At 37.3% G+C, this 60,948-nt stretch overlaps 1 protein-coding gene, 1 long non-coding RNA gene and 1 other non-coding gene across 3 annotated transcripts; 2 read left to right on the forward strand and 1 right to left on the reverse strand.

Annotated features, from left to right (window-relative positions):
* The first annotated feature begins 13,679 nt into the window (after positions 1 to 13,679).
* Positions 13,680 to 46,366, forward strand: LOC140137111 (MAM and LDL-receptor class A domain-containing protein 1-like). The gene is made up of 24 exons (XM_072158768.1): positions 13,680 to 13,779; positions 14,432 to 14,578; positions 14,791 to 15,056; positions 15,919 to 16,003; positions 16,754 to 16,900; positions 17,470 to 17,637; positions 19,518 to 19,649; positions 20,860 to 21,140; positions 21,540 to 21,624; positions 21,904 to 22,083; positions 22,425 to 22,532; positions 23,746 to 24,011; positions 26,108 to 26,195; positions 28,808 to 28,942; positions 30,613 to 30,872; positions 31,634 to 31,862; positions 33,578 to 33,700; positions 38,915 to 39,133; positions 40,120 to 40,152; positions 41,543 to 41,584; positions 42,692 to 42,754; positions 44,672 to 44,771; positions 45,255 to 45,348; positions 46,271 to 46,366. Exons 1-24 carry the CDS (start codon positions 13,680 to 13,682, stop codon positions 46,364 to 46,366), a joined length of 3,447 nt encoding a protein of 1,148 aa, XP_072014869.1.
* Trnat-agu (transfer RNA threonine (anticodon AGU)) lies at positions 32,531 to 32,604 on the forward strand. Its single transcript has one exon. It is a non-coding gene; the product is annotated as a tRNA-Thr (tRNA).
* A 5,329-nt stretch (positions 46,367 to 51,695) lies between the features above and the next one.
* LOC140138379 (uncharacterized) lies at positions 51,696 to 54,228 on the reverse strand. Its single transcript, XR_011856985.1, has 3 exons — positions 54,141 to 54,228; positions 53,254 to 53,367; positions 51,696 to 51,826 (listed from the first exon to the last, which is right to left on the reverse strand). It is a non-coding gene; the product is annotated as an uncharacterized lncRNA (long non-coding RNA).
* Between the last annotated feature and the right edge of the window lie 6,720 nt (positions 54,229 to 60,948).

Genomic DNA, 60,948 nt, shown 5'->3' on the forward strand with positions numbered 1-60,948 from the left:
GTTGGGGTTCGATAATGAACCCCACAAAATTAACCGACTATATTGGAAAATGCCATACGGCCGGGCGGTTTCACAAGTTGCTGGCTCGATCATGTCATCCGCCGCCTGCACAGTTCTGACCTTAAAGCCAATCATGTCCCCTTTCATACTTTCATGCCGTTGCGACAAGAGGCATGACTTATCTGCCATTCACAAGTCTTGATTGTGTCTGTTTGTCTACAATGCGCGTGTGTCACGCCGCTCGGCGGCAAGCAGCATGATAGTATGAAACCAGCACTACGTCATACGGCCAATTGGCACGCCCATTTAGCACGGAAATTATGAAATATAAGTTTGTAAATCAGCTATATCTAGCTTTTCCGTAGTTATTTTTTTCCGTGATGGAAAACGTTAATAAAGAGTTTATCTTTCGGGTCAAGTTATTTTACCCTTTGCAATCAATGCCACTATTTTGCAAAAGCAATTTTCCTTGCGACCTGTCATTTTTCCCTATACTTTTGCACGGGGAGTTTATGTACATCCGGGTACCTTATATCGTTTAATACGGTATGGCGACTTGTAGATGTCACGTGCGCATTTATATATGCGCATTTATATATACAACCGAAGTCTACTGCTTATGGTACGTACAGAAGGGAAGGGAGATCCCTCCTTTGAAAACAAGAATTAAGGATCCGTGCTTGAGGGAATTTTATGGGAGCCCTTTTTTGCCATTAGGTGAATCTTTACGGTTTGTATACCAGAAATTCGTCGAGTGATTTCAATCATGAACCCAATCGTAGCAGTTTCGTATTGATTCAACTCAAGCCCGACGCTGACACCTTCTGCAAATATGATCCACATTTGTCCACCGATGATATTATCCATAAGAGCAATACTTTGTGGATGATTATCCCTGACAGGAGTACCTGCTTGGTTACTTATACCATAGAGTACTGTGTGGAACGATGGATATATTCCATTGCCTATTCCCAGCGAATCTTCTGCTGACATATCAGTATTCAACAATTTTATGCTGAAGAAGCCACTGCCGCTTGAGGTAATAAAAGCGATACAAAAGTCGTGATGCTTTTTATTTGGATTTTCGGGAAAACCGTCCGAAGCCAAACGAAAGACTTCTTTGGGATTTATTGTCATGACACTGTCCGCCATATCAAGGTCACATATTTCATAATCTACAAAGAATAATTGAGATAACACGATTATGATTTAGGGTTCATACATACGTGCTATATAACGGCGCGCGTGATTGGTCGAGAGCCGGGCATAAACAGCGTTTATGCCCGGTTGCCCGGTGGCCCGGATGTGCGATTGCAGTGGTAGGGAGAACGAACGAAATTCATGGTTTTTAATGATGTTTCTTGTTATTTTTTGTTAATATTTTGATGAAATATGAATCACAAAATGTTCTGGTTTGTATGAACGGGGTTCATTCATATATTTTCATGACTAAACGGTTGTTTATGCCCTCGGGCCGTAAGCGGCCCCTCGGGCATAAACAACCGTTTAGTCATGAAAATATATGAATGAACTCCTAAATTCAATCATGTTTCACCGTTGTTCAACAACGGAACAAGCTAAAGATATCTAATTCACATGATTCTTTCATTCGGAATGTCCGTTTGACATTGCCACTCAACCTTACAAGAAGATCGCGGTATTTTTCTGTTGATATTAGCAATAAAATGAAAGAATAAAGCGGTATTATTTAATGTATTTAGCTGCTACCGCCAAAGAGATCTCGTTCATGTTTACGCATACATTCCAGACATGACGAATTTTAAGCGCTCATGCGTAACGCGTACGCGTAACCTTGCGTTCGCGTATACGCTACTGGACTGTGGATTCATCACGGATTAACAACGCTTGGCTCCTGTACAAAGGTATAGGAAGAGTTGTTGAAATGTATTTATTTCATTTCATTTCAATCAGTGTGAATTAATCGGTACTTGCCTGTTTAAAATGAGAGATGCAAATGCTGCAACCGGGATCTTGCCCTGAGCCCGCTAAATCAGTATCACGTGACCGAATGCAGAATAAATCGCACTAATTGGGACAATTTAAAAGATTACCGTTGTGCAGTAATGCCTACTACTCACGGTCTCGGCAAATAACGCCAATATCACGTCCATGCCGTCCATCGCAGCTGCTGACTCCCCATCCGGTATGCTGACATTCAGTCAACCTACTCTCCGTACCATTACACTCAACGTTATCCAGAAATACGTTACCAGTGCCTTCACCAAATCGCTCACTACTATGACCTTCAGCCACACCAAACCAACCAAGCTGTCGGCACACTACAATGGCGGCGTCAGGTTTCCAACCTGTATAACATATTGTGCCCCATTCACCATGATACATGACCTCGACGCGACCTTCACCAGGGACAGTACCATTTACTAAACGGACTTCAGTGGAGGTATCTATTTAACATAAAGAAATAAAGAAATGGAAACACAAAATTGTATGTATTCATTCAAAATGGTAAGAAACATAAAGAAATGAAGAAATTGAAACACAAAATTGTATTTATTCATTCAAATTGTATCAAAATAGTTCTAGTGAAATTACCTTTGACTTGCCCAAAGTGTTTGCCGCCCTCTCTGAGGCCTGCCCAAAATGCCCCCCCTTATAATTATTGTATATACCACCCTTTATTGTAAGTTCAGAAATCTATCACTTATCTTGAAATTTAAACAAAGTTCCTTTACCATTTCTGCAGATAACGGCAGCGTCCTCCTCGTGTGTACAATCATTAAATCTCCAACCAGCATGATTACATTCATTCAAGGAATTCTCATTACCGGTACATTGAACGTTATCAAGTAGAATGTTTCCTGAACCTTGACCAAACCAGGCGCTGGAATACGCTTCTGCCTGTAGGACGCCATGATGTATTCCCATCTGTCGATCAAACCAACATGTATATCATGATATGGTTAGTATGGTTAAAGTTTATGTAGTTAAGTAAAGCTGAATAACGTTTTTGTAAAAAAGCGAATCATACATACAGCAGCCAGTTAAGTTCCGCTCCCTCCATTGCACACAAACAGTCTGCAATGATAACGAGCGAAGCAAAAAATCCGAACATTTTTTCATGACGGGGATGGTTAAACGGACATACGGCAAGTGTGCCTCTGCCAAAACTTGACAAGTTCTCAGTTTTGGCTTTCACAAAATATGATAGTTATATTTTATATATCGATGTGGGTGTGTACTTACTACTTGTCGACATACTACGATCGCATCTTGCTTGGACCAATCATCATCACAAACTGTACCCCATTCGCCATTATGTAATATCTCGACTCGGCCCTCGTTAGGGTCAATACCATCAACTAAACGGACCTGAGCAGCTGTGGTGCACATATTGATCAAGAACAGAAACCGATCAAGGTAAAGAATTAAAGATATATAAACAACATTTATTTTCATTTTAGACTTTTTTATAGTCTATGTTTTCTTCATTTCAGCTTAATTTAGCAGTTGTCATGGTTGTGTGTAAATTCCTATTACTATTAGATACGTTGTAATAAAACACGATTTTAAATATTTGTATAATAATTTTCTCTGAGGGTTTGCAGCAAAATTGATATTTTATTTTCCTTGGTATGGGTTTCAGTTGTGGCTAGTAGTCAGGTAATGATGATGGTGATGATGATGATGATGACGACGACGACGACGACGATGATGATGATGATAATGATGACGATGATGATGACGATGATGATGATGATGATGATGATGATGATGATGATGATGATGATGATGATGATGATGATGATGATGATGATGATGATGATGATGATAATTAATACACAAACGACAAAGAGGAACAAACATGCCTAGCATGTAATTCTATTTTTAACATGGAAACGTTTGACCTCTTATCTTCTCGCAAACTAAGATTATGCATATCTTATCTCTTCAATAAACATTGTACAAGTCGATTTGGCCTTGACACGTGGGGCTTGCCGAAAATGTGAGCATGTCTACTATTTCCATGCTGTGAGTGATACCATAGAAACGTGCTCTTTGTTTAAACATTACAAGTAACATGAGTGGCAAACATTAATGTTTCATATTGCTTGCAACCCCCCCCCCCCAGTATCAGTATCAAAACAACATTGACTGGTGGGTGCGGGAGGGGGGTTGAGAATTTCATACTAAATTAAATCCCTCATCACTACCATCATCATCACCATCACGACTCTAATAATCATCTGACATCAGTTGTATTATCCATCATCATCATCATCATCATCATCATCATCATCAACAACAACAACAACAACAACAACAACAACAACAAAAACAACAACATCATCATCATCATCATCATCTAAACCATCATCATTATCACCATCATCATCACCATCATCATCATCATCGTCGTCGTCATCATCATTTACACTATAGCCACACAAATAGAAATCTTACATTAACTGCAAGTCATCAGAAAAACAAAATATTTTAAACAAATTATTGTTTTATTACTGTGCGCACAGTTTGCAACAATAACATCAACTGCTAGATTATGCTCAAATGAAAAATAAAATAGACTTTCAAAAATCTATAATGAAAAAATATTTTGTTTATGAAACAATAAATTTTACATACTAATCGAAACTGTTGTCTTCTGATATATTCGTTTGCCTTTGCACTTCTTTTTTTACACCAACTTTCTTAAAAGCAATTCTTTTTTAAGTAAAACCAATATTTATTTTTACTGATACATAGCTTATCAATATTAAAATAAGTTTGTTAATGAACTGGTTTTGCTTCTAACTTTCTTTATAAAATCCAAACAAGATGTCTTTTACAGAAAGATTTATGTTTTTCTGTTTGCTCTAAAATTATTGTCTTTATTTCTACCCATAATTTGTCAATAGTTTTTCAGTTACAAAAGAAGTGTTCCAAATAGTCTTCAACATTACATATTTCACACTTACTACTAGTTGCTTTTCCAAGTTTTTTCTAAGAGAATGTTTGTTGGATAAATTGTCCAGTTTAAAGCCTAGCCTCTTTGACATGAAGCGGCACGTTTTTCCAAATATTATCCCAAACAAAATAATAATTTGGGAACTTTCTTTCCTAGAAAGCTTGACAAATTGGTTTGTCATAATGTTACGAACGAGTCTAGATGAGTTTGGATGAATATTTTCTTATTGAACTCATATTTTAGACACTGAACTATTTTCATTTAAATTTTGCAAAACTCTCCAAGTTTTTTGAATGAGAGAATACAATGTAAGAAAGACCAACATCACTCCACCTGGTTTGTTTATTTAAGTACTGAAAATCATTCAATAACTTTAGTGACACGTCTTCAATATACAAAGAAGATATTGTTATAAAATGATTTTTTACCCAATCTTTAAAATATAATGTCTTGCCACAGTATTTTTAAATAATGAATGTATTTTCCAAATGACTTCTTGACCGAGATTCTTTATTTCATATTATATGTAGGCTTTAATATTTTACATTTCAACCATAATTCTACAATTTTGCGATAAAAATGCTCTGTGTTTAAGGGTGTTTTTGTCTAAACCCACCCGACCTGCGGCGATGAATGTTTGAGAAATCATTCTAAATTTGGTCCATGCATCGTTCTAATTCTTTGATTATATGTCCTAGTGTTTCTAGATGAAAATTGATTAATTTTGTCGATTTTAGCATTTGTGGCATAAAACCAAAATTATGTATTTCTAGTTGAAAATCTATAACTCCAAAGTGATCCTGCTCATGATACTTACACTTCATCACCATGTTAGGGTTCCTCTAGGGTTCGTAAATTGTGCATTACATCATCTATATCTTAATTATATATATATTTCAGTTTATAGCCTGATGAAACATGCATTTTTTTGCATGAAATTTTGCTAAAGTTATGCACCAAATCAAAATCGCCATTTCTCTCGAGCCAAGCAATTTAATTAAAAATTACATGTATAAATGTCATTCCTAGATAGTGTTCTCTATAATATATAAAAAAATCCCCGTTTTTATTTTTAAGTGACGTTATGCGCGTTAGAGTAACCCCCTGCACAGCACGACTAATAACGCTACGCCACTGACGTGATATGATTGTTAGTTGTGACGAGAGTAGATTCTTTGTCACAATTAGATTCCACGCGTGAATAATATTTTGAATCCTCATCACCAATTACCAATATCTACAAATAGAGCTTGCTATGCCATAAATAAACACATGCATGGAATTTGCAAAGCAATTGACACAGCAGGCAGAGTCAGTTTTCCAATTATAAATTTATTTAAGTGATTGGAAAACCTGTAACTGGAAAAAACTTACTTTGAGTGATTGGAAAACCTGTAACTGGAAAAAACTTACTATGCTATACTGTTTTGTCAAGGATGACCAGTGATTAACAGACACTCAAGCAAGAAAGGTAACGTTTTCAATGGGTTAGGTGTAACTTTTAAATCTTCATTCAAGAGTCACATTGGCAACAAATTTTGGGTTGTTAAGACCAATCGGGCATCAAAATTTGCCAGACAAACCGGGGTCCTTTTTTGCTATTAAGTTTTAAAATTTGATTTTTGAGTTTATATATATTATCTCACAATTAAGGCGTGGGGTATGGGCGAACTTGAAGTACAGGTATCTGGAGAAGGGAAGCAACGAGTTACCCCAAATCACAGCAGCAGGTAGTGACTGGGCCGCGCAGTGCTAATATATATTTATTTTGGAAGGTTCGTGTTTGTTTTAAATTTTGGGGCGTTTTTCCAAAATTTGATATTTTTGGTGATATTTCAAAAAAGCGACATGCCAAAGACAACTCTTTGGGCACATAGTTTGTTATAATTATTGCAGTTCTTTTCCACATACGTTACCATTCGCTTGGGTGATTTACTAATATTACATATTTTATGACTGCAATTTGGTGTTTTCAATGCGTTTTAAACGTATCGTGAAATTAACGCAAATATCTAGTCACGCTGCTTTTAGAATTTTTTCCTAATCGTCGGTTTTTGCAGGCTACAGAATGCAGATTGGTTCACGATAGATGTCGTATTCCTCTATGTGGATCTATTGATAATAAAATTACTTTGAATTCCTTGTAACAAGATGAAAACTTACCTCTGTTTATACACTCATAGAAATTGTTCGTTGGCATTACTCAGTAAGTTGATGAACCCCAGATAAGGCGGAAATGACCCACTTATGCTTCTGCTCTCATTCAAAAATTTACGCTCTACCAAATAGGGGCCATCTTGGATTTCTGGGCAAAAATCATGTTATAATGTCAAATTAATGTCATATTCGGATATCTTGGGGTCGACTTACCGGAAAAAGTGTTTGGACACGATTTTAGGTAATCTGGTTCAAAACTTGTTTTTTTTTCAAGATGGCGACGGCGGCCACCATCTTGGATTTCTGGGTAAATATGAGTTCGTAATGTCAAAGTAATGTCAAATTTGAAATCCTTGTGGTCGACTTATCCAAAAAAGTGTCTTTGTACACGATTTTAGGTCCTCTTGTTCAAAACTAATTTTTCAAGATGGTGCCGGCCACCATCTTGGATTTCTGGGTGAAAATGATGCCGTAATGTCAAACTAATGTCAGAATCGGAATCCTTGTACTCGACATATCCGAAAAAGTGTCTTTGTGCATGATTTTAGGTGCTCTGGTTCAAAACTTAAATTTTCAAAATGGTGGCGGCGGCCATTTTGGATTTTGGCCTCTAGCGAAAAATGCCGGGATTTTCGCGAGGGACATGGTGGCTATTTTTTTTCTAAATGGTCCATAGAAGTCGAATCAATCTATATTCTATACACAATCATGACCATGGAATTACGAATTAAATCTCCCGCTTTGGTACATCTGTGTTGCCGTTAATAGAGGACCAAATACAGTAAACGCTTCTCGGATTGGTGTACATAAACTATTTTTCCGATAGAGAGAAATCTATCATTATAAAATGAAGACTAAGTAAGGGTAGTTTGTCGCCTATTCGGCGATTTCAGGTAAACTTCATTTCATCCACGCTGTAGCGTACTATAGCGTGTACGCAATGTAAGGCGCTGCATACTTTTTTGCTGTACCGCGCTACGCGCGCGTGTGTTTATCGCGGAGCCACTCCCTAGGCAGAGGCGCCCTATTTAACGTTAGCTTTGGACATTTAATTATTTTATTGATTTTTCACCCGGGTAAGTCGGGTGGAAAAAAAAGAAATAAATATCCAAAGCTAACACTAAATAGGGCGCCTCCGCCTAATGACTAGCTTTCCGAGTGTTCGAGCTTGACCAAGAATTCTCGCGATTCCAAATACAGCGCGCCACCAACGACGGCAGTGAAAATTGGCTTGGGGTCGACAGTTTTTCATCAACCATAGCTGACCATTGTGATTATTACTCTAAAAACACAATGTTTTATAGTACTTTTTGAAATTTTTTGAGATTTTCTGTGTTGAAGTGAAATATTGCAGTTTGATATTCACAGATGTCCTTTTCTAAATCCCGCAAACTTGACGTTGATACTAGGTGTTTCCTTTTTTGTTATAAACTTTGCGATGCTTTTCAGCCCGATACGCGCGAGCCTAGTCAATGCGAAGTAGGCCTAGGCCTGTCCTTTTTTTAAATGGAAAACGCATAGGTTTTATTTTGGTTATTAGAATAAATTGTTTTAATTCTTTCTGAATTTATTGTTTGTTCAATACGATAATAATATAACACCAACATCCATACTATAGGTGTTGCATTTTTGTAATCGGCCTACATTTTCTAAAAATGGGTTTTTTTTTGCACGAAGGCGCTTACAGCGGCCCGCCGCGCGGGATAGGCCTACCGCAAAGAAATTCAAGTAAATTTTAAAAGATTCTTAATGTCTCATTACTTATAAACATGCATCACATTGGTTTGCCGTTTTTGTTATTATTGTAATTGTTTGATTTGTCCTTATTATATTTTTAGCCTAAATTTGTATTTTTAATTGTATTACTATCAAACATTTAAAAAATTACGATCACAATAAAAACACTTTGTAGGCATAGCCTACCGCATAGGCCCTAAAAATAACATTTATTTTTTTGTTAATATTTCAATTTTAGACTTTAATGCAAGTTCAACAATACCTCATAGAGTTCTAGCATTATAATAAAGATGAAGAAAGTTTCAAACTGCATGCAAAAGAGTACATGAATTTAAAAGATCATTATTTTACGACATAGGCCCATCAAGAAAATATGCATGAAAAACTCCATAACTTTAGAACCAAGTATGCTAGACCTTTGGTGTTTTCACAGTAACACAATTTTCAAAAATGCCTCTTTTGCCCCCCATGAACCAGATCGTGTCACAATTAAGGTTTAAATTTGACAATTGTCATGCCCGATTTTAATATTAATTCATGTTTCTTTTTCATATTTTATTTTTACTTCCGCTTTCTTACATGTCATACCATCTTTATTTCATATTTCCCTTTTCATATCCCAAGGAAATTTACTCTTAATGTAGGCCTAGGCCTACTCCCAATTAAAATAGCACACGTTGGTTGGAATGAGTTTCTTTTTAGTCATATAATATCGGTCGGCACAACATTGAAAAATCAAAAACTGTTTCGACTAAATATTCAATTGGGCAATTTTAAACGCCTAGGCCTATACATGTTTTTTAAAAAGAAAAAGAAAATGGGAAAGATTAAAATCTTTCCCATTTTCTTTTTCTTTCTCATGAAATTATAAGTCAACACTGTGAAAAGAACTGAACTGTAGTGTAGCCCAACCTTTACGGCATTGTGGACTTTGGCCAAATTGGAAAGGTTTAAATTAGGAGGGTCGACATTTCTTGCATATTAAATAATGGATCAGGCCCATGGATCAAGGACTCGACCTACAAAGTAAAGAGGTCAAATCTGGGGATGGACTTTATTGGAGGGGTGAACGCATTGTTTAGGCCTGCTTCATTTGAGACTGAAGGGCGAACCAGGACACCCCCACACACACACACATATACACCAATTTACGGTGAAGAATATACTGTACAATAAGGGACAAAACAAGATAACTTAACAATGTAGCTTAACAATGTAGTTTGGAGGCCATTATAGGCCCCGGTTCATAAGCCTATGTAATTTTGTTGACAGAATTGCACCACAAGAGTTTATTTTAAAAATTAACAGGTTTATTTGTATAGTACAAGTATATCTGATATATTTTCTCCCGAATATACATTGGGGCCAAAGTGTTTTGTTTATGGCTATAGGCTATAGAAGGAAATGGCTTCTAAATTTACCACCTTCCGTGATCATACAGTAGGCCTATACATCATGCTACAAAGAGCGTTTCAAAACGTCACACGAAAAATGCTTCAAAACAATTAATTCATATCTATTCAAGTTTGTAAAAAGGTTATAAATGTAAAACATCTATAGGCCTAGGTTAGGAAAAAAATAATAAAAATAAAAATAAGACAAGCGTTCAAAACATTTATGAAAACCAAAAGCTTTTGTCTTAATCATGTATCACGCATGGTATAATTTATGGGAAAAGTTATCCAAACAAGAAATAAAAAAGCATTTTCTATTATAGGCCTACCCAAACTCGAAAATTGACATTTTGACATCGGGTTTATAGGCCTAGATGGTCGATCAGAAACATCAACATTTTTGACATCGAGTTTTAACCGTAGATGGTTGAATAGGAATAAAGTACATTTGAAATTCGAAAACGTTTTAATCGTATTAAAAAAAAATGCTTTACGCTGTCCATGCTGTTAAAATATGTACCGGTATTGAATATTTCGTTATTCTAAAATTGAGAATTTGGCCTCCTTTACTTAAAACAAACAAGGTTTAAAATTGTTTTTTAAGGATATATTCATGAGGGTCTAAGTAGGCCTATCCCCAATCACTGATTTTTCAGTGTTTTCTTTTCTTGTAAATGAGAGCCTAAAGTATTTTCCCAAGCGCCTCGGATCGGGTTCGGAAAAGTTTGAAAATAAGGGTTTAATTGATGCCCATTATCTTGTGTGGGAATAGGCCTAACACTCTGAACATTCACAGAGGTAGGCCTATACCGGTAGGCCTAAACCATGACTGTCGAAATTAACTTTAAAAAGGAGGCAGAATTGGAAAAAATCGTCGGAGGGTTGAATTAACAGCTGATCATCATCAACGTAAATAAACAAATTTGAGTAATCGATAGCAACACTCGTTACGTTTCCAGGGTCGATGGTTCATCGTCGACGCGTCATGGATGTCGACTTTTACCCATGATGCTCTGCGCGAAGTTGATCAGCCAGGCGTGATCGTAGGTGGCGCGCTGTATTTGGAATCGCGTCAATTGCCCAATTTGTCTGTAAATTCATCTGAAAAGACCGCACATTATATGGCTTTAACCATTGTATGCATCAAAATTAATGAATGGTCAAGTTAGCTCAATCGATAAGGCGTTCGACTGTGGTGCGAGAGGTTGCGGGTTCGAACCTGGCGGTGCCTAGTACGCTCTCGTGGAAAAATTGAGTTAGCCTGAAATTCCCCTGGACAAGGAACGCACTGCTTATTTGTCTCGTTATTTGTGGAATGTATAGGATGTGCGCTCTTGAAGCAGCAAAGTCCCTGATTTGTTGTTTAATGGTGTATGGATGTGGGGTTTACACTGTAAAGTGTGCTGAGGCTTGTGGATCAACGTCTAGGCGTTGTGCCTGTGCGTAGCGCACTATAAATCACCGCGCTTTTTTTTACTTACCATTTGCAATGTTGTTAAAACTCAGAGCAGATATAAGTACACCTGTAATGATGTACAAGAGAATTTCATTATAATGTATATTGCACGTAGAAACCATCTGTATAGAAGGTAGGATAAGACTCGTCACACTATCCTAACAACCCGATTTGGATTTTAGTTTCCTTGGATGTACAAAGATACAAAGAACATTAACCAGAAGACCCACTGACAAAATCACTAAACATTCATGGTATAAAGCAATAAACAGAAGCAACCGACAAGGAAAACCCGCTATTCTGTTTGAAATCCATACACCCCCTATGGAAGACATGATCCTAATCTTCTACACAGGGAATGTGAATTTCAAACGGTGTTACCTGAACGGGTGATTCCATTTGAAATCTACACCCCCTGCGTGAGAGATTAAGGTCATGTCTTTCATAGGGGGTGTATGGATTTCAACTGGAATAGCCCATAATCCATGGTTACCATGGTTACATGTAATCTGCCTGTGCGACAGAATAAGCCTCTGATTTTACAAAAGATTTACAAATTAAAATGCTCGTCATGCTCGTAGGCTTCAAATTGGTTTTACGACTATTGTTTACAATTGTTATTTTTATCGTAAGTTACACGTTACCAATGACAACTATTGTTCGACAACCATGAGTGTGTGTGTGTCATGTCGTTTCCTGATATTTACCGCAATACATTTCGTCAGGATTTTTATTTTAATTTACTTTACCATAGATACGACGGCGCCATGGTGATTATCATGGGTATAATGAAAATAACACGAATTAATGATATTGGCCTCTAAAATTTTAAAAATATTTGTAATTTTATGTAAATAAATATAAAATAAATATAATAATACTGAAAAAAATAAAGGAAATAATAATTTCAATAATAATAAAATACTGATAATAATAGTAATGACAATGGTGATAGTAGGATTAATAATCAATACCAATGATAATAATGCTTGAATTAATATCAATTATAATGCTGAAATTAATCAATAAATAATAGCATCAATAAATAATAACACCGGCTCTAACAAACTGGTTAATTCAGGTAAAACACAACTAAATATCGTTTTGAGCAATATTAATACAAGATGGGTAAAGTGAAGGAGAGATATGCATGGAGGTAATGAAACACCAATTCTTTCTTTGTTTCACCTCCTTCTCAACCCTCTCCCTTCCCTTCCTTTTACCCTCCCTGCCTTCTCCATATTCTCCCCTCCTCTCCTCTCCATATATCTTGACTCTCTCAAACTTAATCCCCTCCTATAATACCCCACTCCCACTTCAGGGCACTCCCATTGCCCTCTCCCCAGGGTTTTCCTTTAGGGGGCATGGGAGGCGACTTTCAAGAGAAAATATTGTAGGTAAAAAAATGGGCGATTTTGGACCTTTTCACAGCTTTTTCTGCTTCGATAGTGCTTTACGGCACTATCCACGTAAGGCTTATGGTCATGTCATACCAAGCAGTGATCACACTATTGAAGCAGTTGCAACCAGCATAGGGTTTTTGATGACATTCCTACTTATGGTCATATCACACTAAGCAGTCGCAACCAGTATGAGGGTTTTTTGATAGCTACTTATGGTCATATCACACTAATGTATATTGGCGAGTCATGGTTGGTGGTAACGGTAGCTTTATAAATGACAGATAATAGAGTCAATTCCCTGGTAATGGATAGTCTGTGCGTTTTTTACAGTTGCATGTTTTGGTAGGTACTGGAGTAGTTTCACGGGCTATAGATTTGTTGTGTGAGTTGATAAAATTATCGACCTCAGGTCAACGTACAAAGTCAAATGCACAAAGCCATACTACGTATACAGGGACAACAATTACAGGTTAACCATAATATTGAATTATCACGTAGTATACAATATTAATTGATTTGAACAATTTATGCTGAATCAAAAACAAGTCCTACTATTTTCAAGGGATATAAGATATTTTGGAATTACAATGCTGACTATTTTGGAACTTCTTTTCTTGTTTTGTTTGCCTCTACCGGAAGCAGGTGCACACTCGGGAACAGGCGAGGTGGTGATATCTGTTCCACCACGTATGTACTCATAATAAAGGTATATTTTTTCTGGTATAAAAAGGTGTTGCGGGAATTATTGGTAACTATAAACTTTTCTATACAATTACTTCGGTGCCCAAATTTTTTACTTTTATTTGTTTTGATTATAATTTTCCCAATGGATACTTTCTGTATTGATTTTATGTGTTTCCACATATTACGTGTTCCCGTATTAGAATCCATCTACTCTTTTGAAGTGACCTGAAGCAAAAAAAAGTAAAATATGACACATTTACAGGAAAAGAAATGCAGTCAACTTTTCTTTCAGACAATAAAATACGTACTTTCAAAATGGAATTGAAGCACATGCTACTTCCAGATCTGTTGTTGTTGAAAGAATTAAATTTTCTCCATTTTGGTGAGTGATCCCTGAGATCACTCTTTCACTCTTAAATTAAGTGTATACGTTTGTTTCATTAATATCGAACAATGTTTTCAAATTCAACTGTATTCATAAAATAGATTAAATCAGATGTATCGCCAAAATTTACTATTTTTAAGCAAGACTTCTTATTTAAAAAAATTGAATTCTAGATCTAAAATCTACCTTGGCAAATTTCGAAGTTATATTGCATCATACTTTTAGTCAAACAATCCTTCGCTTTTGCATTTGTCTAATTTCAATTCGTAGCCACAACCCAATGGGACTGTGACTTTGAGCAGAATGATATCTGCAATTACATCCAAGCAAAGGATGACTGGTTTGACTGGACCAGGAATGCAGGTGGTACTGGGTCCACTGACACAGGCCCTTCAAAGGATCATACCTTAGGAACAGGTGAGTATGTATGCCATTGGCGTAATAGAATTTATTTGTTAAGTAACATAATTTATTTGCTATGTATGGCATACTTATTTGACTTTTAAGTCAATTATCTTCGGTTTACTTTGCATCTTTGATCACCTTTACACCATTTTGCTCTATCGTAAATCTGAGTTAACATTAAAAATGAAACCTTCATGCTCTTTTTACCCATCCTTGTGATACAGATCAGGGTTATTATATCTACACCGAGGCATCCTCACCACGTTACAAAGGAGATGACGCTCGTATTGAGTCGGCCAATGTGCCCTTCTCCTATCCTACGATGTGTATTGATTTCTGGTACCACATGTATGGTGACGGCATAGGCACTCTGAATGTGTACATTAAGATTGCAGGACAACTTGGTACCCCTGTGTGGCAGAGAATTGGAACCAGGAAAGATCGCTGGTATAGAGGCCAGATATTACATCTACCAAATGATGATTTCCAGGTAATTATTGAGCAAAATGTTGCTTTTTGCAAACCAAACCAAACCAAAAAAGAACTTGTTGCTGTTGAACTCGGAGATGAAGAGGTGGATGTCATTGCTGGAAACTACAAAGAGAGATGGAGGAAGAAATGTTATAATGGAGGGTTGGAATGTCAGAAATATTGGAATCATTGAAGCATTGAAGAAATTACATAAGATATTGGCAATTCCAGTGGTACCCGAGGAACCGTTATGGTGAACAGTATTTCACCTTTACATCCTTTCATTCATGTTGTTAAGAGTGAAAATCTTTTAAGTCCTAATTTAAAATACAAACATTCTACATGGAAAATTAAAACTTTATCAGGAATTTGAAAAGAACAAATACAAAAGAAGTTATCAAAATTGTCTAAATTTGTTGGTATACCCATGAGTTTGTGAATATTGACGCTAAAAATCTTTCTTCTCCTTCTTGCGCGTGAGTCCTATCATGTACATCGTAGCTAGACAGTCCCTGCACAACTAGCTGATGGTGTTTTAATCAAGCTCTTGAAGTCCAGGGACACCATGTGAGGACTTGAAGAGCACCGCCGACATTCTCACCCAGGAACGTAGGAGACACAGATATTGAAAAACTTACGCGCGAGTACAGAGCCCCACGGCACGCCCGCCGCACGGATCCTCCTCCTTCCTTGAAACATCTGTTGGATATTTCAAGAATGATTGAGTGGTCCGGCATCAGCGACACGGTGAACCCGACAATCCCGACATCTGGGATGGCCCCGAGGAGCCAGAGATGCAAGCCACGATGCGTCAACATCAATTTTATTTGATAATCATCAAGCAGTTAAATTTGTTGTCTTTGATATCTATCTTTTCGCAGGTATCGTATGAAGGAGTTGTTGGGGACAGTTACCTTGGTGACATTGCTTTGGATGATTTGAGCATTTACTATGGGAACTGTGAAGGTGAATATTAAGTGGCAAAATTTCTTTTACATGGTGAAAATTTAGTGGGATCATATTGACACATGTCTATCTCGATGACAAATAGACGGAAAACATTTTTTTTAAACTAAAAACTGACCTTTGACCTTGATGCTATCCACGGGCCAACAATTAATACTTCTGTGGGAGCATCTAAGTAAATTAAAGCACATTAATTTTGTTGGAAAGGGCTACAGAGAATTGTAAAAATATAATTAATCTGTACTTATCACAGAGACCCCATGTTTTTATTTTAATTTGTTATTATTCTCTCTACTATCTGGTGTCATCTTTTGAGTTGCACTGAAAATGCAACAAAATGGTAACATCTGGCCATATATTGGGCTGTGAATGTGGTCCAGGAAGTTGTTCCATGCCAGTGTATTTTGCTGTTGTGTCAGTTGGACAACTGCTTGGTTACTGACATGTGTTTAGAGTAGAGTATTGACGTAATCCTGTGTGTAATTTTGGTTCATTTTGATGCACAGGATTTTAAGTAATTAAGTTTCTTGTTTGGCTTAGTGTATATTTACAAACATTTTGTCAACACTTAAAACATTATGTTAGAATAAAGTTTTCAAAAATATTTTCTGAATGTTATTAAAACGTTTTATACCCTTTACCTGTGATACAGTTTTCTGTAGAATATTTGGTGTTTGCTGGGATAACACATTCATGTTGTTGCTGAACTACTTTTCTGGACACTTTCTTTGACTAAATTACTTTTTCCAGGAACCCAGTCATGTGAGTTCCAGGATAGTACATTGTGTGGCTATATACAAGATGATACTGATGACTTTGAGTGGACAGTATTAAGTGGTGCCACACCTACAAATAACACAGGACCTACAGTCGATGTCTCATACGGAACTGATTATGGTAAGAAACATAGATAATGAAATAATCATGATGCAATATCATATCTCAATGAACTTTAGATAATAAAGTATATTATATATATTAGAAAGTGATTTACAACAAACTTTGAAATACTTTGAATATTACTTGAGACGTCTTTCTGATTGATATGGATCAGTACATGATACCATGTTGTCTTTCCCCCCAGGAAAGTATATTTACACGGAAGCTACTGGACAAACTATAGGTAATAAAGCCAGGATCTTAGCACCATCATTTGTCCCTGATCCTGGTGTGCCTGACGTTTGCTGGGTTTTTGGATATCATATGTATGGTGCTGATACAGGCTCATTGCGTGTAAAGGTATGAGGCATTTATTATGTCAAGTTTTTAGGCCACTGGGACCCAATGGTACTTTCTCTCTTAAATTAACCAATTCAAATATTATTTCAATCCTTGACCGGTTGGTGATAGGAATTAATCTAAACAGTTAGTGATAGTACAGCAAGACTCATATTAAAAATATGAATTACTGTCAAATTGGTCAATTAATGCAATATTCTTTTTGAAGCTTAATGATCAATCTACAGATCTGTGGAGCCGGACTGGTAACCAAGGTGACACATGGTTTACTGGCTTTGTAACTGTCCACAGTACTACACCATACCAACTTGTCTTTGAAGCCACCATTGGAGGAGATACCAGTGATATAGCTATTGATGATGTGAATTATAGAGCTGGAAAGTGTGATCCACCCGGTAAGATATAACATACATACATCCTACCACACCATACCAGCTTGTCTTTGAAGCAACCATTGGAGGTGATGCCAGTGATAAAGCAATGGATGATGTGAATTATAGAGCTGGAAAGTGTGATCCACCCGGTAAGATATAACATACATACATCCTACCACACCATACCAGCTTGTCTTTGAAGCAACCATTGGAGGTGATGCCAGTGATAAAGCAATGGATGATGTGAATTATAGGGGTGGATAGTGCCCTCCATCTGATAAGCTAAAACATACCCATAGCCCATACCATATTGGGGTTTCTTTGAAACCATCACTGAATGCGATGCAGTGATATTGCTATTGATGATGTGAATTAACAGTTAGGTAATGCAACATACCTCACCCTCACCTCACCCATTTTATCCTTTGTTGTATGAAGCCCTCGTCAAGAATCTTCCATTTTTGCCTGTCTTTTGCAACTTGTCATTTTCGTCTTTGCCTTCCTCTTTGCTTTCCAGTTCTTGGTTGCCACTCGATTTTGTCCCCCTTTTGTTCTTGTTTCTTGCCACGTGTCCTGGCCATCTCCATTTCTCTTCAATTATTTCCATGATGTTTTTGACTTCTGTTTTGCTTCTTATGTCACTGCTCTTGACGCTATCCCGTAGAGTTATGTTCAGTATACATCTTTCCATCATGTCCATGTTATTTAGCTCATCTGGGAATGCATGGTAAACAAGAGATTAGGCCATCATTGTGGTTTCAAAAACCATTGATAAAGCCCTCACCTTTAGTGGTAAAGACAATAAAGAGCCCACTAAACATTCCAAAAAAAATTCTGGTAGAACTGCAAGGACTACGATTTCTTACCACGGTAATTTATCGGAGAAACTGAAGCGTATATTCAGAGAGTACAACATTACAATCCATTTAAAACCAGCCAACACCATCCGCCAGACCTTAGTCCACCCCAAAGACACGCATATAACGGTATACAGTGCGCTGAAAGTTTTATCTTTACGGACACTTACATAGGAGAAACATCCAAACCATTCAAGAAAAGGCTTCAACATCATCAACGCTCTAGTTCGGGTCCCGCGGAATGTGCTCTTTACACCCAGTTATAAGCCAGCAAACACCAGGTGGACCTCGAGGACATCAAAGTCCTCGACCACGAAGCACGGGGAGTAAAAGTAAAAGAAGCCACCTGGGTGTGAGTAGAACAACCGTCCCTCAACCGTGGTGTAGGAATCCTTAATAATCTCTCACACGCCTGGGACAGAACAATCAGAATTCTACCTCGCCAAATGCCGTCATAAGGTGACGTCATCGGGATTGAAGGTGTTTAACATCACAAACCAGCTGAAGGCCAGTAATACTGACCGCAATGTTGGTTGCTCCAATGTATGTTGGAATAATCTGGTTGACTAGATTGAAATTAATCTCTTGTTTATCAGAAATGCGATCCAATAGATTGTTTCCTTAGAACGACAACTTTGACAATTTTCACCAAAAATTGTCATTGTTGAAAATGCTCAATTTGGCAAAAAACAAAAACAAAACAAAAACAAATCCTTAAAAATCCTGAGTTTGGCCCAAATTAGAAATATTATTGAAGAAGTTGGTCAAAATTAAAAAACAACAACAACAAACAAACAAGCAAATAAAGATTTGTAATTGTTGCCTCAAAAAGTTGACTTTTCAATGATTTTTTTGTTCTGATGGGGTGGGGAATGGGTTGTATGGCAATGGGGGTTGGGGTTGGGAGGGAAAGCACTAGTTTGGGGCAAATGCTCTCTGGCATCACCACTGATCATATCTCAACCAATGATCACATCTCACTCCAGCTCTGATTTATCTCTTCTGAAAACCTATCTTCTGTTTGATTGAAACTTGTGTTCTCAGGTGAATGTGATTTTGAAGATGATATGTGTACCTGGCTACAACCGCAGGATGATGACTTTGACTGGACACGTTTTACTGGCAGTACAGCCAGTTTATACACAGGTCCTTCTGGTGATCACACAACGGGATCCGGTAGGTATTGACTGTACATTATTGGTAAATGTAGAAGCAAAATTCCGGGGAATAATCTAACATCTCTAGCATATAGTTGCAAATAAATAATAAATAAATAATAAGTCTTGTGTTATATTCTTGCATGAGTGAGTCAGTAAGATTGGACACCATGCGTCATCGCCGCATTTAGAATGCAAACAGGCATTGACTGATAAGCTCTTGCTTGATTTAGTATTTATACTTATGTTTTCGGCAACCAGCCGTCTCAGTGTGCGAAATTTGTTTTTGACACATTTAAAGGTACAGGGTGTCCCTGAAAGCTCCCGAAAGAACCGTATCGTCGGAAACTTCAATCTTTGGGTATTTCAATGCCCGAACCAACCAGAACTAAGAAGTCGATATACCGTAAAACCCCGCCTACAAGCATATATAGTGGTGTTTTTTTTTATAAAAGCTTCATAAATTCGAAGCAAGCGTTAATATACCAATACAATTGATCGGTCTTAAAATAATACTTGTTTGTATATGCTTGAATCCGTAATTTATTTGCTCAAACTCCATAATGGCGACTGGATTAATGTAGCTTTCATCAGAAGCACACTATATGCTTGTAGACGGGGTTTTACGGTAGTTGACGCATAAACTAGTTATCACATATTTTTTTGACAATTTGTTCTTGATATACATGTATAAGAATTTTACGAAACTACCACAGTTTCCATCCGTTCCACGGAGTCAAATATCAAGCAATGACAATAAACGCCTTATGCGTAGTATTATTGGCCCTCCTAATATAATATCATTAATTGATATTTGAATCCATGGTAAGGTTTGAAAATGAGGGAGTTTTGTAAAATTCTTAACGGTGTTGTTATTGTCAAAATTAAAAAAGTATGTGGTAGCCGATTTAGTCACCAATCACATCAATTATTTATTTATGTTTGGTTTGAGCATTAATACCCCCCTCCCCCCCAACAAAATACAGTTCTTTCAGGGACACCCTGTATGCAGGCAAAGTGGGAAATAATACTATGTTTGTATTGTATATAGTTGAAGATTTTGTGCTTCCTCCTTCCCCCCTCAATCTCCCTTCAAACATATGCTGGGCTATACATATGACACAATCGTCTCATTTCACTATTCCTTGTGTGTTAGATATTTCTTGAGTGCCCCTCGAGTTATAATATGTGATCTGTGATTAATTATATCTCTCTTCCCTATTTTACAGGGTACTACATGTACACAGAATCCAGTGATCCCAGAGTCTTTGGTGAAAAAGCACGTCTATCATCTCCTGTGATCACCCCTACCTCTAACCAGTGTTTCTCCTTCTGGTATCATATGTGGGGTAATGATACTGGTGATTTATCTGTATATGTGATGAACGTTCCAGGAGATGTTGAATACACCATTAGAACTCTTAGATGGTCTTTGTCGGGACAACAGAGTGTTAATGGCACGGATTGGAAATTTGCCCAGATTGGACTCCCAGAGACACAACACTTCCAGGTCAATAATTAAACTTAAAATAACAAAAAATAGATCAAAGTAAACTCAGTTCTTACCAACTGATTTGTTTACAAGAGGAGTTGTATATATCGGTTTACATAATGATCAATTAATTATCTTTTGACTGTCAAAATTAAATTTGACATTCTAAAGTTTGGTAGCATCTTCTGCTTGGCATGAAATAACACCGCCTTTCACCCTCCTTCCCCCATTCCTCCTCACTCACTTTTTTTTTATCATCCTCTCTCCTTCCCTCCACAATCTTACCCTCACAGTTTGGCAATGTAAAGTATGAATTTGTTATATTGCAACTGATTTGGGTAACGACTTATGACCTTTGTTTCAATATATCATATTGAGGTCATTTTCGTAAGTTTGGCTGTGTTTGTTGTTTTACAGATCTATATCGAGGGTGTAATTGGAAGATCTTACACAAGTGACGTCGCTGTAGATGACATTTTCCTTGAGGAATTATATTGTGAAAGTATGTTGGCCTAGACACTTTTAATTATGGTTTATGGTCAATTTTAGGGTTAGGATAAGGGTTAGGATAAGGGTATAGGGGTAATACATTCAGATTTATATGGAGATGGAAGGATAGGGTGTAAGTGTAGTCGGACGTTTTAACGAATACAACTTAAACTTGATATAATACCACTGCTTATAATGTATCTCATTGAATTAGTAATAATATTAAACACAATAGATCATGGTTAAATAGGCCAATAATTTTATCACACATTTTGTCTTGTTTCTGCCTTAGCCTTACCCGTTGAAGCAGATCCAGATACTTACAAGGACAACTGTACCTGTGACTTTGAAAGTGTTCTGTGCTTGTGGGAACAGGATATAAATGATGATTTTGATTGGACTAGGAACAGAGGTTCTGCAGGACCTGACTGGGATGGGACAGGACCTGGCTGGGATCACACCTCGCAAGATGGTTAGCAATTTCATTTTGCCAGAAATTTGCCACACCTTTTCTAAATTAGGAATGAATACTATTATACGTGTTTGTAGTATACATGCGTGAAAGTTTAAAACAAGTCTTCAACACTCACGTTTTTTTTATTCATATACCGTAAAACCCCGTCTACAAGCATATAGTGTGCTTCTGATGAAAGCTACATTAATCCAGTCGCCATTATGGAGTTTGAGCAAATAAATTACGGATCCAAGCATATACAAACAAGTATTATTTTAAGACCGATCTATTGTATTGGTATATTAACGCTTGCTTCGAATTAATTAAGCTTTTATAAAAAACACTATATATGCTTGTAGACGGGGTTTTACGGTATTTCGGAGAAGCCCTTCTCCGTCATCAGTGGGTGGTAGCTGAATGTTTACTAGTTGATCCTCTATCCAATCTGGACGTTGGTGATGTCCTAGGTATCTCCAATAGAGAATCATAAAGTCTTGATTGTTCACGGCCCCGTCTCTTCTTTATGCAAATAGCCTCCCTCACTTTGCGCTAAACAAACTTGTCTTCTCTACAGATAACAGTGACACCTCCCAGGTTAGGACTGTGCCCTGTATATCTGTTGTCTTCTGCAATAGCTGAGGTGTTACTCGCTGGTTTGGCAGTATTCTCTTTAAGTCTCTCATCCAATGTCCTTTTGTTTTCTACACGTAGACTTTATCACACTCACCGCAAGGGATGCGATCAATTACACCAAACTGATCTTCTATTAGAGTCTTATCTTTTGGTGGAACTAACAATTGACGCAAGGTCCGGTGGGATTTCGGTGGGATTTGAACACGGTGGAGATTCCGTAAAGATAAAACTCTAATAGAAGATCAGTCTGGTGTAATTTATCGCAGTCCACCGTGACTCTCTATATCCTCAAATTGCATATGTACCCTGTTAGTCGGGCTCTCATTCACGCGCGGATGGGAAATAGTGTTCACTTTATGTTTGATAAGGTTTCTAGACTGAAATTTTGCGTAGAACACGCTCCCGTAGTCCACTTTAATTAAAAATGTGCCCTAAGTGCTTTTTCCGGGGGGATGTGTGTGTCTGTGGGGGGAGAAAGACAAACAGATGGGAGAGAGCATTGGAAGTGAAAAGGGAAGGGGGAGGAGAGCTTATGATAGATGAGATATCAAATGTAGGGGGAGGCGAGGGGGGGGGAGAAGAAGACACTTAGGGAAGAGGAGGTTATATAGGTGGGGGAGAGGGGAGCCTAGGTAAGAGGTATGGGTTGTGTTTACCGGGAATAATAAACTAATTCATAATCAAATCATCTCCATGCATCGTTTATGTTTCATACAAACAAACAAAGCCCAACCCAACCCCCCACCCTCAATATACGCGCATGATTTCTAGGCCTAGAACTCTGGGTGTAATTATATGGTGACATGAAAGTATGCCACCTACGATAGACTTATCTGATTCAATTGCATAAACTAGTAATAGGCTATTACTCATGGTTATGTACCCTATAATGTGTCCTCCCAGCATAATAGTGTTATGATTGCAGACCAGATCTGCTCTACTTTTAATCCCTTGATTTTTGGTTTCTGAACAAAAGAGAAACCAAAACTTGTATTTTGAAATAATGGACTGTGCCTGACATTAACGAGACGTGTTCCTATTTAATAGGTTACTACATGTACACTGAAGCATCACTTCCTCGCACACCAGGCGAAGTCTCCCGCCTCCTCTCTGTCCAACTTCCACCCACCGATCCAGGAGGTAACTGCTTTGAAGTGTGGTATCATATGTATGGTTCCAGTATGGGTACTCTCAATATCTACTGGTCAGATTTGCAGGGAACTGAGACTTTGTTTTGGAAGAATGACATCGCCAGGGATGATATGTGGATTCTTACTAGGAAGACTCTTACCAATATCAATACCAAGTTTCAGGTTCTATATTTTTCTGAATCACTGAATCTATAGTTTATTAAAGCTATACATGTAGTGTATAGATACATACTTTGTTTATTATGCTCTCGCAGTAAAAACTGAAATGTCATATATTTACAATATATGAACAAGCTATATTTTTGCAGGTTTACACAATAACCATAATTGTGTTTGTAGCGTAAATAGTTTTCAAGATATGAGTGATTTCGTAAAGGTTACTTGATAGTCATACTTCATTGCTATTTTGAGAAATCGGGCAATTACAAATTGAATTTTTGAAAACTGATATTAATTTAACTTATTTAACTGTGAAATGTACATGATATTTGAGCAATTATATCCTCATACCACATATGATCAAACATGATTTTTTTTTTTAATTTAGGGAGATTTATTCAAAAACACAACTTGCATTGTTTCATTGCAGATATTTCAATGTGGTGTTGCAGTTATAGAGGTTTAACCCTGAATTTACACTTAATTTAGGTGTAATTTGTCTTAGGCCCAATCTCTACCATGGAAAGTTTGCTATATCTTTATAAATATAATGACTGTTTGTACTAGATTTGGGTTTTTTTCTTCTCATATTTGAAAGAACCAATGTTTAATTTCAATATTTCGACACCACAAAGCAAAACTGGGTGCTATGATGTACGAGATTGGGCTACGAGTATATATTTTACCAAGTTGGCAATAGGAATTTCCTTCATTTTGCATATATATGACTTTCTTGTGAAGACCTTCAAGGTGTGCTATTTTCAGAAATAGAGAGGTAGCTGTTTATTTTACTTGAAGAATTTAGGTAGATATGAAATGTATTGGATATGTTTTTGTTCATGGATGAAATTTGCTGTAATCAACGAAATCTGGCGAATGACTCGTTTTCAGTCCAGATAGACATCTGACACATTCAGATTGGTTACATTTTGACGAAAATGTGATACTTTCTTTTCAATTCACACATGGCCAAAAGTTTTTTCTATGAACAATATAGCAATGAAATCAACCCGTCCCCAGTGGTCAAAGTTCTATTAGTAGCCAGTAGTATTATACATCCATCCTTGATATCAGTCAGGTGTTCAAAAGATGTACATAGAGCTGGAGACCAGGGCTGGAGAGTGGCACAGCGTGGGTGATAGTTGGTTGCAAGTACATAAGGGACCCAATGTTGAAGGGCTGTGTACATATTAAATTAAAACCATGGAGGAAATCTTTATCCTTTCCTGTTTTGAGTTGTGGATAAAAATTAATGACAAGCTTATTAATGAATGGCGTTGTCTTTTTAAAAGCCAGTTCTGTTAGTTTGTATATTCAGCAACATTAGCAAAATGTTGTTACTTACTTATAGGTTAATGAACGTGTGTTACTTGTTGGAAGAGAAATTAGACAAAATAATGCACGCGCGCTGATGTTGATGCGTCTAATGCACGAGCCCCGAAGGGGGGAGTGCATTAGACGCATCAACATCAGCGCAAGTGCATTATTTTGTCTAATTCTCGAGCAACAAGTAATACAAGTTCATTAACCTATTTCATACACGAAAAGAAAAAACATGTGATATTTGCTGTTTTTATAACAAAATTATCACTCAAAATATTGGAAAATAGAACCAAATATAAATGCATCAACCCGCCCGAAAAATGAATCAAGCCTACGAGACGCGAACGCGCGCGAAAGCACTGCGCGTAGTACGCGGAGTGCAATTAGACACAATCAATGCATGGTTTGGATTGGTTCTCGCTATCAAAGAGTGTATGAATATCAATTAGAACGTCTTTTAAGAAACTATCAACAACAATATGGTAAAGTTGACGTGTCACCGGAACCATTTCAGCATGTCGTTGTGCCGTTGCACATTGATATCTACAGGCTATCTATGGCTGCAATGAAACAGTACACTCTTGCTTTTGAGTAAACTCTCATGTTATTGCAGCTCTTCTTTTTTGATAAAAAAATAAAACAAATCCAATCCTAGTTTTAGCTTTCATTTAAAACCAAAATTAAATTTTTACCACTCTAAGACAAAAGAAGACTAAAATGGGAATTTGTAACCACACTGCGTAAACCTTTATTCCAGGTGTTTTGTTGTTTTTCAGATCATAATTGAGGGCATTATCGGTGGTGAACTCAGTGATATGGCAATAGATGATGTGCTGTACACACCGGGAGAATGTGCGGATCTCAGTAAGTTTCAAAACAGGGTTTTGACTTTACCGGAAATTATGCGAACGAACAAATCTGTAATTTTAATTCTGAAAGGGGCCAAAATAAGGACAATTGTGGGCTAAAACATGCCAAACGGAATATGAACATCACATAGTTTAGTAAATACGGAATAAAGTGCATACACACAATATACTATTACTAAGTATATTAGTACTAATAAATACGTATATAATCCCCTAATCCTAACCCTAACCCCCTAACCCTAACTCTAAACTCTAACCCTAACCCTAACCATAACACTAACCCTAATCTTAAACCCTAAACCCTAACCATAACACTAACCCTAAACCTAAACCCTAACCCTAAACCCTAAACCCTAACCCTAACCCTAACCCTAACCCTAAATACTAACCCTAACCTTTACCCTTACATTAGTATATTAGTAGGTATGTCACAGTGGCTGCACAATAATTCTGCTACACTGTGCATGCAAGCATAACAGTGAATTGAAAAGGGCGCGCTTCAAATTTGGCCAATTTTAGAAAACATCCATGTCGATAAATGAATTTCTTCATATGCTTCATTTATCCAAATTGTTTAAATTTTTAATATATGGTGTGTGAAGCCTTTCCGAGGCTAACATCGGGTCCTTAAATAAAAAAAATTGTTTTGTTTAAGAGCTACTGCCTGTTTTTATGGATTTTGAAGATCGCTCATAAATCAGTAAATATAGGCCTATTGAAGTAAAGGAACTACCACCATTTAGCTGAAATACTAATCTTTCTTAGCATGTAAATTAATTCCATCGACAACGAATGAAACACTTCCCTAAAACTAGTTGAAGCAACACATTAATCAATGATATTTTTAGGGAGTAATTTTCCAAACCACAATAGCTCTAAGCCATTGTGTGTGTCCAAGGCCATACTATTTTTGTATACGCGGTACAGTAAAATGGCTTTTGCTTTTACCGATTATCCTCCCATGTTAATCCAGATGACAAAATGTTAATTTAAAGTCTCATTGCAACTGAATTTTAATTTTTACTTTTCGGACTTGGCTTTGAGTAATGGTGACACATACCATGTTTACAGTAAAATGAAAATTATATTCCAGACACCGTCAAAATGTCAAACTTTTTTTTTTTTTTTTTTGTTTTAAATAATTAACTGCAGTTCATTTATTCAACCTCATAACAGGATCATACTTAAAAAATTTATGATGAATAAACAGACGTTCAATAAATATTGAAAAAAAACCTAAAATTACTCATGCCTAATTTGCATAATAATATCATAAATACATAATTAGCTGTAATTACCTAATTTGCATAATTAATTACTTTTTGTGTATTTTTTTTTTCAATTGAAAGAACTTTGTATACATATGTGTGCAAAAAAACCGCACCTTTATATCATGTACGGTTTTCTATTGTCATCAATTTTGCATATTAATTAGCTGAACTTAGTCATTTTTGAGATTTAATTTGTCTGCAGATTGGCTGAAATTGCTAAAATAGTATATTTGGTTAATTTATTATAATTATTCACTGATAGATTTTTTAATTTTGTTTTCTGTAACGAAGTCAGGAAAGATATGCATTTAACATGTGATATTTAAATTAACGCTGCTTTTTCAAGCAAGCGTCCAAATATACCTTCAAAATCTTAAAATGTGCCAATTTTGTCATTACAGCCATTTGTGGCAGGATTTCATTCCATCTACGAGCATCTTTAAATTGACACTACGTCACAATGCATTGACCGATTTCAATTCTGTTTTTGATTTTGATGCTTTAATAAAGCTCAATAATGTAGGAACATTAAATAACATGTTTCTGCTGCGATTATTTTTGAGGTGATATGCCTAATATTAGTACTAATAAATACGTATATAATCTCCTAATCCTAACCCTAACCACCTAACCCTAACCCTAAAATCTAACCCTAACCCTAAACCCTAACCCTAAACCCTAAACCTTACCCTAACCCTAACCCTAAACCCTAACCATAAGACCCTAACAATAATGAACCTTGCCTCGGACTATGCGGTTAGTGATATATTGCGTCCCGTTATGGTTGCAGAAAAAAATTAAGCGTTCGGGACGCGTAATTTTTTTGCAACAATAATGGCGCGCAAAATGTTATTAAATCCTAACCCTAAACCCTTACCCTAACCCTAACACTTACCCTAACCCTACACTTACCCTAACCCTAACACAAAATTTTGCCAGTGCAACTAGTAGTGGCGTACCGACCGCCAAAATATCGGGAGAAAATTTACTAAAATATGTGATGTTCATATTCCGTTTGGCATGTTTTAGCCCAATTGTCCTTATTTTGGCCCCTTTCAGCATTAAAATTACAGATTTGTGCGTTCGCATATTTTCCGGTAAAGTCATTTAGGTAGTGGGTCAGTTGGATGATTTTGCAATTTTGCCCACCTTGGAAATTTTGTTCGGTACGCCACTGATAACTAGATCCTGAGACAGCACCCGAGGACGGATACATCCAAACCAAGCTTAGACATTAATGTATGGACATGTTACTTTCAGGCAGGACAGTTTACTTTTAGGAGCAGCCTGTCCTGCAAATTAGTTACTTTTTGCTGAATTTTCCACATTGCTACAGGAACATGTGATTTCGAATATGACATGTGTGACTTTACACAAGAGTCTCGTACTGATGATTTCGATTGGGAAAGAAGTATGGGTAAAGACATAGCAACAGGACCAATAAGTGACAAGACAAGACAGACAACAACTGGTAAGAAGAACAATAGGTATATCTTCTCAATCTCTCCTCTCTTTCTTGCTCTTTCTGTCGATCTTTGTTTTTATTTTCTCATCATGTCACCTCTCCCCTTTGACACGTGTTATCTTTGTCTGTATTTCCTTCTCAGTATGTTTCTTTCTCTTTCTCTGTTAATGTATGTCACCTCTCAATCTCTCCCTGCCTCTCTGCCTCTCTCTGTTTGTTTTTTACTGCATCTTTGTCTCTTTCTGTATCTCTTTGTTTAATATTGTCTGCTAGCCTCTCCCCTACTTCCCGGGGAAAAACCCCCAGTTAGACAAAAACAGTTAGGGGCTGTGTAATAATGAGCCCTTGGGGGAGGATTAAATATTTTTTGAGGGGGGTTAAAGGTTTTTTTGGCAGGCAGGGGGGGGGGGGGAAGGAATTTTTGGCACACATTTACCGGGCAACTTTTACATAACACGCTCTAAAAAGGCTTAGGAAAATACCACACACACGTTAAAATGTGTAAAATGTGCTGCTCGCTGCGCTTGCATCATATATCTAGACCAAGTTTGCAAATTGGGCAACCAAAAATGTGCAAAGGGGAGGCAATGATTTGTTGGCAGGCCCAGACCGGGGGGAGCAATTTGGGCAGGCCGAGAGGGGGGATTTTTGGCATGCCATTTGAAAATTTTACACCCCAGGGGGCTCATAATTATTGCACAGCCCCTTAGCTGTACTGCTTGTCACCTCGAGATTGGTAGTGACGTCACGTCACTGCATGTTTTAGGTTGCGCAGCCTTGAAACGCGTGCACCGTTCTTAGAATCACAGCGTGTGTAAAGGTAGCATAATCATGACAATCGCAACGCTCTCTCCCCAAAGAAGATATCTTACATTTCCCACAATGCATTTCTTCCATTTCGTCAAGAAACAAACACATTGACCCATGTTTAGTCAGTACACTTTCAGTCAACATGAACACAAAGGAAACCTGTACAAAGTAATAATAGTGTCATCTGATGTAGTGAGGTGATGCGACATGTTGCAAAGGATTCTGGGAAGGGTAAGATATATTATCTGCTCTCTCCCATACAAAGACGCATTTTGGACGTCACTACCCATCTCGAAGTGACAAGCAGTATAGATGGTAGGTAATCTATTGTCACTGAGGTAGTTCATCAAGAAGGTATAAGAGGGCAAAGGTAATCAACTTGGGGTATACAAATATTATTACATGGTTAGAGGAAAAATAGGGCAAACTATTTTCCTGAGGTGTTTGCTACGCTGAGGTTGCTACGGGTTTATACGCCGAACCCGGAGGGAAAATAGCCCTATTTCCCCCATAAACCATGTAATATTTGTTTATTTCACCTCACTTTGCCTCTTGAAGAATACTGCGATGCACCTGTTTGTACCAACAGAATATCGAAAACCAATTGACTTCAAGGAGGGAGAACCCCTATAGCTAGGGTATCCTCCTCCCGAAGGAGAAGCTTGGCGTTGTAGCTACCAACTTCAATAACTGATTCTTGCAGCGGACGTTCACACGGACCCCAATTTCACCCCTCCCCTATAGTTTAGTGGCAGGGGTGAAATTGGAGTCCAGCAAAAACTATCTTTCCTAACTATAGAGGTTCTGTGTTCTAACTCTACCTTTCAATATGGCAAAATTACCACCCACATTACTTACATTTGCAGGCTATTTGATGTATCTCAATCCCACAACGCCCCATGCAGCAGGTGTCAGAGCTGTCTTGTATTCAGGTAGCTATGAACCAACTTTGACTGGTAACTGTGTGAAATTTTGGTATTACATGAGTGGATCTGGCGCTGGCACCTTAGCTATATGGCGTTCTATGGGGGGCGTTTCAGATGGACCCCTCTGGAGTAGGAGTGGTGACCAGGGTGCACTGTGGAGATATGGGTACATTTCAATTACTGCTAATGATGATTTTAGAGTAAGTATGGCTGCTTATGGTGAACTAATTTTACATTGTAAGCAGCATATCAAAAAATAGGTCTATTTTGGTTGTCTTATGCAAGCCTTAAATGCCTGAAAAGCAATCACAACAAGAGTAGCATTTTAATGACATTTTTCGCATCAACACCCGTCACTTGATCAGAAATACGATTGCCAATACCGGCTGTAACAATAAAAAATTATACAATTGCAATTTTGCTTTTTAGAAAAGAATAAAGGCGGTCATGGCAACAATGTTATATACAGTGGAATTAGTAACATCTTGGCGAACAGAGAAACTTTACTTGGTTTCTTTATTAGTTCGGGCTCAAACGCAGAATGCCTATCAGTGGGTAACCAGTCGCGGAAGGTCGGGTCATCAAGTAATATTTTGGCCATATCTTCGCTTTTAGACCACCGTTTTTATTGAAACAAAGCGTATGTAGTAGCTTGAGAAATTACCTTGACGAGAAGGTAAAACTCAATACAATCAATAAGTGACGTGTTTGCCAAATACTATTTTCTTAATTGTATAATTGTTTTGTTACAACCCGTATATTAATCAGAAATAACTAGCATGTCCTTGTTGCTACCAGGGAGGTTGACTTCAAGGGAACGTTCTACAGATAGTCACTAGATAGAAATGAACAACTGAATGCTACCATTGTTCATTCCAATCGCTAGAGGCGTTTGCTCCCTAATGTTGCATACAACAATATATAGTAGTAATAAGATAAACAAACAAATGTTTCACAACAGGTTGCAATTGAAGGTACCGTTGGCTCAGCAACAACAGATACCATCGCCATTGATGACATTGATATAACAATGGAGCCATGTGACCCTCCAGGCTATTGTGATTTTGACGACGGTCGGTGTGGATGGGTGAATGTAGGTGGAGATGACTTTGATTGGTTGAGATTCAGGGGACACACACCCAGTGTTGGAACAGGGCCTACCTATGATCACACAACTGGCACTAAATATGGTAAGTTGTTGTTGCCAAATAAACGACTAAACAAAACATGAATTTATACTGCAAGATGTATAGAGTCTATGCAACAATTTCATTATAACATTCTTTCCTCATTTCAGTAAAAGTATGCGTATAAAAATATTGTTTAGTTTGAATGGCCATGGAATCCAAGGATTTTTAATAACATGGATAGGTAATAGATTCCGTGACGCATTGTTCCTTTGATGCCAAATTGATTTGCCGACAAGATTTCCATGGAACATTTTGTTTCGGACAAAAGGGTGCTGCCATTAAATTGGTAACTGACCTGACAGCATATTAATTATTAATTATTGCTTTACACGACAGGTGACTAGTCGCGACAATCAATAAGTAATTAAAATAAAGTCATGTGAAAGCGACCACTTGAGAAAGTGGGACTTTTTATTCTCACACAACCGGCAGCCCAAAGGTGTGTTTGAGTTGGAAAATACATACAAAGCCGACTTTAATCGTCGATGTAAAGTTGTTTGTTCATTCTATTAACCCAAGTATAATAACTTTCATACCTATGTTACTTTGTGTATTTGTTATAAATATGCAGTTCTGATGCCTTCCGCTCTAAATGCGACGAACATCATTCGAACCTAATACCGATAATATTTATAGATAGATTTATATCTTCCGCTCTTCTCCAGCGTGCCTCTTTAGCTCAGTTGGTTAGAGCGTCGGGCTAGTATTCCGAAGGTCGCCGGTTCGAATCCGGCTAGATGCACTGGGGTTTTTTTTCAACGTTGTTGTGCACTGACTACTCTGGGGAAAGATTAAAATTTGTTCATCCTATTAACCCAGAGAACTAAGTGTAATAACTTTCATACTTATGTGACTTTGTGTATTTGTTATAAATATGCAGTTTTGATGCCTTCCGCTAGGAATGCGACGAACATCATTCGAACTAATACCTATATATTTATTTCTTCCGCTCTTCTCCAGCGTGCCTCTTTAGCTCAATTGGTTAGAGCGTCAGGCTAGTATTCCGAAGGTCGCCGGTTCGAATCCGGCCAGATGCACTGGGTTTTTTTTCAACGTTTATGTGCACTGGCTAATCTGGGGAAAGATTAAAATTTGTTCACAGTTATTTATTGCCCACCTAATTTTAGGCGCACCATTAAATTGCATAGACTCGCTGAATGATAACCCATCGCAATGTACAAGGCTGTCACGTAAAGGTCTTTATTTACATGTATATATTTGTTTTTAGGCCAATTCATTAAAGTAAAGGGTGTAATAAAAATGGAATAATAATTATTAGAGAAACTAAACACATAACAGCACAAAGCAGCTATTCAATGAACCCAAAGTCTTCTTGCGTTACGTAATTAAAAATCAATGTCGGGTATATTTCATACATACCTAACAAAAGTTACCAAATTTCTAAAACTTGACGTTGATGTTGACGTCTTATGAATATTAATTGGCAATATTTTCTAATATGCCAGCGATCAAAATGGAACAATAGCTGAATCAAAGCTTCAGTCCGTTGGTGAAATCAATCTATAGCGTGTTACTTCCAACATAGCTATTAAGACACAGGTGGCCAATAATTGTCAGGATCTAAAACCATGCGCAAACCAAGTCTGTTTTTCAAACTTAAGTTATGTGGAATTCCTCGTTCTGCTGAAATTTGCCATGCTTTTTGTTCTGTATGAGACTCAAATGCAATAATGTTATATCATTTGCTTTTCTAGGTTTTTATATGTTTGTTGAGATTGGTAACCTAACAAAAGGAGATGTGGGTTGGCTGAACAGTGAACATTTGGATTCCACTACAGGATCATGCTTCATGTTCTACTACCACATGTATGGATACGGTCAGTATTATGCTTGTATGGGTGTATCATAGTCAACACATAATAGTTTTGTCCTATATCGGTGCCCTATTAGGTGCCGATGGCTCTTTATATTTCACCTCATCCTGGAGATGTAATAAATTGTATCAAGCATAAGAATTAAGATTTGTGTAGTGCTATGTACATGTTCAGGGTATGATAGACAGAGCTATCGGTACCCATCAGTGCACCGATAGAGCTATAGGGCCAAACTATACGTAATGCCTAAGCAGTCGCAAACAGAATAGGGTTTTTGATGCTGCTCCTGCTTATGGTTATGTCATACCAACCAGTGGCAACCAGCATAAGAATTTTGATGGTATTCCTGCTAATGGGCATATGATACTATTATAATTTGGTTCACCTCAAGTTTGGTAGTGACGTATGTGCGTATTTTGCTCGCCACAGTATCGAATCGTGCGCGGAAAGTTAAACGCGCTGAGTGAACACGCACGCGTACAGAGGCGGTTTGTTGTCACGCTTACGGCGCAAGCGCTAAAAAGCATTGACGTCACTACCAAACTTGAGGTGAACCAAATTATAGCAGTCGTATGTCATATTGTCATATTAAGCAGTTGCAACCAGCATAGCGTTTTGATGGTATTCCTGCTTATGGTCATGTCATACCAAGCAGTGGCAACCAGCAATGGGTTTTTGATGGTATTCCTACTTATGATCAATGTATACTAAGCAAGCGCGACCAGCATAGGGTTTTGATGGTGTTCCTACTTATGATCATTGCATACTAAACAAGCGCGACCAGCATAGGGTTTTGATGGTGTTCCTACTTATGATCATTGCATACTAAACAAGCGCGACCAGCATAGGGTTTTGATGGTGTTCCTGCTTATGGTCATGTCATACCAAACAGTGGCAACCAGCATAGGGTTTTTGGGTATTCCTGCCTATAGTCATATCATACACACACTATACACTATAAGTCATTGCAACATTGCTGAAAAGAGATGAATTCAGCCAACTGTAAGTTGAACATTGATTCAATATCCTGTCGATTTTACTGGATGGAGAAGTTGCATGAAATAAGTAAGATTATGCTACAAATGAGATGGAATGTGTCACTTGTGGTAACATCATGCGCCTATTCCAGTGCTTACAGTGGCGAAAAGTCGGAAATGCAGAGACCAAACGGTTAAATTTGCTTTTTGCAAGGTATCAGAAAAATGGTGGTGGGAAAATGATGGACGTGACAGGTGGAAGAAGTTAACAGCCTTAGAAGACAAAGCTCATTCAAGGTTTGCTGGACTCAGAAGAAAGAAAGGTCACGTGTCACCAAGCATTGTCTTGTGTGTTCTTTATGTCCTTTATGGAGTTACCACGTGACCATATTATTGCAATTGAAATTCCCGAATCCCCAATGTTTTCAAGACGTCGGCCATCTTTGATTGTTATTTTTGTCCAATCACCACTTCCGTGCAAATTTCTACCTGATACCTTGCAGAAATCGATTAAAACATTTTGCGACCATTCTAGAGGCATCCGGACATTTTGTGGACTTGAGTTTCTTCGTCTCTGCATTCAAACGAATTTCCATTTTTCTCCACTGCAAGCACTGTAATAGGCGCCATGTAGGCTAGCTCACATCACACACTATAGGTGGCGCTATTCGTCCATAGGGAAGTGGAATGTGCATGTAACGCTCCAAAAATGGCTTTACTGTGGGGCTCAATGGAGAAAATCACTAAAAATTAATTTTGACAACCAAAACCTAAGTGATGTTGACTTATGTTGGTACTGGCATAATACTGGATTCATAAACTATCACATAGTGCAATCCATGTTCCACCAAGTCGACGCTCGATTTAGCTCAAAGCAATTTGTGTGTAAATCAAGACCATCCAAAACAGCCTTCTTACAGTAAAGAATAGGAGGTCATCTGGGGTCACATACAGTAGTGTGCATTGTACATGTGCCTGTTGTCACAATTTCACACACAAAATTTTGGGCAATTTGATGACACTATTTTTGTCTATAACTTCAAAAGTATATGCACTAGAAACATGATTGACCCCTTATTGTTTAGGTAATTTAATTCTCTTTCAAATGTACGCCACGTGGAATCGACAGGATATTGGATCAATGTTCAACTTACAGTTGGTGGAATGTTTTTCAGCAATCTGGCAATGTTGCCATACTTTTGTGTAGTGTGTGTACTAAGCAGTTGCAAACAGCATAGGGTTTTTGATGGTATTTCTCACATTACGTGGTCAGTACCGTAAAAATCAAAGCAAAATTAAAAAACAAAGTCACAGGTCATAATATATATTCGTCATCCTAATCTTTCACCTGTTTTAACCGGTCAATAGCACTAAGCCCTATTGTGCTATTGACTGGTTAAAACATGTGGAAGATTAGTCGATAACGGTTATGACCTTTGATTTTTAAGTGGTCATGTCATAACAGTGACAACCAGTATCATAACCAGCATAGGGTTTTTGATGGCATACCTGGCATGGTCCTATCACACTAATACAGACTTGACATTTAATATGGAATATTTTTTTGCAAAATTCCAAGACTGGTCTGGAAGGTGTCTGCATAAGCCGCACGGGGTAAATATTAATTGGGGTGTGTCGGCCAATTCGCTACATTATTAGCAACATAATTTAAAGTCATGGAAAGCACATTTTCTATCAAACAATTATTTTACACCATCTCCCGGCACACCCCGATTGATATTTAGCCCGTGCGGTTTATGCAGACCCCTCCCAGATCAGTCTTGGAATTTTGCGAAAAAATATTCCATATTAAATATCAAGTCTGTAGTACAGGTCGCTATGGGTTTGGGATTTCCTTTTGCTACATTAGTGGATCCAATGTTTTTTGGCATCCTTAAACCTGAAAGGATAAAAATTTGTCTGGTTCTATTTTTTCTATTCCCCCCTGTGGTGCTTACGAGGGGTCGAAGGTCACAGTGCGGCTAAAACTTAAAAATAGTCCCATTGTGTTGTAATGCATCTCAAATGGTTACACGGAATACAAAAGTCAATTGTCGTATTTTTCTACGGTGGTGAGTTCAAGAGTTATAAGGTCAAATAGGTCAAATGTCAAAACTGTCATACACAGAGGTCAAAATTTAAAAATGGTCCGATTTTATCGAAACTGGTGTAAATTACTCTCCTTAACATAAGAAATCTCAAACATATACTTAATGTACAATTTTGGTGTAAATTGTATTGTCATGTCCGCATTCATAGTTAATGCAGCTGAAGTCCAATAGAAATATGTACATGCATAACCTTAGACCCATGCATGATTTCAACCGATTCCGAGGTTATCCATTTCTCAAAATTTCTCAAAATTATTTTCCTATATCGTTTGTCGAGAGGAGTAATTTGAGACGTGATTTAATCGGTGCATTTTGAAAATTTTGCCTCTGTGCATGAGATATTTGACATTTGACCTAATTTACTCTATAACTCCTGAACTAAGCACCCTAGTGCAATATGACAATTTACTTTTATATTCCTAGCAACAAGAGGAACAACTTGAGCTTTATTACAACATGATATTTACGTTTTGGGCCCCATTATGACCTTCGACCCCTCGTGGGAAGCATAGGGAGCATAGAAAAAATGGAACCAATTCTAGTTTTATCTTTTGAGGTGTAATGATGCAAAAAATCATTGGTTCCACTAATGTAGCAAGACAAAATGCTAACTCAAATAAATATCACCCCATAGCGTCATGTACTGTAAGCAATCGCAATCATCATAGGGTTTCTAATGGTATTCCTACTTATGGTCATACCATACTAAGCAGTTGCAACCATCATAGGGTTTTCATGGTACTCCTGGTTATAGTCATATCATAGTAAGCAATCGCAACCATCATAGGGTCTTTGACAGTGTTCTTGCTTATGGTCAGTTACAACCAGAATATTGATGGTATCCCGGCTTATGATCATATCCTACTAAGCAGTCGCAACCATCCTTTAAATATGTCAAGCGTTTCGATTTACAGTAAGCCAAAAAATTAAGGTACCAGTTATGCTCACCTCCTGTATATCCTAAACAAAGACAGATATGTCATAATTGAAACCAGCAGCCAATAGCTGCATCTTTTAGCTCGAGTTTAAGACATCATTAATTTTTTTTTAAATTGTTCAAGAAATAAAAACACAGCGATCCTAAAACCAAAGGAAGATACCAATATAAAAGTTGCAGTTTGCTGCATTAAATGCCCTATTGATTTGTACACAAAGCGTTCGTGAACAAGAGAACTATGCTGCGCTATTGATTAGCACGTGAAAACTAGCGTCGTGCTTTCATTGATTAGAACACAAAAGTGCAACTTTTGATTTCGTTTCTTCATTAGGTTTTTAGATCACCGTTTCTTGAATTCTCAGCCAATTTCAACAAATAAGGTCTTACAAATCAGAGCTAAAGAGTACATGTATACGGGGGTGACCATAACTGGTACCTTAATTCTTTGGCGCACTGTAGTTAAATTATATCTATAACTATAATTATAAATCTTTTCAGTTTTAACATTTCAGTATCCCTTAAAACAAGTACATTACATTCCCTACATTGCCTGAAGCTAAAATATCTAAAATATATACCATTTTAAGGTTTAGCATGTTCAGTTACTTTTGTCATCACCTTGGAATATGATATATATATGTCCTTCTTTCTACAGAGACAGCCTCAGAGACTGTAGGTTTACTTATCACTGCGGTTGTAGTAAAGCCATATTATAACATTTTCATACAAAATAGATTAGCATTTCTTTGCCATAAAATGTTAGTTTTTACTGTCAGATATATCCCCTTTTATTTTTGAACCGAACAACTACGGCAGAGCAAAGAAAATTGGAATTTACTACCAGCGCATATGTCGCCAATACGTACCACTCCTTCGGTCATGTTATGGTACGGCCCTTTGTTGTGTAGATCACCGTCGCGCACGCCGTGTACGTACTGTGTGTTATGAACATCGTGTATGCGTTCGACTAATAATTCCATCGTAATAATAAAACGCTGATTCAGGCGTTTTATTCAAAATCTCGGATTTTGACAAAACTACAGCACCTAGAGTCTTGATTTTTCAGGGTATATTGGTTTAATAAAGTACAATATAATCGTGTAAAAAATTAATTTTAAAAAATCAGTGAGGGCGTCCGCCTCAGCAAATGTTATAATATGGCTTTAAATGATTGTAACTTCTCTGACTACAGGTGTGGGGACTTTGAATGTCAACAAATTGGAACCATCCAATGGTAACAAGACACTACTCTACACAAAGTCTGGTGATCATGGTGACATATGGCATGGGGCTCAAATCGATGTAAATAGTACCACAGAATACCAGATACAGCTTGAAGTTATGGAGGATTTTGTTTATCCTAGTGAAATTGCGATTGATGACACAGCCTTGGTAACCGGGTTGTGCCCTAGTAAGTTTCTTTTTAATGTTAGTTGATAAAGGATGAATGGGAATACGAATAAGGTACATTCCATCTCATTTGTAGCAAGCAATATCAGTCTGAAGTCGGACATATTCAAGTTTCAGTTTCTTCCCGGGAGTTAAACAACATTCGCAAAGCTCCATTGAATTTGGACAACCAGTTCAAACGATATGAGCAGTTAAAGGGGCATTTCGTAATCCACAGCCTCATCCCCCCAAAATACAAAAAAAAAGTTGAGATTTTTACACCACTGGATACCTCTGGCTACATAATGTTTATGTACCAAATATTTCTTGCAGATTAATTCGCTTAGCAAAAATATCGTTAATTTGAATTTCGTTCTGGTGCACCAGAACGAAATTACAACACATTGTCTATGGAGCAGTGTAATACACATAATCATGCATAACTCGCAAACGCAAAATCGGAATCAACTGAAATTTTGGAAATAAGCTTTTTTCGTGGATATCTACTGAAAAATGTCATAAAAAGAGGATGCTAGGATCACGAAATCCTCCTTTAAAGAGCTTCCAAAACAATAGGAAACAAACTGAAATAATAAATTCCTTTGTTTGGCTATATCTCAAAATCAATATTTCCGACTTCCGACTGATTTTGCTTGATCACATCACATATCACCTACTCATTTTAAGTTCAGCAAATTAGTGAACGAAATCAAAGGTTTGATACAGTTTTGTGTGTTGGGATGCATGCGTGTGTTGTGGGGCATGTAGGGGTGTGTGTGTGCATTATATGCGTGTATCCAGGTTTGCGTTTACCTGAATCCAAATAAACATACACTCTTGTGGCAACTATGCACCAATCCGATCACAGTACAGAATACAATAATATTGTGTGATGTAGATATCGTTCAAAGACGAATGTGACAAATATTTAAAATACAAATGAAGCATCGAACATTGAACACCTTTCTTTGTTTTTACACCTGTTTTTCTCTTTTGTTTTCTTCGCAGGCACAACCACCAGGCAGCCTCAGACATCAGATGGTAACATATTATTTATGCCTCTAGTACTCCCTCTTATGTCTAAGCATCAAATTGATGTGTGCCCTGTTTACTTTCCTCACGTTTGCTCCACTTTTTTCAGAAGGGGGGAAGTGGGGCGAGGGGACAAGGCAACTTTTTAAGGGGGGGTCGCATAATTTGCTACAGCACTGCTTGTTTGATTTGCTTCAGCCCAAGGCAGTTAAGCTAGTGCCCCATGTCATTACCCCTTCGGTTTACAGGCAGCACTCAACCACACGATCAGAAAAAACTAGAACCGTCACAAAACCGATCGCAGCGTAAGAATTTTTGCACCCCGAAAAGTCCACTTTTCAGAGGGCGAACTTAAGTTAGGATGACTGGTAAGAAAGTCTACTAAATGACCTCAAAAGAACTGTCACCCTTGCGAGTGAAAATACAGCTTAACCAATATCAAGGGAAAATAGATTCCTAACATATTGAACTATAACACCACATTTATACGGTACTTCATAATATATCAGTAATGGAAAGAAAAGTGACAATGTTCGTCATTTTTCGGCACAAATAATTTTGGCAAAAATTACGTCACGGACATGAACATCAATCTGCTAATTTGCATACAGCCACCATTCCTACAGCTAATCAAGGGGTGCCCGTCATCTATTTATTTATCTATAGCTATGCTTCAACCACGACCGATCGGTTCGTAGACTGCTGAAAGAGTACTAGGGTAGTATATTTACCCCTGACTGTCCTAATCCTTCCTGGTTCATAATTATTCTATGGAAATCGGGTCAGGGTTCTTGGGCCTACCAGTGGCTGTTTGGGGTGTTCCATTTGTACCTTCATTACAATAGGTAATAAATGTGTGTTTGGGTGCATTATGTATCCAGGTTTGGCTTTACCCGAATCGAAATAACACAGAATTTGTCAATATTCCGTGATATAAATAAAGACCGAAAATGATAACAAATATCAAAATTAATATTAAGCATTGTACGCCTTTATTTTTTTTTTTTTCACCTTTTTATTCTCCTGTCTTCTTTGCAGAAATCACTACATTGCAAACTAGGCGGCCTCAGACATCTGCTGGTAAAATATCATTTATACATCCAGTGTTCAGCTTTGTACCATAAGTTAACTTAATAACCAGTAAAATAATATATTGGGTGCATGATGCGTGTGTAGCCAAGTTTGTCTTTACCTGAATACAAATAAACAATACGGAGTAGAACATACTCTTTGCAGCTATGAACCAATCTGACCAATGTGACCATAATACAGAACATCAAATATATTGAGATGTGAACCTCTCGTAAAGACGAAAATGACAAATTAGGTATTTCTAACTGGGCATTTATTTCTCTACACCCTTCATTGTTTTCACACATTGTTTTTTTTTTCTTTGCAGAAATCACCACATTGACAAGCAGACATCCTCAGACATCAAAGGGTAACATATTATTTATGCATCCTGTGTATCCCCATAGGCCTATTTTTCCGACAATAGATTATCATTTCAAGGGTTCAGAAACAGAAAGCTTTACTTACTTTTTGGCCATTTTGAGATTTTGTTACACATCAAACTTCATATTACAGATAGCACATAATTCTACTTATCCACATCTCAAGTTATAGCAAATTGCAGTTAGCCAGAAAGCCTCAACTCTGAGATGAGGCTTTCTGGTCCGAACTCAATTTGGTAAAAAACTGAAATAAGTCTTTCTGGCCAGCACATTTGCTATATTGCTATATACAATCCATCGTTTTTAAGTGTAGTTACTGAACTTTAGCAGATAATTGAATTGCCATTGGCTTTTATTCTAAAGAGATTATAATAGCAAATTCCATCCACCATCGACATCATTAAAAGTTAGAAGCCGTAACTCAGAGATTATTGATTTCAGTTAGCGCAAGAAAGACGTATCTCAGTACTTAAAGGAATACTAAAGAAGATCTTAAATTCAACCATCCTTAATCATAATTGACATTTGTTATAATAAAAAGGATATAACTTCAGGTTATAGGACCAAATTTGATTTAATCAGACAGTTACATTGTGAGTTGTAAATAGGTTCAGTTCGCAACAAAATATTAAAACTTTTTCTCTAAATGGTATTTCTTGATTTAAGGCTTTTTGATCCTCAACCCTCGATTTATATGTACATGTATGTATAAAAAGTCAGTACCTGATTTGCTCAGTTTGTCATAAACCATCCTGGTTCATAATCATTTTAGTAAAGAGAGGCTCGGTTGTCGAGGCCTACACTATGCATGTTTGAGGTGTCATATTTGTACGTTCAACACAATATACAAACTTAATAACCAATGAAATAATGTGTGTTTTGGTGCATGATGCGTGTGTACCCAAGTTTGTCTTTACCAGAATTCGCAAACACATAAATACAAATAAACAACACAGAGCAGGATAAAATCTTTGCAACTATGAACCAATCTTACAAGTACGATCACAATACAGAACAAATATTCTGAGATATAGGCCCTAAAATGAATATGGCAAATATTGAAAATACAAATTAGTGTACACCTTTCTTTGCAGAAATAACCACATTGCCAAACAACTCAACCACACAGCCTCCTCAGACATCAGTTGGCATTACTGGTAAGATATTATACATCCCATGGTCCCTCATAGGTCTATATTTTCAACAATAGATTATCGTTAGATATTTATATATTAATATATATATAAATATATATAAAAATTCAAAGAACAGACCTTCCAGAATAGGTAGTCGTTACTCTGAGTTTCATGCCTAAAAGGCAATCGTCAGACGACACGATGAAATGCTTTGGGTGGACTACCATCTCTTAGGAATGTGAAAGAATATACATTCCATGGTGTTAGTCAACACAGCCAAAGTCTATCCCAGAGTCAGTCTGTCTATCGGAGATAGTCAGAAAGTGCTCAACTGCAAAAACAGGAGCGTAATAACAACATTTTACTCATAGTTAGACTATCTTTTGAATAAAGTGCTCAATCCCAAAAGGAGAGCGTATAAAAATTCAAAGAACAGACCTTCCAGAATAGGTAGTCGTTACTCTGAGTTTCATGCCTAAAAGGCAATCGTCAGACGACACGATGAAATGCTTTGGGTGGACTACCATCTCTTAGGAATGTGAAAGAATATACATTCCATGGTGTTAGTCAATTAACACAGCCAAAGTCTATCCCAGAGTCAGTCTGTCTATCGGAGATAGTCAGAAAGTGCTCAACTGCAAAAACAGGAGCGTAATAACAACATTTTACTCATAGTTAGACTATCTTTTGAATAAAGTGCTCAATCCCAAAAGGGAGAGCGTATAAAAATTCAAAGAACAGACCTTCCAGAATAGGTAGTCGTTACTCTGAGTTTCATGCCTAAAAGGCAATCGTCAGAAGGTCTGTTCTTTGAATTTTATACGCTCTCCCTAACTATGAGTAAAATGTTATAAATATATATATATATATCTGTATCAAAAGTCAGCACCAGACTAATGTCCTGTTTCTTTGCTCTTTTTGTGTGGAATGATCTGATCTAACCATGTACCAAAGCAACGGAAGGTTTTTTTCAGCAGCATGTTAGGCTAAGGCTGTCTTTCTTCCAAGCGTTTCTTCTTCACTTAGCCAACGTACAGCGTGGCAATGTGTCTGTTTTCTGCGTTCTTTCTTCTTTCTATCAAATGAGTGAAGGGCATCGGCAATCGTCAAATGCATCATCGCGTAGCCATGTGTCAATTTTGACCAAACTTGGTCACTAGCGCCATTGGCTAGTGCCACAAATTTCACATGACAAACTCGGGTTTGACGCTTACGCAAAGTTCATTATGGCCAAAGTCGTGGCCAATTTTCGGTTATACATATTAAATAGGAGAATGACTTAAGTTGGAGGTATTCATCGGCTATGGCAGTGTCTATGGGTTTTGATAGGAGATTTAGGGGTTAAAGGTCATTAAGGGGTTTATTTCTGGTCCGAGACTGAGTACCTTGAAAAGCCTCTTCTGCCACAAATGATGGCGCCGAAGCCACTTGCACAGTATGAGACCAAGTGCTTCTTCTGCAACAAATTAAATAACACAACGACATCACTTGTATATACTATATGCATCGGGTATGATCAGTTTGTAAATAGCTTCAAAATGGCTCCTGTTCCCATAGCTACTGACGATAGTGAGGCTACTTGCACTGTTGCATTGACATTTACATCGTGCATCCTCGGAAATCAACTTCTTATCGACCTCTGCAGATCAGAAAAATGCGTAGAAAACAATAAGCTATGTTAACAAATTCAAAAAATCTAACTGGAGTAAAATAGGGGTCAAATTTCATACAATAGGGTTCACATTTCAAAATTGCTCAGATTTTGTCAAAAATCTACGACAAAGTGTTTTGGCCACGCAGTGCTCAAAACTAAAAGTGCTCAGGTTTCAATGAAAATGGTATTAAATTGTCCGCCATATAGATGGCATTATTATAGCAATCATTGCTGAACCTGCATACTTGTCTTGTACTGCTGTGATATATATGTTGTCATTTCAGATGGAGTGATTATAGCTATCATTGCTGTAGTCTGTATTCTACAATTTCTGCTTCTAATTACATATTTATATGTTAAGAAAAGGCAGCAACAGCAACAAAAGTAAGTTTTAATGTTTACCTTCCTCCGTAATTATTTGTGGATAACCTTCCCTTTGTACTATGGAAAAGGAATTAATCACTTCATATCAAAATTGTACAGAGTTCTAGTAAATACTGAATACCCCAATTGTGATCTTCAGGTCCCCCAAGTGGTATACTTTGGGGTCTGTTTTTCGTCATAATTTGGTTTAAAGTTGTTTAGTTTATTGGAGTCCCAGCCGCACATCCCCGCCAAGCCAAAGTTGATAAGAATGTTGATAAGAACGTAAGGTAGAGTGTTAACGGGGTTGCCAGTCGAATAAGCGTGTTATGATCGACGCATGCCAAATAACTGTGTACAATTATGACGAAGGTTTAATCCGGTGAACTGACTTCAAACTTCATTCAACGTCACACTTGATAATTTTGGATTGATCATTATGTAATCACTGACTATGATATTTACTGATGTTGAGTTTTTAAACTGTTTTGTACATTTTTGTAGGAAATTTAGTGATGTAAATGTAGTTTATCAAGCATTATCAGGCATTGACAACCCTGTGTATGGCTTAGAAGAAGTCGATGGTGATGTACATGATGTAAGTACAGCATGTCTCCCATTTTCTATAAAGAGATCCTCTTAAGTTTGAAGAGTTCGTAATGTCGCCCTCTGTAGTCAGAACAACACAATGGGATGCGGACGGTTTATAGTTTGGCGCTCGCTATTCGCCAATATGCGGTTATCATAAGGATATATACCATTACTATGAAAGCAGAAGTATAAATTGGCTAATTTTGCATTACACAAGTTGCAATGGAGCGAGTGACAAACTCTAATGAGCTGTGACATCATCACCCAATTTACATATTTCCGTGATTTAATAGTGTATATACTATGCAAATAACCACTTTCCTTGCTCTACAGTGTATTGAGAACTAACCCTTTATTATGCTAAATAGTCTTCTCAATTTTACGTGTTGAAGGCCACACTCTCTATACCTCAGTAAACATCAAAAGAGAAACTACCTTTTTTTCGTGTCAAAAAATGACATGGAATTTCTAGCGCACTTGTGTATAATATTTGTGTAATGGTTTGCCAAATATGGGCATTATTGTGGTATATTTATGAATATTGCATGGTACCTGCAGGCAAAATACCCGGATGGCGTGCAAATTTGGCTCGAATATACCTTACGGTTGATGTTTTTATGAATGATTGGACGCCGCCATCCACATCCACATTCACTACGAAACAGTGAAATACTTGGTTGAAATTACATCAGGTACCTGAACGGTTTTTTTATGTTTTTATTTATTTATTTTTTTGCATGAAATATGAAGTGATATTTTGGCCTAAATACATTTGTTTAGCAAGATACGGCTTTCGAAAGGAGTGGATACGTGCAGTTGGCCTATACCCTTGAGTGTGTGTTTATTACGTAGTCAATTCACCACACACGGGTGAATGGGAGATGTCCTCCAAATTTTTCTCATGGCGTTTAACTACTTTTATTTTGCAGCAAACGGTGTACACGATTGGTGGTAGTTTGCCGACTGTTGATAACGACACAGAACCGAGAGCAAATCGTGATTCATTAGCATTCACATATATTTGAAATAAATCACAAGAATGAAATGGGAGAAATTTATTGAAACTTTAATATTATAATAAAACAATAGCCAAAACAACAGGTACACTACCAACAGCAACAAGCCGGAGAAAGGGCCTGGATCTCGTGTGAGATACAATTATATATGAGAGTTCCAACAAAGTTTAACAGGCCACAGCTATAGGTTTAACGTTATACACAAAGCTTTCGATATAATAAGGTGATGCAATATAGAAAAATGTTATAATAATTTGGAATCAACAGTACCAATCACAGATAATTACTTCGTTTTGTAGTCAAAATGTATGACTATAGAATAGACTTTATGAAAATAATTTGTAGGCCTATATTGTATCTCAAAATAGCATACATCCCCTAATTTTATCACCGATGAGCTACCCAATCATAATTTTAAAATATATTTCTTTTAAATAGATTTTGTTTTTGTCAGGCAAATTTTTCAGTCATTTTTCTGAGCTTTTGATGAATGTCATCTTGATCATAGATGTCCAGACTCACTGGAAGGTATTCTCTGGATCACGTGTACAAACACCAAAATGAGGGAATGGGACTACCAAGTATCGCAGAAAGTGCAGTGAGCTTGGATATCTGGTCATCGAAAGCTCAGAAAAGTGAGTAAAATGATTAGATTTGATTAACAACTAATACATCCGACAAATAAAACTCTGTAATATTTAATTTTTCTGTGCCACTTGTCCCAAGTGTGACTATAGAGTTTTTAAAGAAAAAGATTACTATCAGCGGTATTTGATACTGTCACTGAACCAACGATCCGCCACCTTGGATCGGGCAGATAATGCACCTAAGGCTTTGATCGGTAAGAGCCCAAAATCGAACGAAAATTTGTGTCAACGCGTTGCACTAATTCCAGTAATTTCGCTTATGTTACCAATCTTGTATCACATATAGAATTAAATGCGCTGTTGGGAAGCCGTCATTGACTTTTCAGCTCAGATCTTCCGCAACTGACTACTTCTACTTTTTATTGATAAAGTAGACTTGCCGACCATCATGGTAGAACTGGATGTTGTAGACCTTTCAATAGTTTCTGGCATTCCTAATGCGCGACGTACCCTGACCTTCCACATGACACTGACTCGCTTGTTGCACACAAATGACCACATTATAACGGGGCCTTGCAGTGAATTGAGCACCAGAAACACGTACCACAGAGCAGGTATTTTGTGTAGGGTACTATGAAGCCGATGATCCAGGTTAAACCGATCACGACGGATAACTGTAATGAGAAAAGGGCAAGATATTAACCCCAGAGAATATAGTTCGACGTTTAGCCTGCCTTGTCGTTGTGAAAAACGATGCGGCAATTTTGAGAACGCCGAACGATTGGAACATAATTTTGTGAGGTTATGCAAGTCATCTCCGATGGACGTGAAAAGGACGTCACTAAAGAGATATGGTTAAGTATAATCTCTTTGGATGTCACAGGCAAAACAATATCATTGTTTCACAGGAAATAAGCAGCCAATCATTACAGATTCAATCCTTAACTTTCAGGTTCATAGTTTGCTTGCATAGTTGTCGTATATGGCAGGTTTGTGTGTGACGTCATTTTACGTCTCGGGTAGATGATTTACACAACCTGTCTATTGACTTAATTCATATTAAAGCTTTGTTTGAGATTGTGGATACATTCTTTTGTTTTAATTAATTTTCAAGTAAAGAAAATTATTTACATACCCTGCATGTGAGATACAGATCTTCCTTCATCTGTTTCATATTATTGCTGCCTTCTTTTCCCAATATAGCAGTAGCTTTCCTGGTCATCTGTATACCCATTATCGTGTAGGTAAAAAAGCCAACGTTGCCGAGCAAAAGGACGCCAACTGGCACTCCAAAGGCCACCAGAAGAGGCATCCCTGGTTTCAGCCAACAAATTGTGACAAGATCATACAGAGCTTCTGTGTTACCGTTAAAAGGAACCAAGAAGTGAATTATAGCAGTGACACAGACAGCGGCTAAAGGCAACCCCCAGCCATACACGGAATATTTGATAAATGTTTGTAAAGAGTTTTTATCTCGCATACTTGCCTGTAAGCCAAAAGTACGCGCTAGATCAAAGGCTAGAATATTAGTCCACGCAAAGACAGCAATCCAAGCAAATTGCATGAGTAGAGCGACTGTCAAACAGACTGGATAGATGGTTAGTCCAGTCCCTAAAAGCAGAAGCAACTGAGCAATCGCCATTGCCAGTGATAAGCTGAGAATAGTTTTTCCAGGAACATTGCGTAATTCTGAGAAAATGGAATAACTAAGTATTGTGACGAACAGAGCAGCAATAGAAATTGCGCAACCGACTATATTTATAATGGTTTGCGTTTTGGAGTACCGAAAATAATTCTTCTGATATTTGTATTCGTCAAGAAAGCTACAAATCTGAACCGTATTATCTTGAAGAATTATCACTTCTTCTTTAGGTATCTGACGCCCACTACCAATGTGTAAAAGTGTATCGTGGTTTTTACCGATCCATTCATATTCTGTAGGCTTCAGCACAATGTAAGCACATGATAGTATGGTCTCGCATCGGAAAGCTTGCCGCGTCTGGGTATTATTGAGGTGTGCTGTAATAATTTGAGGAACAGAGCTGGACGTCAACTGAATGGATCCTTTATCGGTTGTCAATATTAGCATGGTTGACTGATTAACGTTCTTTATGGATATCTGTGATGCAGAAAATGTGTTTAATCGTCGGTGATCACCATTGCATTTCCGTTCCAGCATGGAGACGTTTCGGAAATTGCTCAATTTTATGAAACTGACAAGAGATGCCTTTTGATCTTCACCGATGCATCGATTAAGTAGTTCTTCCGATAGCAGACGTACAACATTGTCCAACGAATTATTATCAAGGGAGCCTGACGCTTCGAAAATTATGTTTGTAATATTTATTTGACCGAGACAATAATCAATGTTACTCAAGCTTAGTGAAGCTTCCCGTTGTACCTTAATGACGTGAACATTATCTGGATGTACAACTATGTACTCCTGTATGACATTGTTTAGAATATCCTTTACATCTAACGGTTTAGTATTAACATCAGCATATACATGAATCTCAAGTAGTACGAATGTGTCGTTTATCAAGTCACCATTATTACCATACATTTCTGCAACACATGTTTCTCCATTAAACCGGGAGTTGCCGGGGCATGTAATTTCGCGACAAACCCAAGATACGGATCGAAAATCTCCTGTTCCGCACACAAAACTTCCGATGCCACGTACTTCTGTCCGTTTTCTCCCGTCAAACTTGAAGATCCGCTGTCTGAGAAAATCGAACAAAACTTTGAATGAGTTTTGTCCGAAATCCCAATTTGGTCGTTTACGTTTGCATCCAAGGTTGTACTCCATGTCTACCTGGTTGCAAATTGCGCAGTGAGGATTCTTATAGTAGAAATCACCCACAAGAATGGGTGCCATATAGCTCGTACACGCGTAAAAAAGAGTAGAATTTGTGTCATTAGGGCATGTGTAGATCATATCATCCAGGCAGCCTCGCGGGAAGTAGATTTCATAAGGTGGTGCGTCCCATTGGTCGCGATAAAAAGCATAGTATCGACATGTCGTCAACATACAACTAATAAGTTCGCCAGGACTTTGCTGTTTTATCAACGGATCCTCGATGCAGGTAAACTCAAAGTCCCATGACTTAAATGATGTCTCGTTATATCCCCAGCACAAGGCACAAAACCTGTTTTGATAATGAAGATTATCAACGAATACAGGAATAAAAGAAATTGGGTCATCTTGAGAAGATTTCGAGCAGGCTTCTGAGAGATGCGGAATGGAATCGTCAGGACATTTATTGATTAGAAGATAAGAATCAGAATGCTTAGTTGGAGCGATGCAGCGTTCGTAGGCCGCACGGTAACCCCAAGACAAGACAATTTCCTGATAAACATCTGAGTTGATCGTGTTGTAGAGACTACGGTTTGGGTCAGTGATTATTGTGTGATTTTCCGCTGGTTGATGCATGCAGTAGATGGCGTAATCAATGCAGCAGTCACCATGAACTTCACAAAGAACATCACATTTGCAGTCTTGAGAGGGCAGGCTTTCATGAAAAGAAAGGGACGTAAACAGTTATAATAAATTGTCCCTTTTTGGACGCGTTTCCCTCTAAACGGGGCAAATTGTTTATTAACTGCAATAACTGCGTTTCCCTCCTCGTGCCGAGTATACGGGAAACGTGATCTACGTTACTTGTTTCAACTTCTTTTTAAGGGGTACTACACCCTGTGGTAAATTTGTGACTATTTTTGCATTTTATCAAAAATAATAACACACTGGTAACAAAAGTTATGTATATTATTAGCAAGGAATCCAATTACTTCACTGAAATTTCAGTGATTCAAGACAAGCGGTTCAGTAAATATGATAGGATATGAGGTACATCCTTGCTGTACCTCTTTTCTTGTCATAAATAACGAACCGCTTGTCTTGGGTCACTGAAATTCTAGTGTAGTAATTGGATTCCTTGCCCCTATAATACAGATAACTGTTGTTGCCACTGTGTTATTAGTTTTTGAGAAAAATGCAACAATAGACAAAAATGTATGGAGGGGTGTAGTACCCCCTTAAGAAATCGTTCGATTTTTTAAAGACACGTTAATTTTTAGTGAATGCTAATACATATTCTGAGTATACTTTTACCGGGAAGTCGAATAAAAGATGTATATTATTATCTCGGATATAATATGGTAAACCACTACTCTCCTAGGCACCCTTGTTTAACAAGAGCTATTGTGTTTCATTCAACTATCTCAATGCGCTAGTCTCTAATTGAATGTTCAATTAATTTATTTATTAGTTTTCATTTAGTACACATTAAAGTTATAATAAAATACAATACATCCTCTTTTGCGAAAGGGCAAATACATAGAATTACATTCCAGCAAAATAACTAGACAGTCAGTGGCCAACACTCAGTAAGTCTATTGATGTCTGCTGCATTGTTTTCCCAGCAACAACTAAAAACCACTATTAAATCACGTTCCGTATCGTGGTCAATGAATAGCCATGCCTACTCTAAAACAGCACATCTTTCAAGTTTAATGTTAAAGTAACCTTTTAAAACCGTTGATTACTCGTGGGTCTGCTTTTACGGAAGAATTGTCCTTTTCTCCTAAATAATATTTCCCAAACATTTTTGTAGAGTGTGATTTTTCTTGTTTGAGAATTTGAAATGAAACGCATTACTTATATGAAAAACGCGTGAAGGTTAGCACACCAGACTTTTGAATTGCATTGGTGAACTTTAGACAATTCTATTTACTTACTAGTTTTCGTCACATCTGGTACGGCAGGAATGGGATAATTGTCCAGGATGTAGCTTTGACTCGTAAATACACAATTCTACTTCAACATCAGCCATACTAAGTACTATAGGTGGTTCAACAGTAGAATGAAATATTGTCGTAGCCTCTGAAATCAGAATAATAATTTTTAGTGATGTTAGTGAAATTTTAAAATCGTCGGAGTTGACGAAACTACTGCTCTATATAAACAGATACATAATACAGACCTGCCACTGTCGAGCAAATTTGACAGTCTTGTTTCTCCCACCACACATCAGGCGCCTGCAACACACAGTCCAGTCTGTCAAATATAACGAACTATTGCATAACAACCGGGAGTGCTGATTAGCCAGATTTACCCGTACTTGTGGAGCTGTTCCGGTTGCGATGGTTATTATACGTTAAGGCTGATTAGGACACTGCGTCTGCACAGGGCTCCATCCTTGAATAAAGTTAAATTTGAATCCGCTGCGATACCGACATGTTAAGCACGTGAGTAATCCGGCAAGGCACTTTTACATTGCTCATCGCACATTACCCAGGCATACAATGACAAGTTTTAAGGGGATACTTCCAATGTAAGCCTATATATTGTTTTGTATTTCGAACGTTATACTAAATGGTGCAATCAATTTTGGAGAAACTCATTGAAATAAAGAATCAATACGCGGAAGCCCAAAAGTAATTAAAAAGCAGCACACATTTTAACCGAGACATGAAACGCAATTTGTCCCATGAATTAGTGAAGTAATTACATACAAGTCAATACACGAAAAGAGCCTAATCTAATTTCGCATTCATGTAGCAAGACGTTCAGCCTTTAATAATGTTTTAAATTAGATTTATTTCACGATCAAATCTGCAAGAAATCAACGTGGAAATGTAAAATCATGTTTCATTTTATCAAGAATTTTTGCCAATTTATGAGAATAGCTTTAAATTTGAAAGATGGATAATTTTTTCTGTAAAATGGTATTTATATTACCATTACTAGCATTCAAAATATGGGTTGGTCCCCATACACGCCGCACACATACATACTATTTTGTTTAAAGGTAAAATGTGAGCGATAATACACCCAAAAGGAAGATTTAGGATTTGGTAAGCTTTCTTTACTATCAGTTTTGTTAGTGAAAATTAACAAGAACTCGGTTTTACTTATAGAATCGTGAAGTGAAAATCGGGTAGCATACTATGATTTAAATATGGTTTATTACTTAATCACCGGACCACATGGATCAAAACACCACCACATCCACACTTATCCCTCCAAAGTAAGAGTGGGAGAGTGAGTTGATTACAATCAAAGGAAGATACATGATTGGTAAGATTACTTACTACTTCCATAGTATTGTGGGTTTTGATTGATTGCTTAACAAAACGTCTACATTCAAGAAAATCCACTCACATACACACAGACACACATACGTACACAAACCGGGTAACATATTAAAGTACGGTTTTTTGCTTAACCACTTAGCACACCCACACACTCACCCCCACACCCCGCACACCCCTCACACACATATACGCTGCATTATAATTTCCACTCACCGGTTGGTGCCGAAGTAACGCTGGCCTTTGTAGACATCTGTTCAGAAGTATTCTTATTTTTCTCAAACTCGTCAAATTCTGGAGAGGATATGTTGGCAAAGGCAGTTGTATTTCCTTGAATAAATGATTTATAATTAAAATAAAGTCTACTATACAATATAGTAAATTGAACTCGCGCGCAGTTTCGCGTACAACCCGATCGCGTCTTGGATTACTTTTTCTTGAAGGTTGATGCATTGATATTGGTCAAACTTTCCAACTTAACATTTTGAATATTTTGTTTGTTATAAAAAAAAACCAGAAATTCTTCATCGTGTATGAAATATGTTAATAAATGCAGATCCCTTGTTGCTCGAGAGAATCGACACAGTATTGCACTTGTGCTGAATGTACTCCCCTGCGGGGCTCGTGCATTCAGACTTGTAATGACTCGGCTCAAATGACTCAAACCGATTCGGACTCGACATTGTAGGACTTGTGACTCGACTCAAGGTCCAAATCGCAAATGACTCGGACTCGATATTTAGGACTCGAGTCTCAAATCCCAAGTGACTCGACTCAACTCGAGACTCCAATGAGACTGACTCGACTCGAGACTCTGATGAATCGGACTCGAACTGTGACTCGACCATTTGACCGGACTACCCATCCCCCACTTGTATTTTCGCAGGATGCTGTTAACAACCAAATCGCAACGGTTGAAAACGGTTATTAACCTGAAATGTACGTGATTGCGACAACAACAACAACAACAACAATAATAATAATAATAACAATAACAACAACAACAACAACAACAACAACAAACTTTAAAATATCATTACATTTAACCTACACAACTGTACATTTAACATGATAGATCTATAAAAATAACGTTTTTATTTTACCTTTGTCATCATACGTCGTAGGAGTAACATAACGATGGTTTAAGAACACTGTTGTGCTAATTAAAACCAAAAGCCACTTGGTCCAAATATATCGCCGAGTCATTGTTACGTTGTCTTCACAAGAGATCTTCGCTAGTGCAAAAGAAAGTGCAAGTGTGTAAAATTCTAAAAGTATCAGCAATTTCACGAGTCCAAAAACAATGATACAGCGGAAACAGGCAACTTATTAGTTTAGCAGAGTTCTGGCGGCATGCCCAAAACATTTGATCTCATCTCAGAGCAGACTGCCACAACTTGTATGGTGAATGGAAACTAGTAGCACAAAGCAGTTTGGTACACTTGGCTATGCAGTGGTTGAAACATCGGTTGAAATCGTTTGACGAGTAAACCTTTTCAACTGAACTGGAATTGATCGCGATTTTATTTATACCGCCGTCCAATATTCGACAGTATTCTACATTCAACAGCAGCCCTACTAATTTAGTTTCTTCCTTTGTCGCACTTTTGCCGAGCGCATGACTTCACTGTTAATTTAATTGTAGATGATGATGAACGGATCGGTAAGCGAACATATTTTAATCAAAGGATGTAGAAACTATTGTACAAATCAATAGCGAATTCAACCAATTTCCGAAACTGTCCTTGAATGTTAAGCGGAATGTCACTAAATTTTCAATGGGTATAGCATTAATCATTTTTATCGCATGTGCGTGATTGGAGACTAACATCCCGGGACTAACATATTTCTTTGCCAACCAATGAATTTACGTATTAAAGATGTCGGCAGAAATCAAATTCGTATCAAATTTGGTGAAATATTGGGAAGGCTTATCGAAAGTGTGAGACCAATGACACGACACCGCTTACTGTACAAGAATGCTTGCATACTTTGACTTGATATTTGAGTAATTGGTAAAGATATTGTTGCGATATAAATAAAGTAAGCAATCTTTTGCTATTATTATTTAGCATGCATCTTGCCACAAAATACCATTCCAATAAATATTATGATAGTCAGTGCAGTGTGGGTGAGACCCAGGAGACCCAGAGGGCACCATTTATTTTGAGAGATAATCCCCGGGGTAAACAATATAATTGTTATATGCAATATTTATCAACAACAATTTTCTTGTAGTCCAGAGTGATGGTGGTGGAAGTGTGTGTGTGTGTGTGTGTGTGTGTGTGTGTGGGGGGGGTGACATTTCGACTCGAAGTGGTGGTGGAGGTGGTGGTGGTAACACTTCGATCCTAACTGGTGGGGGTGGAGTAACACTTCGACTCGAAGTGGTGGTGGGGGTGGGGGAGTAGTAATTCGATCTGAAGAGAAGGGCCCAATCATGTTGCCGTGTCTAGGGGCCAGCAAAAGGTAAATCCGGCCCTGTGCGTATGGACATAATGGGCTATTCCAGTTGAAATCCACACTACCCCTGTGGAAGAATTTGGAAATATCTTCCACAAGGGGAGTATGTTTTTCAAATGTAATTGGTCAGGGTTAATCATTCTGAAACCCATTCTGAAACCCACGGCCTTACCTACACTCACAGAAAAAAATACACAAATTGTGTAAAATTTTACACAACCTCGATGTACGTATAGAACTCCAAAACAAATGGGTATTTTTTACATAACCATGAATTATGTAAAAAAAACATAGCAGATAAGTAAAAAAAATACTTACATATTAGGTAAAATATTTACATAACTTTTATGTAGACTTTTTTACCTCAGCTATTAGGTATTTTACTACGTAATTGTTATGTAATATTTTACACAAATTACGTAAAAAATACGTAACATTTATGTAGCATATGAACCCTATAACAAATAGGTATTTTTCACACAACCTTGAATTATGTAAAAAATACATACTAGTTAAGCAAAAAAACAGGTCAATAGGATTGGGGCTTTCTTTCTTTCTTTGTTTTATTTTATGCTGAAACATAATTCATGATCGATTTGAAGTCATCAGATCTTGGTCAACTGTTAGATTCACTCAACAATACAATTTCATGCATGAACTATTTTATTTAGTTTTTCTTTTCATTCTCAGTTCAACCCGCTATCTAGTTAATGTTCAATATAAGCATTTCTCTCTCGCATGTACGATACAATGCTACAGTACACTAATGCATTGTCACTTAATCAAGGCTTCAAGCCTAATTCGAGTCCCACACTTGGTACACGAGGCTAGCTACATTATCGAAGTCATGTCAATGCATATCACGTATAGTACACTGTCCGTATCACCAAAGAAGATATCCTGTGGTCTTTGTGATCTATCTCAACACGTACACACATTGCTATTCACGCAGTGCCGGTCCGTCGCAGTATACAGTACAGTATTGATCGCTGCAATGTCCCGGTGCATGTCAATTCTAATGTTGATCAATCTAGCAAAATGAACCCATAAATAGCCATTTTTAAAGTCTCAAAGAAATCCATGCATAACTTATCGAACAAATCTCCAGTTTCGTTCAAGCTTAATGACTCCGAAACCTACCTATTTGAATGAAGTTTCAGCAGGTATGCGCTACCCGATCACATACACGTCGTGTCCGCCATTGCTTTCGGTCTGCGCTATAATATCTTACATGAAATAGGTAAAAACTACACGTGTGTCGATTTACATAACACGTTAGGTAGATTTTCTCCAATCAGCGAAGTATTTTTGGCTGACATTTTACTTCATTTCATGCAATGATTACACAAACTAGGTAAACTAGCTTCGTTACAGTTCAAATATGTATTTGAAGCATTTACAAACTGGCATGGTAAAAGTTTTTGACAAACTTTTAGATATATTGTGTATAATTTAATTTACATCGTGTTTTTTTTACATAACGTGTGAATATTTCTCTGAGTGTATATCTTCCACAACTGGAGTGAGTATTGCAAATAGAAGTTACCCAAGTGTCTATTCTATTTGAAATTCATACTCCCTTTGTAGAAGACTGAAGCTAAATCTTCCGCAGGTGTAGTGTGGATTTTAAATGGAATAGCCCAAATGGGTGACGTATGTGAGAGGTTCAATTTGGAGACAACAGCAAGTTAGTATTGATCATGTTGATTGTAATTCACTGGTATCGCAACTGATTTGGTTTTGGTTTCTTCCTAATGAAATTTCACTCACATAATATCAACATAGCCACTTGTGTTACTCGATCTAAACAACAAAATGTTAAACAGTAAGGTGTATATATATGTGACATGATCTGGTCCATGGGGGCCAAAGGAGGCATTTTTGAAAGTTACTATAATTATTACCTTACAAACATTGCGCTATCATATATTGAAAACACTAGAGGTCTAGCACACTTGGTTTTAAAGTTATGACATTTTGTGATGCCTATTTTCTTATGTATTTTATTGTTTTTGACCCCATATTTTTTGCCTTTATCTCAATTTCAAATTTGCCGCCTTTTGCCCCCATGGACCAGATCGTGTCACATAATTTATGTGTTTTTATATCTCCAGGCGTTTGTCGAGAAATTCGCAAATTGTGCGATTGAGTAGAATAGATAATCTACCATAATAATGGCGACACTGTTTTCTTTATTATTATATTCAATTAATTCTGTGGACGGAGAGATGGTGTATATTATTGATGTGATGATTGAGTTAACCTATTTGGTTATTCCTTATTAAAGCAGGTTAATTTTATTTTCAAACTACGGTTGGTGTGATAATGACTGTGAAATGAGTAACTTCAGGCAATGTAACCGATTTTCATTTGTGCAAATTGATGTAAAACGTGTCGCTTTGGCTTAAATGATGAAAAATTAGAGAACCAAATTAAATCAAAGTTACAATAATAAAAGATATGAAATTGTTCGATTGCTACAAATTGAGATTCATATTTAGCAATAATTATATTAGTCATATAGGGCTACAAATTTATTTCACAATTGTTTTCAATAATCTTCAATACAAAGGACGCCTTTTTCATCTGAATTGAATGATATAGGCTATATGCTGCGTGGCACCATTGTTCATAAGTATTATATACATTAAACAAATTGTAAAACATGATGGGGGCTGAGTGACTTATATGATTCGTAGTGATTATTTTGCAGATGGGGCAACACCAGAGGATGATTTAAGCACTTCCCAGCAAGTCTTGCGGTTAGCACAGCTGTGTGAGTGAACATGACACCACTGCCCGCCCACTGCATACACACGTGCATGGTGAAATTTGAATTTTGACAGATATATTTACAATAAAAACACCTTCAAAAGGTTGGTCGATTTCACATTTTATGTTATCTACAGAAGGTGTGAATTATCCTTCATGCATACATCACTTTAGATCTGAAATCGACCAAGTAATAATGACACACGGCAATTCTAAAACAACATCTTTTGCACAGAGTTCAATGGGATTTGAAAAGTAAAGTGGCAGTTGAAACTCTAGTGATAACACTTTTACAGTGCATGATGGGGCTTCCTTAAATCATCCTCTGGGGCAACACTGCACACACAAGGACCTAGCTGAATGCAACGATTCTGCTCGTCACTGCGTCAGCTATATTGGCTAGGGCGCATTTGACCCTGCGTTTGGACACGCTAAGAAAAAGAAGTTGGTTTATTACTTCTGCACCTCTAGATATATTCTTTGAGATGTTGTCAATATGAATGGGTGGCTTTTAATAGTTAGACCTCTCACATCCTGAGTTAGACACTGCAGGCGTACGATCACGGTGCCACAACCTCTTTATAATGTGCAAGCTGTGCATCATACAAAGCAGATAAATTAATTTTCCCGCGCTGTCTTTATATTTTCAGACATTAATTTGACACGGATTTTATAGTTGGTGACATCTTATATATGTGTCATGTCAAAGGAGACACTTTTGGGCAGGATCGTAAATGGAGAAATAGCCAAAAATCTGCCCGGGGTAATTTTTTCACAATTTGGGTTTGTTGCGAATTTGTGATGTTATTAATGTTAAAAATATCGTCTGATAGTTTCAGACCGGAATATAACTGGCATCTTGTATTTTTTGAGACATTTTTCAAGGTAATTCCTACTCTCAACATTGTCAATGATATTTTTAAAGGCCGATATCTCAATTTTAAATTTTATAATACCATAACTTACGAACTCAATATCTTCGCTTAGGAATGTCCGATTTCATTGGAGAAAACGGCGTCGTGGAGCAAAATATCTCTTTATTTAAGATATGTAAAAACCTCAAAATTGATAACCTGCCCAAAAGTGTCTCGCCACATATATTCAATGGCAATACATATCCGTCGTCAATATAACGCACAAACGATGTTCAAGGACGGTTTTCGGAATTGGTCGAGTTCTTCATTGATTTTTTCTACAACCTTTGATTAATATGTGCTCGCTCACCGACCCGGTAATGTTAACAGTGAAGGCATGCGGTTGAGAAAAGGACGTTTGACTCAGGTGTAAATAAAATCATGAGCAAGTCCAGTTATGTTTGTGTTAAAGTGTTTACCCGTCAATCAGTATATCGCCAATTGTTATACTAAATTTACACCCCACTATTTTCCATTCAGAATACAAGCGTATAATCATCTTACTTTTTCTGGGGATGGATCAAAGTAGACAAGGGGGGTAACTTTCCCGGCGGAAAATTGATAAAATTGGGTTAAAAAGAACAAAAAAGGCCTAGAAATTTTAAATATCAAGGCGGCCAGCATCTAGTGGGGCAAGACTTCTTACAGAGGGAAGTTGTCCCTGGCTATGCGTAGAATAGCCTGCTCTGAGATGTGTTTAAATATGTTAGCCATACCGCCAAAACCGCTCAATCAATGAGTGACCTGTTTGTACTTGTTTGCCTACGACTGTTTATGAAATTTATAAAACAAAGTCGACGAAATCGTAAGATTTTACAGACTTTTAGGTTATTGACTGCAGGCGCGAAGGTCTCTTGTGAAGACCACGTAACAATGACTCGGCGATATATTTGGACCAAGTGACTCTTTGCTTTAATAGCACTAGTGTCCTAACCCAGCAAACACAAAACGTTTTCGACATCATTCGCAAAAGGTTATAAAAGGTTGTCAGAAAAAGTTTAAATGTCGGGTTATATAAAGGGTACATTAATGGTATAAAACGTTTTCATAACATTAAATAACATTTGTTGGTAATTTACTGCATAGCAAACACAAATGTTTTACAGAAAACATTTAAATTTTTACCTAAACCAAAACCCAAAATATAACTTATTTAAAACGTTTTTGTGTTTGCTGGGAAAGCTATCAGCTATATACAGCATATGATGATGGGGAAACTTTTATATATGTTTTTTTTATTTGTTATTATTCGTTGGAATCGTATTGCAATAAACATGATAAAAGAAATTAGAGAGGGTTTGCTTTTGAGGGTATTCTGTTGAACATCTTACTTTATTTAAAGTTGCAAGAAATAGAAATTGACGAGATTGAGAAAAATGGTGTGGGTGTAAGATGGATGAAATACGTATGATATTTCGGCATAGGCCCATTGCAGAGACAACAACGGTATTTAACTCGACTGATGAACCACCCAGCAAACACAAAACGTTTTCGACATCATTCGCAAAAGGTTATAAAAGGTTGTCAGAAAACGTTTAAATGTCGGGTTATATAAAGGGTATATTAAGAGTATAAAACGTTTTCATAAGCTTAAAAAACATTTTTTGATAATCTACTGCTCAGCAAACAAAAATGTTTTACAGAAAACGTTTAAATGGCGGGTTATAAAGGGTATAAAAACGTTTTAATAACATTCCAAAAACATTCTTGAAAACTTGATACAAAACATTCTAAACAGAATGTTATTTTGGGGTTGAAAAAA

Source organism: Amphiura filiformis, chromosome 17 (genome assembly GCF_039555335.1).
Source record: "Amphiura filiformis chromosome 17, Afil_fr2py, whole genome shotgun sequence".
Classification (NCBI taxonomy): Eukaryota; Metazoa; Echinodermata; class Ophiuroidea; order Amphilepidida; family Amphiuridae; genus Amphiura; species Amphiura filiformis.

Coding starts and splice junctions, on each gene's coding strand:
- LOC140137111 (XM_072158768.1), top strand. CDS start 13,680: ATGCTGACTATTTTGGAACTTCTTTTCTTGTTTTGTTTGCCTCTACCG. Junction 30,873..31,633: donor CTGCTAATGATGATTTTAGA/GTAAGTATGGCT, acceptor GTTTCACAACAG/GTTGCAATTGAAGGTACCGT. Junction 31,863..33,577: donor CACAACTGGCACTAAATATG/GTAAGTTGTTGT, acceptor TTGCTTTTCTAG/GTTTTTATATGTTTGTTGAG.